Source organism: Vicugna pacos, chromosome 13 (assembly GCF_048564905.1).
Source record: "Vicugna pacos chromosome 13, VicPac4, whole genome shotgun sequence".
NCBI lineage: Eukaryota > Metazoa > Chordata > Mammalia > Artiodactyla > Camelidae > Vicugna > Vicugna pacos.
In genome coordinates, this window is record NC_132999.1 from 58608033 (window position 1) to 58679178 (window position 71146).

The 71146-nt window shown below is 49.9% G+C and overlaps 1 protein-coding gene and 1 long non-coding RNA gene across 2 annotated transcripts; both read left to right on the plus strand.

Annotated features, from left to right (window-relative positions):
• The first annotated feature begins 11611 nt into the window (after positions 1-11611).
• On the plus strand, positions 11612-42998 carry LRRC38 (leucine rich repeat containing 38). Its single transcript, XM_072975850.1, has 2 exons — positions 11612-12328; positions 42093-42998. The coding sequence occupies exons 1-2, from the start codon at positions 11674-11676 to the stop codon at positions 42344-42346; spliced, it is 909 nt and encodes a 302-aa protein (XP_072831951.1). The 5' UTR covers positions 11612-11673; the 3' UTR covers positions 42347-42998.
• A 13866-nt stretch (positions 42999-56864) lies between these two features.
• LOC140700982 (uncharacterized) lies at positions 56865-58573 on the plus strand. Its single transcript, XR_012079750.1, has 2 exons — positions 56865-57001; positions 58246-58573. It is a non-coding gene; the product is annotated as an uncharacterized lncRNA (long non-coding RNA).
• Positions 58574-71146: the final 12573 nt, after the last annotated feature.

Consider the following 71146-nt stretch of genomic DNA (forward strand, 5'->3'; position numbering starts at 1 on the left):
CAGCATTTATTATCTGTAGCCTTTTTAATGGTGGCCATTCTGACCTATGTGAGGTGGTACTTCATTGTAGTTCTGATTTGCATTTCTCTAAGAATTAGCAATAGTGAGCGTCTTTTCACATGCCTGTTGGCCATCTGGATGTCTTCTTTGAAGAAATGTCTGTTTAGATCTTCTGCCCATTTTTGGATTGGGTTGCCTGTTCTTTGATTTTAAGCTGTGTGAGCTGTTTGTATATTTTGGAAATGAGCCCCTTGTTGGTCACATCATTAGCAAATATTTTTTCCCATTCTGTAGGCTGTCTTTTCATTTTGTTGATGGAATCTTCAGATGTGCAAAAGCTTTTAAGTTTAATTAGGTCCCATCTGTTTATTTTGCTTTTATATCCGTTACTCTAGGACCTGGTGGAAAAAATATTGCTGCGATTTATGTCAAAGAGTGTTGTGCCTATGCTTTCCTCTAGGAGTTTCATAGTATGTGGTCTTACATTTAGGTCTTTAATCCATTTTGAGTTTACTTTTGTACATGGTGCTAGAGAATGCTCTAATGCTCTTTTACAGGTAGCTGTCCAGCTTTCCTAGCACTACTTATTGAAGAGACTGTCTTTTCTCCACTGTATATTCTTGCCTCCTTTGTCATAGATTAATTGACCATAAGTGTGTGGGTTTATTTCTGGACTTTCTATTCTGTTCCATTGATCTACGTGTCTGTTTTTGTGCCAGTACCATACTGTTTTGATTAGTGTAGCTTTGTAGTATAGTCTGAAGCCAGGGACCATGATTCCCCCAGCTCTGTTCTTCTTTCTCAAGATTGTTTTAGCTGTTCCAGGTCCTTTGTGCTTTCACACAAATGTTAACATTTTTTTTTCTGGTTCTGTAAAAAAATATCATTGGTAATTCAATAGAGATTGCATTGAATCTGTATATTGCCTTGGGTAGGTATGATCATTTTAACAATACTGAGTCTTCCAATTCAAGAACATGGCATATCTTTCCATCCGTCTGTGTTGTCTTCAGTTTCTTTCATTAGCGTCTTATAGTTTTCAGAGTACAGCTGCAAAAGAAGGTTCAAAACTAGTGTGCACTAGGGATCAGGAGTCTGGGTAACCTTCCAGCCCTGATTTTAGAGGTTTAGTAAGCCTTTCACAAATGTTCATGGCCAAATTATGAATCATTTCATAAGACCTCTGTGACTTTATGTACAGTTTCCTCTTGCTGGAACATATTTTCCTTACCTGGAACAGACCCCCCACCTGCTTGGAGAGCTCCTGTTCATCCTTCAAAACCGTAGCCAGATGTCCCCTCTTCTGTGATACTTTGTCTGATCCTTCCCAGCCAGGTAGAATTATCACCCCCTTCCTCCTCCATACCACTGTACTTTGCATTCACTTTAATCATTGGTTGTTGTACAAATCATTTGCTTATATGTCTGCAAATCACACTAAGTTACCTGTCAAGGTATCTGAAGGAATTACATCCCATTTGCCTTTTTATCCCAGTTCATTGGCACAAAGGAGCTCAATGTAGTTTATTTTCTAACTGAACTAAATATTCTCAAGCCTCAAGTTCCCCAGTGTCAAAGGGGGATGGATGACAGTAGCTGTCCTAATTACCTTAAAGGATTTTTTAAAAGAGAGTAAGATGTGTGATTAATAAACATACCTTGATAAAAGGTATGAGAAACTCAGTGAAGGTCAAGTCCAATAACCTCTTGCTGGGCCAGAGCCCCTGGTTACTAGGCTGGACATAAATTGACCTTATTTGGCCCAGGGAGTGCTTGGGACTCTCCTAAGCCTTCTGCAGTCATTGAGAGCATGGGTGTGGCTGGGGGTCAGTTAAGGACAGTGATTAAGAGCTTATAAGGTTTAAAAGCTTGACCCCATCACACTGGAGTGCCTTCCCCTGCTTTATTTTTCTTCGCTGTGCTCATTGCTCTCTGACATCATCCAATAGAGTCATTTGCTTGATGGAATGTGTTTCCGTGGCAAAGGCTGCTGGTTGCCCACCCAGACCAACTCTGTCTTCCTCCTTGGCCCCTGGCCAGACCCCGTTCCCTAACCTTCCTGAAGATGGATGCAGCCACATGACTACGCTTTCACTCCCAGAAAGGAAATGGAAATGACGGTTGCCTCTCACCCCAGGCCTGGGCTTTAGCTTGGCGACCCCTCCATGCTCCCTTCCACTCACCTGACAGCTACTCAGACCTAGCAGCAGCCTGGCTCCATCCAAGCAGATGAAGACAGCATCGTATGTGCTTAGCAGAGCAAGGACTTGGAAGGAACCGGGTTCCCCCCAGTGACCAGCTGGAGCAGGGCTGCCCACTTACACACACCTTGAATTACTGCCCGGGAGAGAAATTCACTTCTTTGTTCTTCAATTGAATAAATGTTAGGGTCTTTTTGTTTAGCAATCCAACCTTACCCTAACTAATGTACCTTGATGCTTTGTGACAGCTGCGTCTTTGTCTCTTTTGTTCATTGCAGTATTCCCAGTGCTTAGAATAATACCTGATTCATAGGAGGTGCTCAAATTAATATTTGCTGTGGAAATCAATGGAGCCAGGCTGACAGTTTTTGAGTCACTGACAAGACATGGGACCTTAACCCCTTGGACCTCAGTTTCCTCACCTGTAAAGTGGGGATTGTAATTGTACCTTTTTTGATTACCGAGAAGATTAAAATAATATATTTACAGCTCACAGAAGAATGCTTAACACATAATAAGTACTCAGTAAGTGTTAGCTATTATTAATATTATTGCATAAATGTTGTATTTTCTGTAGCCTTTGAGGTTTCAGTAATACTGAAGAAAATTTCATGTTAAATTAGAAGAAACTTCGGGGATAAAGAAGCCATGCGGCTTGGACAGTAGATGTGTCCACTTCAGCCACTGGCTGGCACAAGTGAAGTGGATTCACCCCTTAATTGTTTCATGAATCCGTGTGATGGCTTTGGGAAACACACGGAAATTTATGCAAATTACATACAAATTCACATTAAAAATAGCCTCCCGTGTGCCTCTGCTTTTACTAGAAAGAATTGCGGTGGCTTTATACTCTGTGTGGGGTTGCGTCACGTTCCTCAACTGCAGGCTCAGAAAGACTCGCACCTGGAAGGAGGAAGGCGCATGAGCGTTGGGGGGGTTGGTGCACGTGGGGGGGGGGGTGTGCGCACGTCAGCGGGATGACAGAGGTGGTTAGTGAGGACAGCTTGGATACTGCAATCAGATACATGTGGCCGGTCCAGAATAAACTGTAAAATTCCAGGCTCCGAGGCCCTCCATCCAATCAGTCAGTCCTTCTAATCGGCAGCCATCTAACCACCTCCCATTATTATTTAACGGCTCACTTTAGGCCACAAGAGCTGCAAAAGGAACACAGGAAACATGTTCCTGGGTTGGGAATGTCAAATATCCTTGGAGCTCCGGGCCATGAAAAGTTGAGTAATCCTTGAGCCAATTGGTTTTTCCATGGGATCATCTGCGATTATGGCTGTAAAGAGGTTTGCAGTCTTGTGAATGGTTAGTGAGAGTGCCTGAGGTCACCATCATTATAATGGGGGTGGAGAGTGAGTAAGGAGCGAAGCCACGGGACCAGGGAACAGCATACAATATTTGTGGGGTTGACTGAACAGTTCTGCAGCATAATTACAGAGACCCAAACCTCTTCCGCTTTCCAAAGCAATTCAGACTTCAGATACTCATTCCAGGTAGCAGGATCATTCATTCATACAGGAATGCACTCATTTGTTCATTTAGCAAAGACACCGAGCACCTGCCTCAGGCGGGGTCCTGTGCTGGATTCCAAGAGTTAAAGATGGAAAAGACACGATCTTTGCTCACAAGGACATTTCTTCTCGCACCGGAGCTCACTAACCATCCAGCAGGGGAGATAAACCCATCATCAATAAATGCCACACCGCGTGCTGGGACAGTAATAGAAGCCTGGAGAGCAAGAGAAACAAAGGAGGCTGTACCTGGGAAGGTCAAGGCCACCTGGAGAAATGCACAGTGTCTCGAAGGGCGAGCAGACGCCTGCCAGGTGGATGGGCAGAGGGAGGGCTGTGTGCCAGGGCACAGAGCATGAAGCCATGTGGCCACGTGCTCCAAAATCCGATTTGGAAAATAGGGTTAATGGTGTCAGGATGTACCTTTCCCCAGTCGCGTCAGCCCAGGCATCCCTGACTCCTCCAAATGCCTGTGACATTTATGGAACCATGAGGCTTGTCTGGCAGTTGTCATACTCGGCGAGTCCTTCACTTGTTTGCCCTCTGCAGCCGCTGAGTGTCCTGTCTCTTCAAGGAGATTGTGAGTCCCCTGAGAAGTGAGGCTGTCTACTCTATCTTTAGCTCCCCTGGACCCAGGTCAATGCCTTTCTTGTGAGTATAGAGCAGGCAACAGACGTTTGTGGCAGGAGGTGTCCAAACTGATGACAGTGTCAGGATGCTCCTACTTTGGTGCACCCCCTCGGATGCCGTGCCATGTGCTGATTTGTGCATTATCTCATGTAATCGTCACAGTAACCTTGGGAGGTGAATACTAAATCTTCATTGTACAGATGAAGCCACTGAAGCTTAGAGACATTGCTTTTCTGGCAGAAGAGATGCAGCCTAGAAGTGATGGAAGTAGGATTTGAATGCCGGCTGACTGGCCCAAGGGCCAATGCTTCTAGCTCTGACTCTACCTATGGTAAATCCTGAGCTCTAACCAAATTGTGGTAATCTCTTCCTACGGCTGTCGCCTAAGCCAGGGGCTCCTTGAGCATGGCGGGGGTGGTGCTTGCTTCATCCTTGTACCCCCACACCTAGCATAGCACCTATTCTTCCAGGATGGATAATAAAGGGACAAGGGAGTTGTCCAGAGCAAATCTGGAAGGCTCCTGGAGGAAGCCAAGTTTTCTTGAGCCAAACTTGGAACATGGTGAGAGGCAAGCTGAAAAGAGGATGTGTGTGAAGGCTCAAAGGTGGATGTCATAAAGCCATTTATGGGGTGCTGTGTGCTTTGATGGAATGGAGAGGAACTAGAAATGTGTTTGGGGGAGGCCCAATCTCCTGGGTTACTTCAAGGGTACAGCTGGGGCACTTGGTGCTCCACATATGAACCCCTCTCCCTCCACGGGACCAGAACCAAGGCCACCTTTGGAGGGATGAAGGCCCTTGTTCCCCCGTGGAGGTGGACAGGCATCTCCAAGTGAGACACCACTAGAAGCTGTTGAGGAACTGGTTGAGAAGCATCATTTGTGGGTGACAATTAATTAAGTAAACATTTTTCAAGTGCCTATTATATTTGGGGGCTGATTCTAGGAACTGGGATAACGTCATGGTCCTCACAGAAGTTCTATTTTAGTGACAAAAGGTAGAGCGAATAAGTAAACTAACAGGCAAGCTAGGTAATGTCAGGTGGTAATAAATGCTCTGAGGAAAATCAAACAAGGTGGCAGCACAAAAGTGACTAGCACGGGAGAGGGAGGTCAGTGAAGGCCAGTCTGAGGAGATGATATTTGGGCTGAGGAAACTCGAATAACCAAATGGCACCAGCCATGCCAAGAGCTGGGGGTTGGGGGAAGGGGGAGTGTTCCAATCAGAGAGTCAGAGGGCACAGCATAGGCAAAGGTCCTGGGGTAGGAAAACCATGAACTAGATATACAAAGAGACCAGAGTGGCTGGATGGTGCTAAGCCAAGGGAGAGGGGTCCAAAAATGGGGTGAGACAGGCATGTGGGGCTAGAGTATGCAAGGCCTGGTCAGATTGTATTCCAAGTGCCAAGGTGTATTAGCTAGCTATTTCTGTGTAACAAATTTCCCAGAAATTTAGCAGTTCAAAACAAAACACATTTTTAATCTCCCCATTTATGTGGGTCAGGAATCTGGACATGTCCTTCACTGGGTCATCTGCTCAGGGTCTCTCACAGGCTGCAACCAAACCATGTGGTTGTTGGCAGGACTCAGGTCCTCATGGGCTGTCAGTCCGAGTACATCCCCTCAGTTCCTCACCATGCAGGCCACTCCAGTACAGCAACTTGCTTCATCAAAGCACACAAGAGGCATCAGAGTGCGTCTGATAGCAAGATGGAAGTCACTGTCTCTTGTAACCTAATCCCAGAAATGGCATGTCACCTTGGCCATATTCTATTTGTTAGAAGGAGGTTGTGAGTCCTGCCCCTGCTCAAGGAATACCAAGAGGAGGGGATCATTGAGGGGTCATCTTAGAAGTCTGCCTACCACTCACAGGAAGCCACTGGGGGTGTCTGAACAGGCAGGTGTCTGGTGTATATTTTCTTTTTTTAAAATACTATTTTAAAAAATTATAGTCAATTTACAATGTTGTGTTAATTTTTGTTGTACAGCATAGTGTTTATACACATTTATATGCATATATATATTCTTTTTCATATTTTTTTCATTATAGGCCATTACAAGGTATTGAATATAGTTCCCTGTGCTGTAGAGTAGGACCTTGTTGTTTATCTATTTTATGTATAGTAGTTAGTATCTACAAATCCTGAATTCTCAGCTTATTCCTTCCAACCCCCTTTCCCTCCTGGTAACCATACTTTTTTTCTATGTCTGTGAGTCTGTCTCTGTTTTATAAATAAGTTCATTTGTGAACCCCTCCTTTTTTTGTTTCCATATATAAGTGATATCATACAGTATTTTTCTTTCTCTTTCTGGCTTACTTAGCTTAGTATGACAATCTCTAGGTCCATCCATGTTGCTGCAAATGGCATTATTTTATTCTTTTTTATGGCTGAGTAGTATTCCATCACATATATATTTATAAAAGATATACATGATATATATGATATATATATCTCCACCAGTCATCTGTCAGTGGACTTTTAAGTTGCTTCCATGCCTTGGCTATTGTGGTCTGATGTATATTTTCAGAGGCTCGCTTTGGCTTTCTTGGGTGTTGGGGAGTGAGTGGGGGCTGGGCAAGGCTGGAAGCAGGAAGGCCAGTGGGGACGTCTATAAAAGAGGATGCCAGCTTGGACTAAGGAAGCGCCAGTGGAGGCAGAGATGTAGCACCAATGGACAGGAGGTGGGTGTGAGGGGAGAGGAAGTGGGGATGACACCTGAGCTCACTGTGGCATGTGCCTCCTGTCTGTGGGATGATGGTGCCCTTGGCTCTTGGGACGAGTGCTCTGTATTCTTCTCTTGGGACAGACAGGGTGGCTCAGTCCCCATCCTCCTCACCCAAGGTCGCACATTTGCTGGATGGCTGGCCAGCACCAGGAGCGCCGGCCGTGAGCAGAGAACAGATGTCTCCTTGCGCCAGGATGAGGGAGTGACCCCATGTCCTTGGTCTCATTAGTCTGCCCACGCTTAGACCATCCAAGCCGGGATGCTGGAAGCTGCTCACCTGTAACTGTGCTCACACAAGCAGTCAGAGCTGGAGAGGACCAAAGCTGTCTGTGTGCATGTGTCTGTCCGAGATGTGCTACACTGGAGTGGGGAGAAGGTTCAGGGCAGGGAGAGTTACCACTGATCCTAGAATGTCAGGGCGTCCGTAGCAAATAAATTCCAGACAAACACTTGAATTCTTCACCTAATCAGTGCCACCTCCACTAAATACCTGCTCGAGGTGAAAAAATAAAAAGACAGATAACTATGTCAGACTCACTGCTCCGCACTTGATAGCTATCTCACTGAATCCTCATCACAACCCAGTGAAGTAGGCACTAGTATTATCCCCTTTCATTGATGGGAAAACTGAGGCTTAGAGACGTTAAGCCACTTGCCCAAGGTGACGAAGCCAAGGAAAAGAGGCAGGTTTGACTCAAGTCTGACTCCAAACCCACGTTCCCAACCACAACCACCACCCTGCCTCCCCTGGAGGCTGGTTAAGGATTTGTTTCCTAGTTCCAGGGGTGAAACTAGATGGAGCTTGTCGCCTGAGAGGGGAACAATTCAGGTCTCACTAGTACAGGATGCGGCAGATGGTGCCCCCTGGTGGTGATAGTGGGGAAGTGCAGGGGTGGGAACATGGAGGCGCTCAGGGTTGGCAGTTTGAGTTGGGGGACAGACTTAGAGCTGTGTCCTTTGAGCAGAGAGCTAGTTCTAGTGAATCAGGCTGTCCCCAGGCTTTTTGCAAGAGCACGTCTCCTTTCCTGGGAGCCACGGCATGCCAGGTTAGCCAGGCGCTCATCAGAGGTGATACACTCCAGTAACCCAATTGACATCACCAAACACCAGCCACACTCTATCATTCAAACCTAGCGTCTGCACCTAAATTCAGACTCCTGCACATACCATACTGGCATCATCTTGTTTACACCGTAGGGCCTAGGATTTGGGCTAATTTAGAGGTCAGCCTGGCAATAAAAGGGGAAAACCTCATGACTGGATTGTTTTGGCTTAGGGACCAGATGCTCCCTGGGGGATTCCTTGGAGACCCCGCCCACATAGTTCCCCAAGGTCCAACGTCATGGGGAGTTGGACAGGGACCACTTATAAGACAAGACAAGAAGTGCTCTGTAGCTCGGGGAACACAGAGGATGGGTGAGGGTTTCTGCTTGGTGGGCTGGGGAAGGCATAACATCAGGTTTTGGAAACATCAGGACATCCTGGGTTTTTGTCCCATCCCTGTTTTGAACCTCTTGATTAGGAACCACGAAGTGTGTTGACTCTGAGAATAAATACAGAAACAAATCTGACAAACTGCGTCTCTGAAGGTCTCTCCCCATCACCTGCCATGGTTGTCCTCGGGCTGTGAGAGGCCCCCTTCCCGGGGAGGGAGCGGGTGAGTGGGGCAGCTGGGATCTGGGATGCCTGTGTTCTATTTCCAGCAGCTATCCCTGACTCACGGCGTGACCTTGCTGAGGTCATGGCTATGTTTTCCTTGCTGGGGGAAAATCAGAGGTAGCAAAGCTTGCATTTTCCCAAGGCATGGGGGTCCTGGAATATGGGGGACCTCCCTACTCCCCGTGAACCCCAGCCAAGTCTGCTCCTGCCTCTATGAACACAAAATGCTTTAGATTTGGATTCAAGGCACTTTGGCGGACACTCAGAGCAAGAAGCAAGGAGTTCCTGCCACAGCAAGACTTATGGCCACTTTTATATGCAGCGTCTCTCCAAACACTTTCCAGATCATGTTCCACACCGATATTTCCCCACGTGGCCTTCACAACGGCTGTGGAAGGGGAGAGGGAAGGTATTTTCTTTCTAGTTTCAAGATGAGGCAACCAAGGCCAAGACCATCATTTCTCAACATTTTCATTACTGGGGACCCCTTTTTATTATTTTACTACCACGCCTCCCCATTTTGCAGGACCTTGTTAAACGTGCTGCACTTATTAGGTAGAATTTCATCTGTTTTCCTTAATCAAAGTCACCAGCTTCTGCTCAGCACAAAAGAACTACCCCGAGTTCATTGCCAAGAACTGCGGCATTTGCTCTGGGTGACTTCCTCCTAGACAAAGGCCCAGTTTTCACCGGATATTTTGAAATTCTGAAAAGACTTGATCCTCGGGGGCCCAGGGATCCCAGGCTGGGAAGTACTTCTCCAGAGAGATAGATTGGCCCAGGAAGGGTTCTGTGGCTAATGCTGGGGCCGGGACTGGGTCCAGGGGCCTGACGCCCAGGCCAGGGCTTCCACCCAACCAGGCCACTCTGCGGAGAGGGCTAGTGCCCACTTAGACACACAGGCACAAGGACTCACGCATGCAAGACAGCAGCCCAACCAAACGCAGGTGTCCTGAAGCAACAATGCTTGGGGCTCAAACCAGTAAGAAATAGGTTCCCCTCAGTACTGGAGTGAGGAGCTGGAACCCAGCCTGAGGCTGGAGGGGTGGAGGGTGTAACAGATCATTCCAGAGTGTTACTGGAGGGTGGCGATGGGGGGTGGGGGGTGGGAGCCCCAATTCGTCTGCAACCCACCTTCACTCTGACACTGCAATCATGCATCATTTATGCAGCCCGGGGCGTTCACCCACTCTGGGACCATTCAGACTATTCTCCCAGCACCTGCCTCTTTAAGGAGATGAGACCAGAGTCGGGGCTGAGCCCCTGCAGCTGGGGATGACAAAGACAAACTGAGGACACTGGGGGAGGGGGGACACAGGCAAGGGGACTCGGGAGGTCTGGCGTGGAGGCCTGGGGTGTAAGCAGGGAAAGAGCTGTAAGACCCCAAACGCCTCAGAGCTCCCCGCAGTGCCTCTGTACACCCCCTCCCCCAGCCCGGGCTCCTGCAAACACTCCTCCTCTGTTGAGATCTTGGCTCCGTCCCAGAGGCTTAGATTTTTGCTCCATCGGAAGGCACCAAGCTGCACGTACCTCTGGAAAAAGGCCGAGGGCTTAGTCTTGTGGCTTCAGGATTCAAGCCTCCTCCAATCCCCGTGGGGCCAGGGGCCAGTGCAGGGTCTCTGAGGGCCTGTTGCCCAACAGCTGTTCCTGGGTTATTTTGGTCCAGGGGGAGCTTATCAATCCCAGGACATTTGGATCAAAATAGCCAACTGCAGGACAATCTCTTGGTGGCTGTGGGGACCTCTCCCTAGAAAAAAAGTTTCTAAAGTGGGGCTGGGGAGGGAAAGGAGTTTGGCTTGGGGGTGGGGACGTGTCTGAGGCTACACTCATCCCCTCCTTGCTGCCCTTTCAGCCTTAGCATCTCTCTGACCACCTTCTTTGGGGGAGCGAAGCTGGGGGTTTGTTGGGGAAGGAGTAGAAATCAAGAGAGAAAAAAAATCATTTTTAAACTTAGTTTCTTGACTCTGTGGTCTTCTCCCAAGGCTGGTGTCATACCTGTTACCTTTTCCCATTTTACAGATGGGATTCAGGGGGTCCAGAGAGGTAGAGGCACTGGTACTGAGGCCACTCAGCTGGGAACCTTGGCCTCCGACCGCAGGCCACAGTGCCTCTCCGTTGGGTCTCGTTTAGACCAGCAGCAGATCCGGGCCCAGGTGGCTGCCAGCTTCATGACGAACTCAGAGCCAGCATGGAAACTGCTGACTGGCCCTGGCCTTCCTTAGGGCCACAGCAGGGGTCCTGGCATCACCTGCCCCGCTGAGATGGGTTAAGTGTGGGTAGAGGAAAGGAGGAAGACCGGCCACCCTGGAGCTCCCTGGAGTTTCGCTCAAACCCAGGTCATTAGACCCTGGCGCGGCCCCCGAGAGCCGCCGGGATTGCCCCGGGCTCAGAGCCAGAGTGACCCAGGTCGCGCTCCCTTTTGCAACCGGGGTGGCGCGTGGGGAGCGCGCTTTGGCGCTAGGCGGGCGCGGACGCGGGTGTGTGGGGCCCACGCCCCCCGACACGCCCTCTGGAAACCTCCGAGGTGGGGGGCGCTTGGTAACTGAACTTGGTTGTCGAGAGCTCCGCGCCAAGTGCGCGCGACAGGTCTTATTGCCCGGTGTCGGAAATAAGCTGCCCGGGCGGGGCCGCGCTGGGCGACGGCCACTCCGCCACCCCTACCGCTCCCGCCTCTCCTCCGGGATTTTCCAGCGGGTTAATTTCCTGTCCTGCTAAATCCTTCGCGAGTCCCTCGCGCCTCCCTCCCCGGCTCTCCCCCCTCCGTCCCGGCCGCCCCGGGCTCCCTAGTCGGTCCGCGCCGCGCTCCATCGCCCCCCCCCGCGCCCGGCCGCCCTCCGGCTCCCCGCGCCCGGCCTCTCGGACCCCGCGCGCCGCCCCGCGCCAGGGCTCGGCCCCAGAGCGCGTCCGCGTCGCCGCCGCTCGCGCGGGTCCCCGGCCATGCGCCCCCGCGCCGCCCCCCGCGCCCCCGCCGCCGCCGCCGCCGCCGCCGCCGCCGCGCTCGGGCTCTGCAGCCTCCTGCTGCTGCTCCGGCCCGGACACGCGTGCCCCGCGGGCTGCGCCTGCACCGACCCGCACACCGTGGACTGCCGCGACCGCGGGCTGCCCAGCGTGCCCGACCCCTTCCCCCTGGACGTGCGCAAGCTGCTGGTGGCGGGCAACCGCATCCAGCACATCCCCGAGGACTTCTTCATCTTCTACGGCGACCTGGTCTACCTGGACTTCAGGAACAACTCGCTGCGCTCGCTGGAGGAGGGCACGTTCAGCGGCTCGGCCAAGCTCGCCTTCCTCGACCTCAGCTACAACAACCTGACCCAGCTGGGCGCCGGCGCCTTCCGCTCGGCCGGGAGGCTGGTCAAGCTGAGCCTGGCCAACAACCGCCTGGCGGGCGTGCACGAGGCCGCCTTCGAGACCCTGGAGTCGCTGCAGGTGCTGGAGCTCAACGACAACGACCTGCGCGGCCTCAGCGTGGCCGCCCTGGCCGCGCTGCCCGCGCTGCGCACCCTGCGCCTGGACGGGAACCCCTGGCTCTGCGACTGCGACTTCGCCCGCCTCTTCTCCTGGATGCAGGAGAACGAGTCCAAGCTGCCCAAAGGTGAGCCTGCCGGGCCGGGGCCGGGGCCGGGAGACGGAGGAGGGGAGCGCGCGGGCAGAGGCCGCCGCAGCCCGCGAGCCTCGCGGCCGGGGCCGCGGCTTGAGCCTGGAAGGGGAGGCGCGGGTGCTCCTGGCCACCGTCCTGGAGGGGAGTTCCTCCGGTGCGTCCCTCGCAGGCCCCCAGCCTGCACTTTTCCTGGGACTCTGCTAGGAAAGGGGAGTGGGGAGGGGCGCGTCCGGAATTCTCTGGACTTTCGGGCCTCGTTGCCCGGCTTTTCGTCCCCTTTCGCCGACGACGTTGAGGACCTGGCTTTCCAAGATCGTCTCATGGGGCCTTGGGACCTAGTACTGGTGGGCGTGGGTTATTTCTGGGCCCCTCCTAAGTGGGCGTCTGCTCAGCACCGTTCTCACCACGCTGAACACGGAGAGAGAGGCAGCCAGTCCTGAGAGCTCTCCAGCAGCACCCGGAGCCTGAGCAGGTCTCTGTTTTCTCAGCTCCTGATTTGTTCTTTCATCTAACAGGGGTGAGGAATTTTCCTGGTAAGGATAACAGCGGCCAGTGATGCCCTAAAGATTTGCTGTTCCGTAGCTTTTCAGCCCGGATGTGAAATTGCTGAACAAAAATCTTGCGGGCTGGTGCACCTTTTGTTTGCCTGGTGCACTTTTCTGGTGATGACCTGGACATAATGCCCGCCTGGCAAATAGGAACATGAGGGGGCCTGTGAAGGCCAGCAGGAAGGAAGCAAAGGCAGAGCCAAGAAGAGGGGACCCCCCAACATCCAGAGGGATGAGCCCTGGGACAGGGAGCAGGTGGAATGGCTACACCTTCAGTGGATTCCAGTCTGCCGCTGGTGAGCACGTGAGCCTGGCTCCCAGCAGTGACCTCTTAGAGCCAGACTCTACCTCCCCCCTTGCCCTGGAGGGTTTGGTAGAGTAGGAACCAGAGCTGTAAGACCCATGTTATGAAAGATGACATAGATGTGGATTTATCTTTGGTATATATATATATATACCAAATATATATATATATATATTTTCTGTTTATTGAGAATTCGAGGATGCTACTCGTCTCTGCCCTGAATTCCCATGCTCACTTATTCATTCTGTGCTGTCACTAAGCCCACAGGCCAGGTAGCGGGGCAATCCCTCCTCTGCAGACGCGGGCCCCTGCTCTGGCGCTTTCAGCCCGGGCTGGCTCTTCCTCACGAGCAGGTCCTAAAAAGATCTGACCTGCGAGGTACAGAGTCCCCTGCCTTTAAAGTGAATGCTTGCATTCTCCTGCCTGGCTTCCCAGGCCCTCCCCATCAGAAGACTGCCGTGGAGACAGGAAGGTCTGGATCCGGGCCTCGCTGTGGAACGGGGGTATGGTTCTGTTGGCTCCTGCCGTGGATTTGGCTTCATGAACCCCCATTGTTAGTTGTGGTGGTATAATTGGTTCCCACCATCATTCACATGAGGGCTCAAAGTTATGGGGTTAGGAGCTGTGGGTTTCAGCCTCAGTTCTGCCACAGGTGACTGTGACCTTGAATAGGACACGTATCCTGTCTGGGCCTCGGCTTCCTCATCTCTAAAGGACTTTGGTTGACTTCTGAAGTCTCTAGGAAGGCCTTGGTTTAGTCTGAAGGCATAGGTTGGAGTCCTGGCTTAAAACCTGGGGTGACTCTGAGCAAGTCACTTAAGTTTTTTGAGCCTCCTCTTCTGTGTGAAATCAGGACATGGGAAGGCTGGCCAGTCCATCTGACCAGTGATTGTCAGGATCAAAACCAGATAATGTGGGTAAATGAAAGAGCAGTGAGGATAGAAAATGTTATTTTTCCTGCTGTCTGTATTATAGGAAAGAAAAGAGACACCAGATGGGGAGGTGTGGCTGGGGGGTCAGGGGGCACAGGTCCAAAGTGACAGACAGGGTCCAGGCCCTGGTGGAGGGTTGGCCTCATTCAGGAGGAAGCGGACAGAGACGTGCAAGGGCAGCCTGAGGGCTTCCGGCACCTCGGGGTGAAGTACCAAGAGCAGCTTGGCCTCACTGCCCACTGCCCAGGTTGTGCGGCCAGAGCAGTGTCCCTAGCTCTGTGAACCGGAGGTGGGATGGGTGTGGTGGGCCTGGCCCAGGCCTTCACATGAGAGGGCTGAGTTCCGATTTATGATCCCAGGGAAGTCCCTGACCTCTCTGCCTCCTCTTTAGACCACGGAGCAGAACCCCATAGCATCTTTGCGGTGAAGCTTGAACAAGGTCAGCTCTGTCAAGGGCGCGGTGATCTTGGTGCGGAGCAGGTGATCGCTGCACGTCAGCCACTCCCTCCCCTCCTTCCGCTGCGTCTGGGCCTCTCAGGGGCAGCGGGGGAATGACCAAGAGCCAGACTCTGGCGCAGAGCTGCTTGGTTCACATCCTGCCTCTGCTTCTTACTAGCTCTGTGCCCTTTTGCCTCTCAGTTTCCTCACCTGTAAAATGGGGACGATACTAGCGCCCACCTCGCAGGGCTGTTGGGAGGATTAGAAGGGTGTTAGTTATGAAGTAAGAACCGAGCCTGACACACAGTACGTACTAGTAAGCATTCGTGCTGTTATTATTATCCTGTTTTCTCCAGAAGGCTCGGAGAGGTGATGGGAGTGACTTGCCCAAGGTCACACTGAGAGTTAAAAACAGCTGGGGGTCCACTAGGGCCTTTTGGCTCCCAGCCATGCTGCCCACCCACTTTCTGCCAAGGGAAGCCCTGAGCTCCAGGGCTTTCTAGGCAGGCGCCCTGCCTCTCCCAGGGGAGGAGAGTCAGAGGACCGAGCAGAGGGGACCTCATCCTCATTGCTTTTCCTTCACCTCCCCTGGAGAAGCAAACTGAACAGAGCAAGTGACCCTGAGTAGCTCTGACAGCACAAAAATGTGATGGTCTGCCAGGGGAGCCACCGCCGCACTGATGGGAGCACTCAGTCACAGAGCAAGGAGCACCACGGGGCCACTGGTCCCCTCTGCTTTGGCTCCTTTGAGGCTGGGTTGTGGGAGGAGGTCTAGGTCTGAGGACTCGGGAGGAGCTGCCCTGCGGGTACTGGGTCTGAAGGGAGAGGGCGGCGGATGCCTGCCAGGATGCCCACCTGCCAGCTTAGCAAAAACAAGCAGGCGACCAAACCCCAAGCAAGAAAACAAACAAAACCCCGGGAGGCCTAACTCACTCTGAATTTCAGAAAAACAGTGAATAATATTTTGTATTATAAGTATGCCCCATGCAATGTTTGGGATATACACACCCAAAATTATCTGTTGTTTTTCTGCCATTCAACTGTCCTTGGCCGCCCTGTATTTTCCCCGGTGGCTCTACCTTATGGTGTACATTGTCACTTTGTGGTTTATGGGTGCCGTCTCTGTGTCTGGCAGGTTCCTTTCCCCGCAGTTCACCCAATAAGAAGCAAACGAGTGAAGTGCTTTGCACAGGGTCCGATCACTAGTGGCCGAGATGGACTCGCATGCAGGGGGTTTGGGCCCCACTCCTGGTTCTCTCTGATGGCACAGGATGGAGGGCGGGGGTGGGGAATAGCCCCATCACTGTCCTACTGTCTCCGACTCTCCTGGGTGGCGACTGGCTGACCTCCCCGCCCCAGGTGCTGCACTGGGTTTGTTGGTTCTTCCTAGACACCATGGGTCCCAGGCCATGTGGGATAGTGTGTTGCCAAGGGGACAGTGACTTTCCCTCTTGAAGTAGAAAGAGCTCCAGATCTGGAAGCAAGCGACCTGGGGAGTCGCTCAGATGACCAGTCGGGTAGAGAGGGAGAGATGGGGAGGGTCTGGGGAGACAGCGAAGCATCAGGACCCCACCCTTCTCAGCAGGCAGGGATCTTGAAAGCCTTCCAGTCCCTCCCATTGCCTCCAGTTTAGGTTGATGGCAGCCCAGCGAGGCGGGTAGGGAATGAAGACACACGGGTGGTGCTGACCCTCTGTGTGCTCATCACCTGGAGAGCTTGCTTGACATGCGGAGTCCTGGGCCCCCAGGCTTGCTGGGTGTGCGCCTGGGGGAAGAGGCCTGGGGACCTGCATTTTAATCCCACCCCTCCCCCAGCACTACTGCCACCAGGGGCTTGCAGTGCCCACTCACAAAAGCTGGAAAACCACTGCTGGGATTAAAGATTGGGAAGGCCTGGGGGGGAGCCAGGTCCCTCCAGAGACCCCACTGTTGGGACCCAGGGGGCGGTTGTCTGTGTGGCAGGCAACCTGGGGCTCTGGGCCGGCAGGATGTCTCGCGTGTCCCAGCCTTGCTCTCAGGCAGGTAAGGCCACTGGGTGTGAGAAACTGTAGCCGGCAGGCAAGGGGCTGTCTCTGAGCTCAGAGGGGCCCGGGGCCAGCAGGCTTCCCTGGGCACACAGGCCACACCATGCCCTGGGAGTGCATCTCAGGAGGGGCCGCGCAGGTGCTGGGGGCGGAGGCAGGACTTTTACCTTCCTTTGTAGCCACAGCCTCGTTTGGCCTGCGGGTCACAGCCCATGGTCCCAGAGGGGAGATCTGAGCTGATCATGTACCCAGGCCCTGAACGGTAGGGAGGGGAGCCGGGGGGAGCACGGGCACACGTGGTGCCTTGGCTCTGCTCACCCTGGCCCCCTGGGTGGGGACAGCCTCCCAGCCATGGTCCACTGTAGTGCCTGGAGCATCCAGGCTTAGGTGGCTAGGTCCCTGCAGGGCGGACCCTGCTGGCTGGCAGAGTCCTCCCTGGGGGTGGCGGGTGGCTCATGACGGGTCCCCTGCCAGTTCCATCACTAACCCTGCCCGCTTACCAGGCGGGACTCACGACCTTCTGGGGGGTCCTGCCCGCATCTCCCAGCACCTCTGCTTCCCTTTCCTGATGTCAGACACTCTGAGGGCCTGGTCTGGTCAGAGGAGTGGGGACTTCTTATCATACTGACAAAAGAAACAGTAACTCAGCCAAAGGGACACAAGCCGATGCTTGCCTGGAGTTCACACGGGTCCTTTCTCCCAGGTGACTCCATGGTGACTCAGTTTTTTTGCTTTAAAAATGAAAGCAGTTTTATTTTGCTGATTATAAAACTGGTTCCTTGGAGGCTTGGGAAATGTGGACAAGTATTGTGACGAGAATAAACCCCCCCCCCCCGAATCTCACCGCTGTGGAAGGTTTACTGTGCTTCGTTCTGGCTTTATCCTTACGTATACGTGTGTATTTTAAACAATCAGGTATTTTCCTGTACATCTTATTACTGACTTTTTTCTTCTTTCTGAGCGGTAAGTTTCCCGTCATTATAACTCTTTGAAAATTTAACTTTTTATGGCCTCATAAGAGGGCGTTTTATAGATCTGTTCATTGAACCTGTCTCCTTCTGTTAGAAATGTGAGTTGTTTTCTTTGCTGAACTGAACATCCACATTCATGCAAGTTTGCAGACGCCTCTGGTCACTTCCTTGCGGTGGATCCTTTGAGGTGGAACCTGAGGGTGAGGGTCTGTGGTTATTTAAAACTTCTGCATACGTTTTGGCCTCTTTGCACCCCAGACAGCTGGCACCCTTGGCAAATAGAAAGTCTGTTTCACCACACCTCTCTCAGATTGATGTATTATTTTTAAACGATTTTTCCAGTTTGACAGACAGAACAATGACGTCTTCTAATTGCTTTGATTTTCACGGCTTGATTGCCAGCGGACCGGACACTTGAAGTGTGTTTACACACCTCAGAGAACCCCGCGCCTGGCAGAGGTTGACTGAGGTCTCACTCGCTCCTGCCAGTGGCCGCCCTCCTGCTGTTGGCAGGTCAGCACATGCCCTGTGTGCCACAGGCTCCTGTGTTTTCAACTTGTCTCTCAATTAGAGTCGAGTCCCCGGTGTCGTCTTTCTCCCCATCCCCAGTGTCCCGGCCGGGTGTCAGCGTTTACGGGCACCTCAGTCTGGCGTTCCCGGGAGAGTCGACTGCACACATGACCTGAAACAACCCTGCCCTGTCTCTTCTCTCCCTGGAGGGCCCCACCCGCTCCTGCTCCTCTGTGCCAAACGCTGGATCTTTCTAGAAATGTCATCTTCATCGTGCTGCTCTGTCAATTAGCTCAAAGGGCGACCTCATGGCGGGGCCACATGGGGCAGCAGGCCTGCCTTCCTGCCCAGCTAGGACAGCCCCCGGGGAGCACAGTTGGGGATTTGCTCTGGAGATGCCAGTGTCACCGTCACCTGAAGCTGACCGGCTGCCAGCCGACTCAGATACCCAAAGGCGTATTAGGCCATTCGGCCGAGCGGCCGTCCAGCTCCTTCTGTCTCAGAATCCTGTGGTCTCCAGTGAAGCCTGGAATGAGGAGCCTGGCAGGCCTTGTGACCTTCAGGCTGGCAGTGTGACAAGGGCACAGAAGGACCTCCGCTATGTGAGTTGTCACGATGACCTGGATTGGGCGCGTTCATGGTTACAGGAGCCAAATTGTATCCTGAACACGGTCACCGTAGCATCACAGTGGAGTGTGTCACTCTGGTCCTGGGAGCGTCCTGGGCTCCTGCCCTCAGGACTTGGCCCCAGTGGCGCCAGGTCCCCGATCCTCCCCGCTACTGCTCCCATTCCCACCTCTGCTTCTCGGCCTTTCTGGTTCCTACTTAGCCTTTCGGCCTCCAGCCCTCCGGGCCCCCTAGGCCGGGCTGGGAGCCTGGCCTGTGTCACCTCATTGGCTGCTGTATCACCTCTGAGACCACTGCTCGACACGGCCAGTTCACAGGTCTGGCCCGTTTTAAGGAGTCGACACGTGTCTTTCTCTCCTGGAATCCCAGCAGTTGGTACAATAAATGGTGTGTTTGGAAACTTTCTGATGGCTTCCAGCACTAGAGTAAACCAGCTCCCTCCCATGGCCACACCCTCACCGCAGCCACACCAGCCTTCCTCTGTCCCGGGGACACGCCAAGTGCCAGAGTCCAACCAAGACCTCTGAACTTACTGCTCCCACTCGGACGTTTCCCCCTTCCAATGGCTACATTGTCCTCAGCATCAGGCCCCCAGTCAGATGCCCCCTCCTCCGAGAGGCCTTCCATGACCGCCCCACCCAAGCAGTCCTGCCCCCACCCTACTCATCTCTGTCACAGCCCCTTGGGGCATCTGTGTCATCGCACTCCCGAGTCCACATTATCTTGTTCACAAGTCCTGTGCCTCTAGAAACACGGGCTGCAGATCAGCATGCTCCCTGCTGTGTCCCCAGCACTGGGGCCGGGCCCAGCGTAGAAGGGGCTCCACGGGGCTGTGGGTATGTGTGACTGGACGAATGCACACTCCCGAGGCCTCTGTCACCAGGGCCATCGGGGGGCTGGCCAAGATCACTGGCCTTGGCTTTTGTCCCTACCAAATACCCCCGGCCCAACTACGATCAGCCAAGGATATCTGGATCACCTTTCAGCAGAGGCCGAGGCCTGGCCTGGGGGCTCTCTGGGTTCCTTTACCACATCTGTGTGATCCTGGTCAGATCCTTTGCCTCCCTGAGCCTCGACTCTCTGCCCTGAAGGAGGCGTGGGGGCCAGCTGTCCGGCCCCGTCTGTTAGAGCAGTGCTGGCAGGACGGGGGACGGGGCCATTCTGGGAGCCCGTTATCCTCTGCTCTGCCGGGTGCAGTGTGAGTGGCTGGTGGAGGGAGTTCAGGACACCGAGGCTGCAGATCTCCGCTTACCCCGCTGAATTGGAAACCAGCTTCATCTGGTGTTAGCAAACAGAAGGTTATCTTGTAAGGATGTGGGTGTCACCGGGAGCCCTGGGTCCCGAACAGTCAGGCTCCAGAGAGCTCTGGGGTGAGGCCTGGGAGGCTGCAGGGAACACAGCGCCTCTGTCTCTCACCCTCTGCCTCTCACACTGTCTTTTATTCTCATCTCCATATACCGATGGGCTTCCTCTGCTTTTTCATCCACGTGGCAAAAAAACATCTGCTCCATTCAAAAGACAGCCGAGGCTGGGCGGGACTGTGCTGTCTTAGTCCCGATTTCCAGGTCCCGGGAGGAAGCTGTGTGGCTGCTTCTGGGGGCCGCCCCTCTTTTGGTCCAGGCAGCTGAAGGGATGGTCGCGGTGACATTGTACACAAGGGCTGCCAGAGCTGTGGGACGGAGCTCAGGGCTGGGGGTGGGCAGGCCACCCACTAGGCATCCAGCTGGGCATCCAGATAAATCCCCTGATGCTCCTGGGCTCCAGGCTCCTCTCTGTCAAGTGCACGCGATGGCATCTTCCCTTTGACCTCCAGCGATATCATATGAAGGTGCTCAAAGCGCAGCTCCCTCCGGCACTGCATGTAGAAGCTGTTCTTTTTCTCCTTATCCAATTCAGAGAAATGTGGACAAACAGGCTTACAAATCCCACAGGATTTGAGCACTGCCTGTCAAATCCCAGATGTCTGCAACCCACGCAGACGGGCATTATCTGTGTTCACAGCACATCCTCCCAGCAGCTCTCAGCCTGGCCCCTCCGCTTCAGAGGCTGCCCTCCCGGGGGCCCCTGGTGCCTCATCTCCCCCCTCCTCTGGGCTGGTCATGAGGTGGATGCCAAGGGCAGGAGTCAGGACCTGGAGGGAGCTGTGGGCCACTCGGAATTAAGGGGCAGATTCTCAGACATGGACCCAAACCAGACAGCTGGGAATCGGGGTCCCTGTCCCTGCTCCGTTGTTAGCCAGCAGCCAACCTGAGTCACGTCCCCTCTCTCAGTTGCTCTAAATCAGGAGTGGCAACTCAGGTGTCCCCGGGAGCTGCAGGTGGGAGCCATCAGAGAAGGTGGGGCAGGAGGAGAACACATGCATGGGAGAAACAGCAGAGCATCGTGCTGGCTGAACTCCCCAGGCCTGGATGCCAAAGCTGTAGACCCCTGGGCCCCTTTGACCACTGATTTTGGCTGGCTTTGTGCCCCCTGGAACCAGCCTCCTCCAGGTCATGGGGTGAGAGGGTCTGGAAGCCACTCGCCTTCAGCTCCCAGCAAAGGCCTTCTGGGTGGCTTCCCTTGGCAAAGGCCCTACCACCCCGGTTTGCAGACAATCATTTATGATGGTTATGTTTGAAAAAAAGATATCATCTCTTGATGAAGAGGGAGGAGAGAGGAATCGAGGTAGTTAAATATTGCCCCCAGCGAGGCCTGCACACCTGGCCCAGGCCTTGACATGTGAGAGCTGAGTTCCAATGTAGACCCCGAATTATGATCCCAAGGAAGTCCCTGACCTCTGTGTGCCTCAGTTTCCCTGCCCCTAACTTCAGAACATGGAACAGAATCCCATAGCATCTTTGCGGTGAAGTTCAAACGAGGTCGGCTCATTTCTTTATATGAAGAAAATCCGCCCCCACAACCAACACACACACACACACACGCACACACAATTAGAAAGAATAGCATTGTTTTTTCACAAGACACCAAAAAGATGATGTCTTTTTAAAAATGTAACCATCATAAATGATACTCTGCATCAGAAATGAGAATGTCACATGGTCCCATTGAGGGGCTGAGAGCTTAGAGCTGAGGGCCAGGACACTGGCCCTGCTGCCACCTCCTGGACTTGGGCAGGTCACCTAACTTTTCTGGGCTGTGGTTCCCTCCTCTGTCACCCCGAGGTTTGTAGGGAAGATCAGGGAAATACTGATGCAAAAGAGCTTTAGAGGAAGATGGGGGCGTGCAGACACAGAAATGACTGTCCTGAAGGAAGAAGTCTTAAACCCACAGACCTATAGAACCAGGAGGCATGGATGCTGTGCAGGGCTAAATGGGGAGGTACCAGGGATGGTCAGGAGGCAGAAAGTGAAGGGAAAGGCAGGTGAGAGCCTTTACTGTGGTTTTCGCAGGAAGGAGTGGGCGAGGCAGGTTGAGGATTGGCTAGTTTGACTAATTTCAGGAGGCTTTGGCTAAAAGGGTGACCCCTAGTTGCCTAGTAAAGGGTGATTTAGGGCAGGGAGAGTCCTGGACCACAAGAACTTGGTAAAAGGAGGCAGGTCGGGTATGGGCTGGGATTGGTGGGTTTGCATAGCAGAGGTGTGCTCACCAGCAAAGGTTTGCTGTCTCTAGGAACTGGCCAACCTTGGAAGGGACAGTCCTTCCCCAGGTGGCAAGGCCTCAAGATGCCAAAGCTAAATAAAACACAGAAGGTAAAAATCATGATGCATCCCAGGGCCATTGCAGATGTCATTGAGTAGGTTGAGGTCATTAGGCTGGACCCTAATCCAGTCTGACTGGTGTCCTTATATAAAAGGGGGAATCTGAACACATGGATGCACAGAGGGAGAACCCCAGATGCAGGTGAAGGCTAAGCTCAGAATGATGAGTCTGCAAGCCAAGGAATGCTGAAGATGGCCAGCCAGTGACCAGACGCCAGGGGAGAGGCCACAGCCTCTCTCCCACAGCCCTGGGGAGGCACCAGCCCCGCCCACACCTGCATCTCAGACCTCTAGACTCCGGAACCATGAGACAACACAGTTCTGTTGTCAGGCCCCCAGATTATGGTCCTTTGTTATGACAGCCCTGGGGGATGACCACACGGGGTGGTCTTTGCCAGAAGCAGGGGGATGGATTCAGCAGCCTCCAAAAGAGCATCCAGCCCTCAGATTATCTGTGATGTCAGAACCAGTTGCCTCACTTGGTTTGCCTGTGGGAAATAAGCCCCCGCAGAACAAATCCGGCTCTTGTTTATTTGGTTCAGGGTTGTTCCTGCGTCCCGCCCTGAGATGGCTGCTCCCACTGCGCCACCGAGTGAGTGTCTGCTGTGTTCCCGGCACCGAGCTAAGCACTCTAGGGCCGCCCTGCCCAGTAGACCTGGCATGTGAGCCATGTGGGCGATTTAAATTTTTCTAGTAGCCACATTTAAAAAAGTCAGATGAGCAGGTGAAATGAACTTGAGTATTTTAATTAACCTAGCATATCCAAAATGTGCTTGTTTCAACTTATTATCAACAGAAAACCCATTCATGAGTTTCATATGAAGTCTTCAAAATCCCAGTGTGTTTTACCCTTACCGCACGTCTCAGTCCAGACTGGCCACGATCAAGTTCTCAATGTGTGGCCGGTGGCTCCTGTAGTGGACGGAGTAGCTCTACATCTGTTGGTGTCTTCTAAAGTGTCAGTGCCAGCCAGGGTCACTCCTTTTTACAGGTGACAATGCCAAAGCACAGAGAGGTTAATGCAACTTGGCCAAGGTCACCAGCCAAGAAGTGGCAGAAGGAGATAGGAGCCCGAGAGACTGGCTCCAGGTCTTTGTCACTAACCATGCACGGCTGCTCAGATGTCACATCAGAACCAGGTCCCTTAAGTACAAGCCCAGCCGCTTGGGTCCACAGCTCCTGTTTTAGACACAGAACCCAAATGAGTGAATGTTGGCGACTCAGAACCTTGCCTGGGGTGGGCAGGGTATAGCTCAGTGGTAGAATGTGTGCTTAGCGTGCACAGAGTCCTGGGTTCAATCCCCAATGCTTCCATTAAAAATAATAATAATAATAAATAAACCTAATTACCTCCTCCCCCAAAAATTAAAAATTAAAAAAAAAGAATCTTGACTTGGAGGGAATCAAAAGTGACTTGAACATAGTAGACATACAGAGTAGACTAAACACCTATTGGAAGCAAACTCATTTCCCGCTTTCCGCTCTTACGAGAGCTTTATCTGAAACAACGAGCCCTCCTTGCTTGCCAAACAGATGTCAAGTCATGTCATTCCTTGTTCAGAACTCTCCGGTGACTCCTGTATCATTGAGATTAGCAACCAACGTCCTTCCCAGGGCGTGCAGGGCCCTGCACGATCTGATCTCCTTTCTTCCTGATCTAATTGCCTCCTACTCCCACTTCATTCTCTCTGGTCCAGGCACCCAGACCCCTTGTTCCCCAAACACACCAGGCATAGTCCAACCTCAAGGCCTTTGCACTTGCTGCTTCCTGCACCTGGAGCACCCGTGTCCTGAAGTCCACATGACTTTCCCCCTCACTCCTGTTAGCTGCTTGCTCAGATGCCACCTTCTGGCTGAGATTTCCCTCCCAGCCCCACTGAACCCTGTGACCTGCTCCCTCCAGCTCTCCTTCCCTCCCCACTTCCTTTCTCCATAACACCTGTCACTGTCTGCCACATAATATGTTTTATTTGAGGTCTGTCTGTCTCCCCTCACTAAATTATAGTTACAAATGACTTTTTTCACTGTTTTTAGCCTGGTGCTAGAACTGCACTGGCATATACTGGGTGCATAATATGTGTTTGTTGAGTGAATGAGTGACTCATTTACTTTAGTGATGGATGCTAACCAAAGGCGAAGGGTGGGGTTGGGGGAAGAACAGGGAGGAGGTGGCCTCCAGAAAAATCCCCTTTGCTTAGAGAAACCAATTTGATAAATTAATTCTCATCAAAGTGTTAGTGACTTGAGGGTTACCCAGGAATAAATACAGTGAAGGCAGAAGGAAGGACCTCGGCTCACCACTGAGGCACTGTCTGTGTAGGATTTCAGGCTAGGGGTGCCCAGATGGGAGAGGTTTGGGGGGAAGGTTGGGGCCCCCAGGTCTTATCAAGTCACAGCTTATAAGCAATTATCTGGGCTTCCTGTCTGGGAGAAAATGCCAGATAATCTTTGTATTTGGAGAGTAAGACCACAGTGATACAGGAAAATGGATGTTTAACTTAGGAGAGCCGTGGAAGGACGTCGCCCCTGTCTTTAGATGTCTGAAGGGCTGTCACTGAACGTGGGAGATTTGCTTCGGCTTCAGAAGATGGACCCTTGGTTGCAAACCACAAGGAAGCTGGTTTTGATGCTTTATAAGGAGTAATGGCAGGCTGTGAGGGCTCTGAGAATGGGCTTTCTAGGGAGGTAGTGAGGTTGCCATCATTGGAGGCATTCAAGCAGAGACCAAACGACCACTTGTCTGTGGAGCATTAAGTACTGGGTGAGCTTCCTGCCACAGTGCTTCGGTCCTCTGACTCGGACTTTCTGGGGCTGCTTACATTTTGTCCTGGGTCCGCCTGCCAAGGAAAAAGCGTGTCTTGAAGGAGGCTCCAGTGTGCTTGAAATCCAGTGGCTGTGGCTGCCTTAACGCCTGGAGCGACCACTCCACTTCACCCCTTCCCCTCTCCCCCAGGCTCCTTTCTGAGCCCAGAGAGACGAAGCTGTGAAGCTGCGCAGCTGAGACAGACAGACAGACAGACAGACAGAGCTCCCAGCCTCTCGCCCATCACAGATCTCGCTCTGCTCACGCCAGTCACTGTAGGCAATCACGTGTCACTTGTCAGCATTCAGTTTCTGAAATGTATAATGTGTCTCCAGTTCATGTCCAGCTTCCCTTGAGCCAGGAGACTGACCCTCGGTGGCTCTTCCCTGAGCCCACGTAACCGGGGCTTCCAGACACCTCGGGGCCATCCCGCTGTGAATGCCACCAGACTTAGACTCACTCGCCAGTGAATCTTTGTCACACTTCTGCTTAGTGCGCCAGGGAGACTGGTCCTGGATCTCTGTCACCAACCATTGTGCAGCTTCTCAAATCATATCAGAAGCTAGGGGCCCCTTAGGCACAACAACAAAAAAAAAAAAAAAAGAAAGAAAAGAAAAGAAAAGAAAGAAACTTGGGGCCCTTGGTTACAACCCATCCTCTTGTGTCCAGAGCCCCTAACTAGGTCAGTGAGCTTCGCTGATTCAGAACCTGGCCTTGGAGGGTGTTGGAGGGTGTACACCAATGATGACTTGAACATCTTAGTGGAAATCAGAGTAGACTAAACAGCTGTGAAGACTAATTCAACTCTAAGTGTGGAGAACACAGTGGTGAACCTGACAAAAGCTCTGCCTTCTTGGAGTGAACACCCCAGAAGGCTCAGGAAAGCCTAGATGATAGGGTTACCTTGTCTACTCGTCTTCATTTTCAGATAGGAAATCATGGTTCAGAGAGAACAAGTAACTCGCCCAAAGCCACACAGCGAACCAATGAAAAGCCAAGACAAGAGCCAAGGCCCCCGATTCCCGGGCGGGTGCTGTTCCCTCACCTTGCAGGGCAGGCGCTAGACGGGGAGGCAGCACGGGCTTTGGAGTTATAGCCACTGCGGTTGAAACCCTGCTCCTTTATTTACCAGCTGTGTGAGGCTGAGCAGATTGCTTAACCTCTCTGTGCTTCAGTTTTCTCATATGTAAAACATGAATATTAATATTCAAAAGTCTATGGTAGGGGTCAAAGGGATAACCCCTGTGATGAGCTTAGCACAATACCTGGCACACAGTGAGCCCATAATGGCTGCACACTGCTGTTATTATCATCTGTAAACCAAGGCCTGTGTCACCACCCCAAGGACCCAGTTCCAGAGGCTCACACAGAGCCACAGGTGTGTCTCAATGTGCTGTCACTGCAGGTGCTCGGGACAGAGAGTAGAGACTCCTGGCTCCCGGGTCCAGCTCTGCCACCAACTCACCATAGGATCTTGGGGATGCATTCACCTCCTGTTGCTGCTAGAACAAATTACCACAAAATTAGTGGCTTCAAATGACTAAATCTGTTATCTTACAGTTCTCAAGGTCAGAAGTCCGAAATGGGACTCATGGGCTGAAATCAGAATGCCTGTGTTCCTTTGGCCTTTTCCAGCTTCTAGAAACTACCCACGTTCCTTGGCCCATGGCCGCGAATCACTCTGACCTCTGTTTCCATCCTCACGTCTGTCCTCTGGCTCTGACCCTCTTGCCTCCCTCTTATAAGGACCCTTGTGACTGCACTGGGCCCACCCGGACTATACTCTCTCCATCTCAGGGCCCTGCACTTAACCGCATCTGCAGTGTCCCTTTCGCCGTGGGAGGTAACGTATTCTCAGATTCCAGGGATTAGGACGTGGTCACTTTAGGGCATTACTCTGTCGGCACAGGGAAGTAACTTCACTTCCCTGGGCCTGTTTCCCCACCTAGAAAGGAGAGGGTCAGATAGCAGTTTCCTCCTTTCCACCTGCCCAAGTTCTTTCTAATGACTCCTCACCCCCAGCGCCTCGCCCTGAGGCCACTTCCCAGCAGCGCACAGCTCTGGCCCCAGTGACAGCAGCTGCCGCCGTGCTGGGACCTGCTGGAAACTGCAGGGTGAAAGGGTCTGCCACTGGGATTCCGGGGGTCCCCGTGGCTGCCGATGCGGGAGGAAATATAAATCTAACAAAAAACCAGTCTGATTCCTGCCTTCTCAGGAAAATCAAAATGGCTTTGTTGGAAAATTGGTTTGGAGCCGGTGGGGCCTAGAGAGAATGTTATGGGCTGGGAGGGGGGCAGCCTTCGTGGGGAGGTGTCCTGGAGCGGCTGTGACAAGCAGTGCAGACGGGGGAAAGCCACCAGGTCACTCCAGAGAGAGGCTGGCAAGTGAAGTCCCACCAGTGACCCGTACGTGTGTGAGCCGGGCAAAGCTGGGACGCCGTGGTGTCACGGAGAGAGGTGGGACTTTGGTGACAGCCAGGCCTGCCCCTAAATCCACCCCTTCACGGACGAGCTGTGTGACTCAGGGGAGTCTCACAGCTTCCAGGAGCGCCGGTCTCTGCACCTGAGACCCGCCCCACGTTAGTACCCGTGTTCATAGCAGCATCAGCCACAATAGCCAGAAAGTGGGCGCAACACGAGCGTCCGTCGATGGATGAGTGGATAAACAAAACGTGACCATCCATACAGCGGAATATTATTCAGCCTGAAAAGGAAGGACATTTTGACGCAGGCTACAGCATGGGTGAACCTTGAGGACGTTACGCTAAGTGAGGTGGGCCGGTCACGAAAGGGCAGATACTGAATGCCCCCACTTGTCTGAGGCACCTTCAGAGCAGTCAACTTCATACAGACAGAAAGTAGAACGGTGGTTGCCAGGGGCTGGGAGGAAGGTGTTTAATGGGGACAGGGTTTCAGTTTTGCAAGACAAAAAGAGTTCTGGAGATGGATGGTGGTGATGGTTGCACAACCATGTGAATGTACTTTATACCCCTGAACTCTGCACTTAAAAATGGTTAAGATGGGGAGGGTACAGCTCAGTGGTAGAGCCCATGCCTGGCATGCACAAGGTCCTGGTTTAATCCCCAGCAATTCCATTTAAAAAATGGTTAAGATGGTACATTTTGTTATCTGTATTTTGCCACAAAATTTTAAAATTTGTGAAAAATGGGACTAGAAAAAAAAAACCACCCCAAAGCAGAGCACCCCAGCCTCAGCACGAATGACTTTCTGGGCTGGCTAATTCTCTACCTCGGGGGCCGCCCTGCGCGCTGAGGGATGGCTGGCGGCACCCCTGCCCTCTGCCCACTAGATGCCAGCGGCGTCCCACCCAGTTGTGGGAACCAAAAGTATCTCCAGACATCATCAAATGCCTGCCAGGAGGCAAAGTCGCACCCAGAGGAGAACCACTGCCCCTTCAGGGCTGTTGAGCAAGAGGATTAAATGACACAGTAATGGTGAAGTATTTGTAGTGCCTGGTAAACAGTAGGCGTTTCAGTGAATATTACTTCCCCATAGAAAGTCGTCTCCACAGTGTAATCTGAGGGGTCCACTTAACACCCTCGTCCCTCAGCACCCCCAGGGCACTCAACACATGGCTTCTTCCAGCTGACCGCGAGCCCACCGGCAGAGCCTAACTTGGGACACTGGGTGCTCAGGACAGGTCCAGGGAGAGAGTGACAGCGGGTGTCCCTGAGCACTCCGAGGTAGTTCAGAGCGTCAATCAGCATGACTAGAGGGAGGTACCAGACTCACGGGGCCAGTCTTAGACTTCCTCATGCTGGCCTTGCCAGAAAGTTCTAACCAGTTCATCAGTAATAACTAGACACAGGTTGGCATCCTCAGAGCTCCGCCCAGGGCACAGCTCATAACACACATCTGTTACTAATGATGGAGGTGACAGCGGTGGTGGTGTCAGAAACAGTGGAGGTGGACATCACGGTGGAGATGGTGGACATGGGGAGGTGGACATCAGGGTGGAGATGGTGGACATGGGGGAGGTGGGCATCACGGTGGAGATGGGGGACATGGGGGAGGTGGACATCAGGGTGGAGATGGTGGACATGGGGGAGGTGGGCATCACGGTGGAGATGGTGGACATGGGGGAGGTGGACATCAGGGTGGAGGTGGTGGACATAGGGGAGGTGGACATCATGGTGGAGATGGTGGACATGGGGGAGGTGGGCATCAGGGTGGAGATGGTGGACATGGGGGAGGTGGGCATCACGGTGGAGATGGGGGACATGGGGGAGGTGGACATCAGGGTGGAGATGGTGGACATGGGGGAGGTGGGCATCACGGTGGAGATGGGGGACATGGGGGAGGTGGACATCAGGGTGGAGATGGTGGACATGGGGGAGGTGGGCATCACGGTGGAGATGGTGGACATGGGGGAGGTGGACATCAGGGTGGAGGTGGTGGACATAGGGGAGGTGGACATCATGGTGGAGATGGTGGACATGGGGGAGGTGGGCATCAGGGTGGAGATGGTGGACATGGGGGAGGTGGACATCAGGGTGGAGGTGGTGGGCATGGGGAAGGTGGACATCACAGTGGAGATGGTGGAAGTGGCAATGGTGATGACGGTCAACAAGATGGCAGTGGTGATAATAGTGGAAATACATGCTTCCCAGAGGATAAAAATGTAAGCCCTCAGTGATCACCTCTGCTCACTTCTCACCAGGGGAGGACAGACTGGGAGAACCGCATGTTGAGTCAGTCAGATTCCATGCTTGTGTGTGTGCCTGACGCTGGTGTCCTGGGGCTCGGGGTGGGAGTCAGGCTGGAGTGGAGGATGGCAGACACGAGTCACATCCCTGGCGCAGGATCCACTCTTCGGTGCTGCCCCTCCTGCAGGCTGTGCTCTGCGGAGCCAGGACCAAGCAGGAGCCCTTGCCCCGGTGCTGCGGATGCAGCTTCCCCTTGTAGAAACCAGCTGATTGCCTAATCAGAAATGTCTGCCGGCGGAGACGGGGTGGACAACCGGGAATTTTCCCCTACGCGGCAGTCGATGTTTAATGAAAGTGGTGGCGGGGAGCAGAGGTCAGCTCTATAAAAAATGAGAGCTGATGTTCCCTGGCGCCCCACCCCTCCTGGAGCAGGCGCAGGCCCTGCCCGCCATCAGGGATGCCCGTCATGCAGTCTTCCTTTGCCGCCCGAAATGGCTGCAGCAGGGGCCTCGGTACCTGCAACTCCAGGTGCTTGGAATGAACTAAGAGCCCGATGCCCCAAAGAACTGGGTTCCATCCAGACTCCATGTGACCTTAGACAGGTTGCCTGACTTCCCTAGGCCTCTCATCTATAAAATAAAGGGGAGAGTTTGGGGGGGTAGTAACGTGTCAGAGGTGCCTTCAGATCTAACCGCCTATGAGGCGGTGGAATCCGGAGGCGAAAAGTCTGGCTGTGCGTGTAAAGGAACCAAAGCTGCTTTTGTGTTTCCTGGGCCTTTGGGTTGGGAGTTCTGGGAGGCTGGCGGGGAGGGCCTGTCCGGGTGTTTCAGCGGCCCAGGCTGAGCCCTCTTCCTCCTGTGAGCAGAAGACGGCAGTGGTGAGCTCCGGCCAAGAGCAGGGGGACCAACGCCCTGGAGATGCAGCCTTCCTCCCGGAGGTGGGGCGGGGAGCCCCCTTCCCTGGGAGCTGTTGCTCCACCAGTGGTTAGGTGGAGGGGATCAGCCTGGCTCTCATTGTGACCAGGGCCTTGGTAAGACTTTGGAAGCTCTTAGCACGGGTCTTGGGCAGGCACTTTACAGAAAAACCACTCCAAGCGGCCGGTGAGCACACCATATGATGTTCAGCTCGGCTGGTGATCAGAGAAATGCTAATTCAATCACCGCCATGCTCTTCCGTGGCTTATCAAGTTGGCAGAGATGAAAAAGCAACAAAATCCATTGTGGGCGTGAGTTCAGTGATGCTCTCACACAACCTCCAACTGAGGGGAATGTGTCTTGGGGGAAATAGTTAAGAATGTGTCCGTGGTGCTCACCACAGGTTTGCTTCTAGTGAGAAAAAACCTGGAAACGTTCCGGGATTGGGCAGGCAAATCACGGCTCATCTGCACAATAAAATACCCTGTAGCTGTTGCAGGTGGTGTTTGGTAATTACACGGGTGGAATGGAAGCGTGTTCGCAGGGTGGTTATCCAACAGAGTGGCCGAGTGTGTTTCTGCTCTGGGGACTTACATACCTGCACACAGAGAAAAATCTAGAAGAGGGTGAGCCACTGTGCTACACGTGTATCTGTGGGTTGTTCTATCCTTTTCTGTTAGTTTATTTCTTTTGTCTCATTGTGCACACAGGCTTTGCATAAAAGTGGAATTAGGAAAACACAAATATCTATTTTTTAAACAAAGTTTTTTTGGGGGGTTGGTAATCAGGTTTATTTATTATTTCTTTTAATGGCGGTGCTGGGGATTGAACCCAGGACCTCGCGCATGCTAGGCATGCACTCTACCACTGAGCTATACCCTTCCCCCTACAAATATATCTTTAATGAGAAAAAGTGCTTAGGAGAGCCTGTCGTTAGGCAGGTCCCGAGAGGCCAGATCAGGGGAAAGAGATCCTCTGGCTGCAGGCCTGTTTGCTGGCAAAGGGGCGAGAGGCTCATCTCCATCTACCTTCCCCGTGTCATCATCTATTTTGGGAGAGTGGCAGCTCTTTGCCGTCTCCAGCTCAGGTGTCAGCAGCTGGGGAGAAGTCATCACTCAAGGGGAGGGAGCCTGGAGGGGTGGCTGCAGGCAGGGAACCCAGCCACCCGGCCTGTCTCTTCTTCTTTTTTCCATTTTTTTTGTTTTATTGAAGTGTAGTCAGTTTGCAGTGCTGCGTCAGTTTCTGGTGTACCGCATACTGTTTCATTCATACATACACACGCATATATTCCTTTTCATATTCTTTTTCATTGTAGGTTACTACAAGATATTGAATATAGTTCCCTGTGCTCTACAGAAGAAACATTGTTGTTAATCTGCTTTATGTATAGTGGTTAGTATCTGCGTATCTTGAGCCTCCAGTTTATCCCTTCCCATACCCTTTCCCCACTGGTAACCATCAGTTTGTTTTCTATGTCTGTGGGTCTGTTTCTATTTTGTAAATAAGTTCATTTGTGTCATTTTTTTTAGGTTCTACCTATGATTGATATCATATGGTATTTTCTTTCTCCTTCTGACTTACTTCACTTAGAATGATGATCTCCAGATCCATCCATGTTGCTGCAAATGGCATTATTTTATTCTTTTTTGTGGCTAAGTAGTATTCCATTGTGTGTGTATATATACACCACATCTTCTTTATCCAGTCATCTGTTGATGGACATTTAGGCTGCTTCCATGTCTTGGCTGTTGTAAATAGTGCTGCTATGAACATTGGGGTGCATGTATCTCTTGGCGTTAGAGTTTCCTCTTAATATATGCCCAGGAGTGAGATTGCTGGATCATTGGGTAAGTCTATTTTTAGTTTTTTAAAGAACTTCCATACTGTTTTGTATAATGGCTGCACCAAACTGCATTCCCACCAACAGGGCAGGAGGGTTGGCTTTTCTCCATGTTCTCCCCTGCATTTATCATTTGTGGGGCTTTTTAATGATGGCGAGTAGCCCGTCCCTTCTGAGGGTGCCTGGGGGAGAAGGGGGGTGGTTCTGAAGGGAAGGAGGGAGCAGTGGGCCCCTTTCTGCTTGGGCCTGAGTGAGCCGGAGCCCACTTCTTTTCGGTGGTGGGTAGAAATGGGTTGGAGGAAGACCCTTGCCAAGGCATTTCTTGTTTAGTCTCCATTTCTCAGCTGGATAACCTGATGCAGGTAACTAAGTGTTTGTTTTCTTTGCCAACTGGGGTCACCAGAGTCGTAGCCTTAGAGCTCGTTTCGTGGCTTAGAAGAGCGGAGACAGTGTAATGCTTAGAAGGCTGTCCAGTGTGTGGTCAGGCTGCGGGGGGTTGGGTGACATATAGTGAGGGCTCTTTGTTTTTGTTCCACCTGTTTCCAAAGAAAAGTAAGAGTTTCCGCCTCCCATGGGAGAAACACACACAGCTTCTCCCTCCTCCCAGGGAACCGCAAAGTACCTGCTGATGACTTTAGGGAAAAGGACTTCTGTCCTGCAAGGGAAGGGACCTGCTTGTCCAGCACCATCGGCCATCAAGTGGGACGGTCTCTCCATTTTGGGAGGCAGTTTAGGAAGCCCTCTGTGGCTGCACATCTAAGCCACATTCTCCAATCCTGTCTTTATTCAGACATTCATTCAAAAATATTTTTTGACAGTTCTAGGTACTGGAATACAGCAGGGAACAAAACCCAAAGCCGGATCTCACAGAGCTGACATTTGAATGGGGAGGGGCAGGGAAACAGAAAATAAACAGATATATACACGCGTAATAATATGCCAGGTGGTTCCAGAGAGAAAAATAAGCCACGTGCAATGGATGGAGAATGGTCGTGGTGGGGCTGGGGAGAGCATCTCCGATAAAGTGACATCTGAACAGAGACCTTAAGAAAGCGAAAGAGTGAGCCAGGCAGAGGGAGCAAGTGCAAAGGCCCTGAGGTAGGTCTGTGCACGGGGTGTCTGAGGGACGGCAAGCAAATCGGAGTGAAGGGTTTGGGGGACAGTGGTAAGGACCGCGGATTTCACTTTGAGAAAGATGAGGAGCCTTAGTTGGGGTGGGGGTGGGGGTGTTGAGCAGAGGAATGGTGAGATGTAAGTTTTTCTGTAAAGAGAGGTTTTGGACAGCCAGGAGGACAGAAGCAGGCAGACAGCATAGGCTCCTGCAGTTTTATCAGTAACAAGGCTGACGGTCTAACCTCCTTCCTCTGAATCCTGTGTCTCTCATTCATTCAGTTCTAGATTCAGGGCGGTAACTGTGTTATCCTTTTTTTAAACTAGTATTATTTCAGGAATCATGTGTAACAAGTAGGAAGAGTCCTCTACATCTTGGATTCACTTCACTGAAGACAGAAATCATAAAAATCGATGGCTCCCAACCTTTTTGCCGCTAAGAACTTGTTCTGTTAATATTTGCAGACCCCAAGTTTGAAAGATTTTTGTCTAGCAACTTGCACATTTGAATAGTAGTCCCAGGGGCCTTCTCACAAGCTACTCCTTGCTTACAGACACCCCCAGCCCACCTTCAGGACCCCAGCCAGGAACCACACTCCAAGATCCTTCTCACCCAGGCATTTCTGGCTTGTTTTGGGTATTTCCTGTTCTCCTGATGTTCGTGCACTGTGTGCCCGGCCCAGAGCTCAGCAGTGGCTGCAGGCACGAGAGACACAGGCTGCCCCTTTGTCAGGGGAGGTACGGGGTCCAGGGAGGAGAGGCCTGACTCAAGGGAAAGGCAAACACAGGAAGCATTCAGGGTAGGCTTCCCAGAGGAGGTGTTTCCTGGGTTGAGTTTTGAACAGAAGTTGGCAAACTTTCTATAAAGGGCAAGATAAGAAATAGTTCAGGCCTCGTGAGCCATATAATCTCTTGCAACGACTGAAACTTGCCACTGTTGCACAAAAGCAGCCTTAGAGGATGTGCAGACCAGGGTCCTGGCTGTGTTCCAATAAGACTTTGTTTACAAAAACATATGGGAGAGGGAAGGAAGGGGGATTTGGGCCTAGAGCTGTAGTTTGTGGACCTCTGGCCTTGAAGAATAAGGAAGCAGCCCCCAGGCCTTGATTCCAGATGGACTGAGTGCAGAATGTGTCCTGTGCTTCCCAAATGCGACCCTGTGTAGTGGTCATTTTTTCCAGGCAAAGTGAGAGCTCTGAGGGCCCTGGGGTGAGTGTTTGTTAAGGCCAGTGTATCAGTGTGTTAACCTATTTGACCTTATCCTGATCTTCTTAACTTCAATGATGGACAGATGTTCTCTCTTTGGTAAAATGATGATGGTGTGTGTGTGCGTTTAATGCCCTGAGCAGAATTATCAGTTGCAATCCTGTCTGTCTCCTCTGTTTCTTTTTTATTTTTTAATAATTCTTATTTTTTATTGAAGTATGGTTGATTGACAATGTTAGTTTCAGGTGTATAGCAAAGCAATGCAATTATACATGAATACATATATATATATGTATGTATTTTCAGATTCTTTTTCATTACAGCTCATTGCAAGAAAGTGAATATAGTTCCCTGTGCTGTACAGTAGGTCCTTGTTGTTAATCAGTTTCCATATAGTCATGTGTATCTGTTAATCCCAAACTCCTAGTCCATCCCTCCCCTCCTCCTCTATTTCTTATTTTTAATTTTTTTGCCACTGTGTAAAATTCAGAAGCCCGAGGACCACAGGTCTAGACTCCAGGCTCCTGAGAGATCTTAGCCATGGGCGGATGGTCTTATCCTCAACTTATGCCCATGACTTTCCTTCCCTGGCGGCCTCTAGGGTGCAGGACAGGCAGACACCCATTGCCCCAAAGGGTTACAAACTCACAGGCCTGCACAGGGGCCAGCAGGTGACATGAACGAGGGAGCAGGCTCCCGGCATGTGTCCTGTCTCATTAGGGCAGCCTGATAGTTGTCTCCACGTGACAACATTGCTTTATCTCCTGATTAAATGTTTTTTTAGATTCTTTAAATAAAAGGGCACTATTGGTGCACTGCCAAAAACTAAAATAAAAAAATCTGTTGCAGCCTGAGCTCCTGGCCGGCATCCTTTAATCTCTTAATCCAGATTCTCAGTTCCTGGCAATGACTCCACACGTAGCCTTTGGGCATCCGCCAGTGACAATCATTTGGGAAGATCTTGTATCTGGGGTGGGGTGAGGGGGGTGCCAGTCCAGCCCAGGAGGCCGCAGCTCATGGCGTTTCTCGCCCACACTTTCGGATTCCACCCATGCCTCTCGCCTGCAAGGCCTTTCTCGTTCCTCCCTAATAATCCCTAATGCGAGGTATTCGTTCATTCCATAAATATGGATGAGTCCTCACCAGACCTTCTCGACACTCCGGCTCGTCATTCTCTGAATTCGAAAAGCCTTAAGACGGTTCTTAATCATATATTATCTTCCCTCCCGATGGCTCGATGCATTTTAGCAAAGGCTCCTCTGTCAGATGATAAACTTCCTGAGGCTGAGGACGTCACTTTCTTCAGCACGACAGCCAATGCAGAGTGACAGGGAGAACGCAGGCTTTGGAGCAAAGCAAACTGAGAGGGTGGTTTGAATTCTTGCTTACTCATGTAATAGGACGTGAATTGCCAAAGGTTTCTGAAGCCCGCTCCCTCAGCTATGCATTGAGGGCGATGCTGTTCACCTCCCAGAGGGAGGTGAGTGGTAAATGATGGATGTTAGGGGATGTGCACTACATCAGTACACAGTAGGTGCTCAATAAATGCTATCCACCTGCCCCCACCCCACACACACATTCTTCCCAGTTTAGGACAAGGGTGAGGGCTCAGGAAGAAGCAGGTGAACAACGCTGAGTTGGAAAATACGCATAGTCTTTCTTTTCAAGAATCTGCCCAGTGCGCCTTCTGTGTCTCCCCTGGGCTTTCCCAGCCCTGCTCTCCACCCAGTGTTGATGAACTTGGGACCAGCCTTTTGCAACGTGGCTGCTCATTCTTGATGAGATGCTTAATGCAGGCTGTTTAGAAGACTCTGGCCCTCATTTAAAGAGAAGGAGCAGACCCAGAAGCACATGAAAAGGTGCTCAGTATCACTAGTCAATAGCGAAATGCAAATCAAAACCACCAAAAAAAAAAAAAAAAAAAAAGAGAAACTACTCGACTCGCATTAGGATGGCCATTTTTTAAAAAAAATTTAAAATAGCAAGTGTGGACAAGCAAGTGTGGATATGGAGAAAGTGGAACCCTTATGCACTGTTGATGGGAATGTAAAGTGATGTAACCATAGGAGAAATCAGTATGGTGGCTCATCAAAAAATTAAACATAGAGTTACTGTATGATCCCGCAGTTTCACTTCTCAGTATGTACCCAAAAGAACTGAAAGCAGAGATTTCAGCAGATACCTGTATGCCAAGGTTTATGGCAGCATTATTTACAGCAGCCATAAGGCGGAGACAGCCCAAGTGCCCATCAGTAGATGAGTGGATAAACAAAATGCGGTGTCACCATACAATGGAATATTATTCAGCCATAAGAAAGAAGGACATTCTGACATATGCTACCACATGGATGGACCTTGATGACATAAGCCAGTCACAAAACGGCAAATAGTGTATGATTCCACTTATATGAGTAGGCAAGTTCAAGGAGACAGAAAGTAGGGCAGCGGTTACCAGGGGCTGGAGATGGGAGAATGGGAGTTATTGTACAGAGTTTGCGGGATGGAAAAGTTTTGGAAATAGATCATGGTGATGGTTGGACATCATGGTAAATGTACTTAATGCCACTGAATTAGACACATAAAAGTGGTTAAAATGGTAAGTTTTATGTCAACAGAGAAATGCAAATCAAAATTTTTAAAATACTAAAATTTAAAAAATTTTAAACTAAAATTAAAAAAAATACAAAGAATAAGAAAGAGAAGGAAAAGGAAAGGGAGCAAGAGGACGAGGAGGTGGAGGAGGAGCAGAGAAGATGCCACCACCGGCTCGGTAGTCAGGACGTGCAGAAACCTTTGACATTTTTAATCCTTAACAAGTTCCACCTCCTACCTCAGAGGTCTTGAGCAAGCAGAGGAAAGAAGACAATTTCATCTTAATTTTTGCCTCAGCTTCCTGTAATTAGAGAAGCATCTCTCTAGCTGCTGCTGAAAAGTATGAACTCTGATGGTTGATTTCCTGTGTCGCCTGGATTGGGTGGGGAGGCCCAGATATCTGGTCAGACATTATTCTGGGTGTGTGTGAGGGTGTTTTTGGATGAAATTAACATTGGACTGAGTAAAGCAGATGGCCCTCCCTGCTGCCGGTGGGCCGCATCCAATCAGTTGAAGGCCTGATTAGTGCAAAAAGACCGACCGTCCAGCAAGTAAGGGGGAACCCCTCTTGCTTGACTACCTCAAGCTGGGACGTCAGTTTTTTCTTGCCTTTGGACTGAACAAAACATTGACTCTTCCGGGTCCTGGGCCTGTTGGCATTCAGATTGGAACCACACCATCAGCTTTCCTGGATCTCTAGCTTCCTGACTGTGTGTCTTGGGATTTATCAGCTCCATGATTGCATAAGCCAATTCCTTATAATAAGTCTCTTTATATATATCCACATCCTACTCATTCTGTTTCTCTGGAGATCCTGAATACAGGTACCTCCTGAGATACCTGGAGTCAGGCATGTGTGTAATTTGAAATCTTGAAAACCTAAATAACACTAACAGTGGTTTTTTCCAAGCATGAGTCGTGGCCAGGCACCATGGTAAGAGCTTTTCAGATATCCCCTCATTGTCTGCTCAGAACATCCTTGCAAGGTGATGACTGGGGAGGCAGGGCCTGGCCCAGGGTCACAGGACATCAGGAGGTGGAGCCAAGGGGCTCTGTTCTAACAGTCACAGGACAGGTTCCCTTCACCTGTGCATCTCAGCACGTCCACAGCGCCCTCTCCTGTCAAGGGAGAGGCTAAGCAAGCACCTTGACCTCAGGCTGTCCAGGTCAGCGCCTGGGGACCAGGAGCGTTGCTGGAGCGTTCTAGGGCATCACTTTAAAAGACACTCTGCCTAAAGGAAACTTGGCTTGAGGTACCGGGTGGGGCTGGGGCAGTCTTAGGTCTCCCAGCCTAGGAGAGTGGGTGGGACCGCATAATGGCTGGGGTCAGTCTTAGCTCGGTTGTTTCCTGGCTGTGTGGCCTAGCACAAGTCACTTGACTTCTCCGGTCTCAGTCTGAATATCTGTAAAATGGGGATGGTCACAAGCTCCTGTTTGGGTTGGTGTGAGGATGGAGTGAGCTGATGGGTATGAAGCCCTAAGAGCAGGGCCCGGCACACATGAGGTGCCCTGTAAGGTGCTGGCTCTTCTTCGCTGTTCTTAGCTCAGACAGCTGAGGAGGAGGGCTCGGGAGAGGAGGGAGAATGTTCCAAAGCAAGTAGGGATGTCATAGGGACGCCCCTCCTCCCCTCCCCGTGCCCACGCCCGCCAGTCCTCCGGGCTTCCCCCATGGCCCCCCACATCCTCCCACGCTGTCCACTCAGCTCCTCTAGGGCATTCCCTGAGCCTCTCCTGCACATTCTCACTGGCTTAAAATATCACTGTTCTATCTGCACATGTGTCCCGCTGCCCTCCTATTAGATCTAAGTTCTTTGAGGCCAGGACTGCGTCTTTCTCTTTTTTCCTTCTTTCTTCCTTCCCTTCTTTTTTTTTTTTTTTCAATCTAGCATAAAGCCTTATCTGTTTTGTTTAGTGCATGAATTAAAAAGCCATTTAACAAATGAATGTCTGTCGGGTGACTTGGAGTAGCCCTGCCTTGGAAGATTACCTACTTAGCCGAGCATTTCAGTCTAAAACAGCATTTGTCAATCAGGGAGTTCTGCCTCCTTCCCCGCCCTCCTCCCGGGGATATGTGGCGCTGTCTGGAGACATTATTGATCATCACTCTGGGTGGGGATGCTACTGGCATCTAGTGCTTAGAGGGCAGGGATGATGATAAACATTGTGCAGTGCACAGGACAGCCCCCTTCATCAAAGAATTATCCAGATCTGAATATCAGTAGTGCTGAGGTTGAAAAACCCTGGGCTAGGGTAACTCCTGCAGGGGAGAAGAGGGGACTCCAAAGTCAGATGACCCCCCACTCCTGAGTTCTGCAGTCCTTGCCTGTGTCCTTAGAGCACCCGGGCAGCGGTGCCTCCCCCGCCGTCCTCTGGGCACTGCTGACTCTTATTTCTCTGCCCTTTGTGAGCTACAAAAACCCATTAAGTCAGTGTATCTTATCGTGAGAGCTCCATCGAGCGTGGGTCTGGAGTCTCCCACCCCTGGTGGGCTTGTGTGTGCCATTTTCCAAGCAAGCCTGTTTCCTCTAGCCACTGAGACTGACATTTTCTAAAAGTGTCGCTTTGTAAAAATGCCAAGCCTGATCTCAAGGCACAAAGAGCATTGGCGAAATCAGAATTGACTTGAGGAGTCATGGTCAGCAAAGGCTGGACTAAACGGCAGGCTCTGTGGACTTGTGTTTTTTTGTTGGAGTTGTTGTTTTCCAGTTAATACAGTCTCTCTTGGTAATAATGACCTGTTATGGGTTTGAAGATGGCAAATACTGTCTTGGCTTTAGAAACTGCCTGTGCTTCATGCAGCCCATTGGTGTCCATCTTGTTTATTTTTGTAACATCTTTGGCTGGCGGGGAAGGGTGGGGTGGATGTTAAGAAGAGGCAGGTCGATTGATTTTCTTATTTTTCCATTGAAGGAAATAGCTTCTGTAAGGGAACCCCAATGTTACTCATCTTAAAGCTCTCTTGTTCTCTTCAAATGCATTTAAAATGCTCAGAAGTAGTAAACGAAAGGTTAGCTTCTTTAAGAAAAAGGAACAGTCAAAAATGGTAGTCAGGTGTAAACTGGAGAAACCTGCAGCACTCTGGTCCAGCTAATTCCTTGGGTATCTAAGGTAGGCGCTGATTCAGGGAGAGGAGGGAAGGTGAGTCTGGTTTCTAGGCAACGATTCCCATGGGGAGGAGAGCATTGGTGGGTTGACTGTAGACTTCGTAAAAGATGCACCAGGACAGAAGGAAGGAGGAAGCTCAGCCACTCTTCCAACATCTTCTGTTTCTGAGCTAGAAGGAAAGAGTCACAATAATAGTCCCAAAGGCTGGTGGCAGGGGTGCCGCGCACTTAGCAGGCTGCTCTTTGCAGGACAGAAACCAGCTAATTAGTGAGGTGTGAAAAAATCATTCTGACTTCCACATAATGCTGGAGATGGGCTGAAGGCAGCTTTTTGAAAGTAGGAAGCACTGAAAAAGAGCAACTAAAGGTTTTCCTGAGAACTGAAAGGAAACTAAAGGTAGATAGATTTTGCAGACAAGTGAGCTTAATGTCAAAACGGTGTCTCAGTGTCTCAGTGAAGTTATGTTGCTAAAGGCAAGCTATGTGAATTCTCTAGGTGTCAGTTTTCTCATCCATAAAATGGGTATAATAATAGTACCTACCTTATAAAGTTGTGAGAATCAAGAGTTAATATCCATATTGCCTTTAGAATGGTGTTTGCATGTAGGAAGCTCAATATGAATGTTAGTTACTACTACTTTATTTTTCTCTCCTCTTCCAGATCAGGAACAGGTCTGACCTCTTTATGCATTTTAATATCGTGAATTTCCTTATATCTGAAATTTGTGAAATAATGGCAGTAATTTGACTTTGTATATAGTTTGAACCGTGTAACTGTGTATCTGTTAGGATGTGTAGATTGTGCTTGGCAACAGACAGTCTTTATAGTTTAATACTAACCCAAGTCTGTATCTTTTGTTCATATCCACTGAGGATTTGTATTAGTCTGTTAGGGCTGCCATAACAAAATAGCCACCGACTGGGCAGCTTAAACAACAGAGATCTATTTTCTCACAGTCCTGGAGGCTAGAAGTCCAAGATCAAGGTGTGGGCAGGGTTGGTTTGTGCTGAAGTCTCTCTTCTTGGCTTGCAGATGGTCACCTTCTCTCTGTGTCCTCACACGGCCTTTCATCTGTGCACATGCAGGGAGAGAGAGAGAATTCTCTGTTGTTTCTTCGTCTTATAAGGACACCTGTCGTATTGATCAGGGCCCCACTCTTATGACCTCATTTGACCTTAATTACCTCGCTAAAGACCATATGTCCAAATGTGGTCCTATTGGAGGTTAGAGCTTCAACATACGAATTCGGGGGGTGGGAAGACGCTATCCAGCACATTCTGATTTCTCCCATAATGATTACTCTGGGGCTTTTACAAAAACTTTAAGTTCCATTCAAGCCAACTTCTCCCCGCTTTTGTGTGGGGGAGGGATGTGCCTGCTTTGCACTTGGTAAGCACTCAGTGTGTCGACTTTAAGGCAATGCTGGGCTGCAGCCTAAACCTCTGTCTCGTTCTGCCTGCCCTTCCCACAGGCCTGGATGAAATCCAGTGCTCCCTGCCCATGGAGAACAGGAGGGTGTTCCTGCACGAGTTGTCGGAGGCCAGCTTCAGCGAGTGCAAGTTCAGCCTGTCGCTCACGGACCTGTTTATCATCATCTTCTCCGGCGTGGCCGTGTCCATCGCCGCCATCATCTCCAGCTTCTTTCTGGCCACCGTGGTGCAGTGCTTCCAGAGGTGTGCTCCCAACAAAGACACCGAGGACGAAGACGAGGATGAGGACGACTGATACCTCGCTTTCCAGGACCCCAGCTGGTGGCTCCCCTCCGAGAAGAGAGGGCCATGCTGAAAACAGAATCGACCACCGTCAGCGACTGACCAGAGTGGTGCCTGCCCCATGCCTTGTCCCCTGGGTGTGCCCGGTAAGACCGCCGATCTCCGAGTTTAGAATCTGCAGAGCAGAGGAGCCCAGGAAGGATACGTGGATGAGAGCCTGCCTCTCGGCTGGAGGTGTGTGGTGGGGGAGAAGAGGGCCAAGTCGGGCTTCAGAGCGGACAGCTGGGAACAGCGGAGGGGGTGTGAAGACTGGCAGCAGTGGCCCGTGAAGGTGACCTTGCGCCGTCCACTTCTCTGACCTGGACTGGGAGACCAGGCAGCCTCTCTCTCCTCCCGAGAGACAGCAGCCGAGACACTGGGGATTGGAGATCGGGTCCGTCTCCATGGGAGCGGGGCTTCTGCTCCTTCTGGAACAGGCTTCGGCCACCTTGGCATGTTATGCAGAGAACAACCCCACGTCTGGCTAAAATGGCACCAGGGAAAAAGCCAAGACCTGGCCAAAGGGTGTTTGTTATATTTTCGAGTGAGTCGAAAGCTGTTGATAGAACTCAAACCTTGATCCTTATCCTAAGAGGTACCAGCTCATAAAGGAAGGGCAGTTGTACAATCGTAATGACCTTTGCTCAGAAGTACCAAGTTTTCCCTGTCCCATCCCCTCCCCCCCCCGCCTGCAGTGTGAGTCCAGCTCAGCCAGACAGTGCCTGCTCGTTCTCTGTGATGGCTCTGTTCCAGACTTGTCCTCTCCAGAACTTGGGATAAACTTTCCTGGAGGCCAGGATTCCAAAAAGCAGGTTACATCGGACCAACAAAATTAAAAAAGAAAAAAAAACCCAAAAAACAAAAACCCAAAAAAACTGGGTCTTGGCGTCTGAAAAACCTCCATCAGTGGCCTTAGGGTGTGTTTGTGTGTGTGACCTTTCTTTGGAGCGTGGGCTGTGACGGGCGGTGTTGTCCGGGATGTGGAATGCAGCACTTCGACTCAGAGACAATACGAAACAAGGGCATGCGCCCAGCAGGCTGAGGCAGGGTGACGGCTGTTAGCAGCACTGGGCCTTGCTGGGGACGGACCCTTAGACGAGGGGCTGGTGCGAAGCTCCTGGGGTGTTTCTGGGAATCATCTCTGCATTGTTTCCCGTAATATATCCCTTAGATTTCTTCCTCCGTTGCTCCCTTGCATCTTTGCCTCCATGAAGAGTTACTGACTGCATGCTCAGTGCACTGGGTATGCGTTCTGTAAGGAAGACAGGGCCCCAGCTTGCTTGGGCCTCCTGTTCTTCTGGGTGGACCATAAAACGAACAAGTCAGAAAAGTGTATTTGCAGGTAGTGATCAGCTCAATGAAGAAAATAAATGAGGTCTTGTAGGGAGAGTACCTGGTTGGTAGGAGCCAGTCTAGAGTGGGAAGTTGGGTAGATTAGCCAGGGCTGTCCTGAGAAACACAGCCAATAGGAGATCTGTCTGTCTCTCTGTCTGGATTATAAGGAATTGGCTCACGCAATCATGGAAGCTGAGAAGTCCCACGGTCTGCAGTCAGCCAGCTGGAGACCCAAGAAATGTTGGTGGTGTGGTTCTGAGTCCAAAGGCCTGAGCACCAGGAGAACCAACGATTAAGTTCTAGTTCGAGGGCAGGAGAAAACCCAGCTCAGGTAGTCAGGGAGAGGGAGAAGGGGAAGGAGGGAGGGAGAAATTCCTCCTCCCTCCGCCGTTCGTTCTGTTCAGGCCCACAGGGGATTGGGCGCTGCCCACCCACTTCGGGGAGGACGACCTGGTTTACTCAGTCTGCAGATTCAAATACTCGTCTCATGCAGAAGCCCCTCAGAGCACGCTTTCTTGGGGTGGTGTGCTGGACGCCAGGAAGGGCAGCCTGCACTTGCTGGGAGCACCCAGGAGGAGTTGACTTTGAACCTCAAATTCAACATCTTGGATCCATTTGGGAAAGTCAAAACTGCCAAAATATCTTGTCTCACCGTCTTGCTCTCCTTAAGGTCTGATGACCAGAGGATTCCGGCAACATCACAAATGAATTCATCTCATTGTGAAGCAGGTACCCCCAGTGCAGCCCCTGGACCTTGGCACTGGGCCCCTATTTTGGGTCCAGTGCTTTGGAGGACCCCTGTCCCAGCCCTCCGCCAGCCGTGCTCTTCCTCTGGGGTGAGGAATCTGTGGCCCAAGGGCACACCGCTGTAAGAACCAGAGTCTTCCTCTAGCACGCTCTTTGGGTTCTCAGGACCTGAGAATTCCCTGCACAGACAACCCCAAGCTCTAGGGTGGGCGCCTTCCCCCCACCCCTCCCCCAGGGTGGACTGAGTGGCCAGGCAGTGGATCTGAGTTGGCAGGGGACCTGAACAGAGGCTGGATGTGCAGGCTGGGTGTCCGCACACATGTGCACACAAGACCCTAGAGGCTCAGGACAGAGCCAGGGCGGGGAAGAGAAAGGGGGAGGTCCTAGATGGCTCAGGTCTCCCCACACCGCCATATTCTGGGGCAGATGTCCAGGAATTCAAGAGTCATCATTTAAACCTGGTCTTCAAGTCATTAAGAAAGTATTTTTGTCAAGGTAACCAGGTGGAACTATGTTTTTTTTTAGCAGTTTATCTTTACGACTTAGGAATGTTTAGACAGAGGTGTGTGGAGGGTATTTGTACTCTTGTCCTGGCTTCACAGATATCACAGGTCGGCCTGGGGGCCGCAGCAGGACCGAAGGGCAGCTGCGGGCCCTGGCTCTGGTCCTGGAACCGGATACCACTTCTGCCCTGCGGGGCTGGTCCACACGAGCCTTTATGCAGAAATTTCGGCTGAAAAATACACGACGCCGATTGCTGTCACCAGTGATGGAGAGGGTTTGCTCTGAATATCCGTGTTTCCTCCTCCGCCTCCCCTTCCCCCACCAGTGTTACAGGCATGAATTCTAAGTGCAGCCAGTGGCTGGGAGGGGCAGTTTCCCCACCCTTAGTACATTTAACTGGACCCTGGAACACAGCAAGGCTCTGAGTCTCCTTAACAGCCACAGGCCCCGGGCCTTGGTCATAAAATCCTTTTTAGTGGCCTCGAGTGGCCTTGAAAGTTAAGTAATTCATCATTATTATTAAGTGGTCTGTTCTCACCAAAACCTCCCCAGAGCAGACCCCTTGGGTTTCATTTGCCTGCAACCAACAAAATAGCCTTGTTCTTTAAGACTCCAGACTAATAAACCCACATCCAAACCTGACATTGTTTTTCTACGTAAAAGAATTTTTAAAAACAAAAAGAACACTGTTCTCTGCTGTCTGCAAATGTGATCCATTTTCTGAAAACACACCTTTCCAGGGTGCGAGTGAGTTATTATATTTTGGCCTTGGAGAAAAATACAATGTGCGTTTATGGTAAAACGTCTCACCCATGCTCAGGACTGTTAGGAGCTCAGTGACTCTGGAGAGCCTTTGGGACCTGAGCTGGGAGTGCTTTTCCAGGACAGACCCACCCTCCCAGTCTGAACCTCTGACTGTGAATAATCAGAGGGAAGCAATTGCCTGTCAGCCTCAAAAGGACCCTTCGGGGGCGGAGGGTAGGTCTTCAGTGGAGTGTCCACCTGTCCCCCTAACCAAGTGCCCTGCGCTGTGCCAGGGACCCTCTGGGAGCCTCAAGCCCTCTCCTGTTAAAAGAGAAACACAGAGATGGGGGTACAGCTCAGCTGGCAGAGCGTGTGCTGAGCACGCACAAGGTGCTTGGGTCAATTCCCAGCACTTTCGTTAAAAAAGGAAAAGAAAGAAGAAACACTGACTTCTTGGCCGAATTGATGAGATCGCCATGAAACAACGGGAGGGACGCCCCCCTTCCCTCTGCCGCCAGAATCCTCGCGGTGCCTCCCTGAGCACCCACCCGAGAGGGTGCCCCTCAAGAGAACAGTAAGACCAGAGCTCAAATCCCAGCATCAGAAAACAGGCACCCAGAGCCAGCCCTCTGAAGACCTGGGCAGGTATCCAAAGAGCTCAGTTCTCCTTTCTACATGTTATCAGCCCCGGCTGTTAAATGTTAGCCTTTGCACGCATGCCCTGGGGTCCACTCACCAGAAATACGAATGAGGCCACATGCACACTTAGGTTACGTCGTCCTGGTGGATCCCACGTGCCTGACTGCAAGTCAGCAAAGGCACCCCCCGCCTACCCCCACCCCACAGACACTATTTACAGGGGTGGGGAGTCTCTCAGGCTAAAAACCCAGTCTGACGGCATCCACCAAGTGTCCAGTGTGTCTGATGAGGGTTCACGCTTGCCCTGGGCAGGGTGGCCTCCACCAACGGTGTGGTGGCTCCTTGGGGGACCCCGTCTCTGCCCAGGTGTTTGCTCCCGGACTGCCATCCCTCACTCACCCTGCAGAACCACAGGCTGTTTTCCACGGACAGTCCCCCTCTGTGAGGTCAGACTAGACCCGAGGCCAGGCTTAGAACCAGACCCCCTAAGAGCCTCCCAGTTTCCCCATCTCTGGCTTCCTCCCTCACGTTGTGACTCAGGTTAATCAACAGGAGCAAATAAAATTCCCTGGGCAGGGCTGGACCGCCTGCAGCCATGACAACCACCCAGCTGCCAAACCAGACAAGACTCAAGTGGAACAGGGATGCAGACGTCGGAGCCATTCGTACCTGCGCTCCCTCCTGGCTGAGGGGGAGGCTCAGCCTGGGGCAAGGCCTGGGCTCTCTGCACCCCCAAGAGCTGCCCAGGAAGGCAAGAAATGCAGGGGCAGGACATCCCCCCTAGGGGGCTCTGAGCCGGCACCATGGACGTCTCCCCCTGCCCCGTGGAATCCTCTGTCCCCAGAGATGCTCCAGGAGGTCAGAGCCAGTGGATCGCCATCCCTAAGCACCAGCCCTTGACCAGGCCTGGCGGACAGGAGTGCTCAGTTGTCATATGAACAGAGGAACACACACTTCCCCAACTGAAGAGGGGACACCATATGGCCTCCCTTGAGGAAGGAAGTCCAAGGGAGGGAGGAGGCTGGGCAGAGTCCAGGCTGGGATCCAAGTCAGCTTATTGCACTTGACCCACAGCCATTGAAATGGTCCTAACAGAGCATCTGGGACTAGTATTACTGGAGCTTTAAAAGAACAGATTAATAAAGCATTCTGGTATGTGAGTCAGGGTACCCACATTCCACCTGAGTACTGCAGGGCATCCGAGCTGGCCCTTAGATCGGGTGATGCTGCTGTGGGTGGTCCTCACCCCTCTCCCCCTGCCCCATCCCCATCTCTCACACCCGTCAGTCCAGGGCCCCTGCAGCTGACTGTGACCTCAGCCTGGGATGCTCTTCCCCTAGATCCTTGCCCCTTCTTGACATTCAGGTCTCAGCTCAAAGGACACGTCCTCAAAAAGGCCCTTCTGCAGATCCCAGCTAAAGAAACCCTAACGCATTGTCACCCTGTTTCATCCTCTCACAGCACTCGTTGTGCGGGCTTCCTGGGTTTTGTTTGCTTCCTTGTGTACCATTTCCTCCTCTCTGGACTGTGGACAGCAAGAGCAAGGTCCTGCTTGTCTTGTGTATCTTGGATGCCCAGGGCCTAGATCTGTTGTGGGCTTGGCAGAAACCTGATAAATATTCATGAAGTAGGTGGATGAGGTGGGTGAGTGGATGGATGGATGGATGAGTGGGTGAGAGGGTGGATGGGTGGGTGGGTGGGTGGGTGGCTGGATGTATGGATGGATGGGTGAATGGGTGAATGGGTGGGTGGGTGAGTGGATGGATAGATGGATGAGTGGGCGGATGGATGGTTGGATAGGTGGATGGATGGGTGAGTAGGTGAGCAGATAGATAGATGAGTGGGTGGATGGTTGGATGGATAGATGGCTAGATGGAAATTTTTCTTCCCTTTCCAAAGACTTGGGAAGCTACATATAACATGTGAGGAATATGACAAAGGAAGGATTTACAAGACATAATGAGTAGGTTAGAGGAAAATGCTGCTTCATCTTGTCGAGGGCACAATTCTGAGCCTTGGGCTGCAGTAAAGTCAGGAACCACTTGTGGCATTTCCTTTGTGCTAACTTGCCTATCTTGGCTGTACCTCTGAAACCTTCTGCTCTGCCCGCTGTGGGCAGCTAATTACAGATGGAGACCCCCAGGCTTCACACCTTGCCGTTCATCCATGAGCTGGGAGGACAAGCTCCCCTCAGATCACCACGTGGGGCAGTGGCGGTGGCTGCCTCCTCTCCACTTGGGGTAACCCCACCCCCTGCGCTCTCCTCTGCTTGGCACGGCCAGCTGTGGCATCTGCAGCTGGGTGCTGAAAGATTTCTCTTCATGACCATCTGACCCCTAATTACTCGTGTTAATTACTTGGACAGCTTTCCCTGCACAAAGGGCTTCAACCCAGGGAGGGTGAGGAGGCGGCGCTCTTCGCCTGTCCTTGTCCACCACCTGCCTCCAGCAGGAGGAGGCTGTGTGCTGTTCAGGTTATTATTCAGTGCTCTCAGTGGAGGTCAGTCTGTCACTTTGATGATTTCCCTCTAAGAGCGTATTCTCTTGCTAATCCTGCATCCTCCAAAGTGCTTGATTGCTTGCTGGAGGAAACAAGTGTGATGGGTGGAGAGGCGGGGAGAGCTGATGCAATGTGGAATTAATGGCCTCAGTGATTTCTGGTCCACACTCTCGCTCCCAGGGAAAGACCAGCATGGACAGAAGCCCAGCCCAGGACAGAAGTCCAAGCGGGGCATTAAATGCCTGCGCCTCCCACGCCCCTCAAGCCACCATCTGACGCATCGTCAAACCCCCTCCTCTCTGCTTCTAGGGAAGTGTGTGACAGGCTCCCCGGTTATCTGGCTTTGCATCTTCCCCTCATTTGCCCCGATTTGTCCTGCCCAAATCCTCCTTGTTCTAGATGCTTTTACATGGGACTCCCTCCCTCCCTCATTCATACATTCATCCGTCATTCAGTCATTCAACATTTGTTAAGTGTTCCCCCGGGCCAGGCACTGGACATACAGCAGCACAGGACAGACAGTCTCTTAACTCATCACAGGCGATTTTCCATCAGAGAAAAGTCAAACACGCGATCACAATAATGTGATGAGTTAAGACAGGGAGTGCTGGTGCCTGGAGAGCCCAGGGCAGGGGCCAGCTCAGGCTGAGAGGCCAGGAGAAGGGTCCCTGGTTAGAACTAATGACTCCAACCAAACCCCTGCACTAAGAGAGGACCAACTGCTAACAGGGCTTCTGGGAGCATCAGGCTGTGTCCCTAGGAAGACCCCAGCCCCCCATCAAATGCCTGCCTGGAGGACCTCCATGCTGCCGGGAAAATTTACTGCTGTTCTAGCCAACACCTGACAGAGACCCCAACCTCCATCTCTCAGAGATTTGCTAAAAAGGGTTTATAACTGTGATTCCTTCCTCTGTCCCTTTGAGATGTATACATACCTCCTACAACTTGGAGTGCATTCTCTAGGCCCTGAGGACCACTCCTTTGAAATGAATCATCAGGAAGAGAGGGCCACTCTCCCAGTCCCTGCAGGAGGATGGAACTTCCCGTCTTCCGTAACCGCCAGCTCGCAGACACAACTGCTCTACCCTTTTGGCTTGTGCACCAGCCAACCCACCAGTCCCTTGCAGCCCTTTGCGTCTCTGATCGTACTGGAGACCTGCTGCCCCTCCTTCCTTCTACCTTTAAAAGCCCCACCACCTCTGCACAAGTGGAAACAGAGCTCTGCCCTTCCCTCACTGTCAGCAGTCACTGAATAAAGCCTGTTTTCACCACTTTAACTAACTTCCAGTCATGTTTTATCATCGACGCTGTGGGAGGGACATTTAATCTGAAGCTGGAAAAATGAGCAGTGGTTAGCCAGGCTAAGTTGGTGGGCCTGGGGCCAGGAAGTGGGGGGAGAATGTTCTAGGCAAAGAGTAAGGGAGAAACCAAGAGAGGCTTGGAGGGGCTGGAGGTGGAAAGCGGGATGAGGTCCTTGGTCCTTGCTGGCACGCTGCCTTCCATCCCCAGTGAGAGACTCTGGCACTAACTGAAGTTTCTCCTGCATCCATCCAGCCTCCTGCCCTCTGCCTGGTCAGTTCTGCCCAGCGGGTGCTCAGCCTGCCCTGCCAACTCCCTGCTGGGCTGGCTCAGGGCTACCCAGCCCTCTCTGGGGACCAAGAGGATACTGCTGTCCATGGCTTTTTTTCCCCCATTAAAAAGATCATGATAAAATTCACATACCAGAAAGTTCAGCCTTTTAACGTGCACAGCGGTTTTAGCATTTTCACGAAGTTGTGCAACCATTGTTACTATGTAATCCCAGAACATTTCATCATCACAAAAAGAAACCCCGGTGGGAGGTATAGCTCAAATGGTAAAGTGCATGCTTAGCACGCATGAGATCCTGGGTTAAATCCCTCGTACTTCCTTCAAAAATAGACCTAATTACCTGCTCCCCAAAATAAATAATTTTTTAAAAAGAAAAGAAAAAGAGAAACCCCATACCTATTGGTAGTTACTCCTCATTTCCCCTTCCTACAGCTTCTGCAACCACTAATCTGCTTTCCATATCTATGGACTTCCCACTCTGGACTCTTCATTTAAGTGGAATCATCCAACGTGTGGCCTTTGGGGTCTGGCTTCTTTCACTTGGCATGATGCTTTCAGGTTTCATCCACACAGTAGCGGGGATCAGTATCAGAACTTCCTTTTCATTGCTGAGTAATAGTCTACCATGTGAGTATACCAAATTTTGTTTACCTGTTCGTCTATTGATGGGCTTCTGGGCTGTTTCTGCGTTTTAGCTACTGTGAGTAATGCTGCTATGAACATTCATGTCTGTGTTTTCTTATGAATGTTTTTGACTCTTTGGGTTATATATACAGGAATGAAATTGCTGGGTCATTTAGTAACTGTTTAACTTTTTGAGGAACTGCCAATTATTTTCCAAAGCAACCACACCATTTTCCATCCCCCCAGCAATGTAGGAGGGTTCCTGTCTCTCCAGGTCCACAAGAACACCTGCTATTGTCTATCTTTTTGTCTTTTTGATCACAGCCATCCCCGTGGGTGTGAAGTGGCTCCCAGCTTCTCCTCCCGTCATTTCACTCACCCTTCTCCACTCTGGCTTTGCCTCCAGAGCGGTACTGGACTCCTTTGTGGTTCTTCCTGGGGGCTGGTGAGAAAGCCTCAGAGGTGGGTGAGAACCACTCAGACCCAGGGGCTCAGACTAGAACACCTGCTCTCTTCTGTGATGCCCTGGAGAAAACCCTTCATGGGAGCAGAGAGCCCAGAGTGACCTGTGTCCCATGTGTGAGACTGTGAGCCTGGGTTCTTTCCCATAAAAGATGCTCAGCGAGGCTCAGCCAAGGAGCTGCCCAGCTGCAGCCTTTCTGTCCTCACCGTCACAGCTGTCTTGGGAGATGGAGTTGCTAACTAAAAATTGGCACTTGTCATCTGCCTCTACAAGGATTGGATCTTGTTGACACTTGCCATCTAAGTCTGCTTGGATTCAATCACGAGCCACTGCAGCCACTGACGTCCCACACTCCCTGAAAGGAGTTCAGGGTTGAGATCAGGACTTAGGCGCTCTGTGCTCCGGGAAAACTGGCAAAACAGACCTTCAGATCGAGATTTTCAGATTTTATGAGCCCAATCCTTGCATCTTCTCATACCTAGAAAAGCAGTAAAATCAGTAACGGTGCCACCTTCTCCTCATGACTAGCAGCAGCCTCTGCCTAAACGTGGGCTTGGCTGCACGCGCCCCCTTCACTAAAGTCATACATAACACCGAGCTCTCTCCTGCCTCCTCGGAGCAGTTTCTCAGAGCCGTCTGCGGTGCTGTCTCCCGGGCTATAGTTCTCATTTGCCCCAGATAAAACTTAACCCACAACTCTCACGTCGTGTGATTTTATTTCAGTCGACAGAGTCCACACTCCGAGAGGGGGGTCAGTGCCCTGAAAGGGGAAAAGAAAGAAGAGCTCTCAGAACACGGGCTCTGACCCAGTTGGGGTGAAGGTGGATTGCATTTGGGAGGGCAGGCCTTGGGGCCAGGAGCAGGCAGGCTGTCCAGGACCCGCTCTGATTCACAATCCCTGCTAGAAAGGTGCACGTGCGCCTCTCTCAAGGGGAGCCTCATCACTGGGCAAAAGGAGATTCTCCACCATTGCAGCGGTGGCGGGGATGATACAGAAAAAACAGATGCGGGGCGGTGGAGGGAGGGCCATGTCCCAGGTCTAGGCTGAGCCCCTGGGATGTGCCTCACCAAGTGTGGGTCCTTGGCTTCGCGCGGGGAAGAATTCAAGAGCGAGCCGCAGTTGAGTAAAGGTAGATTTATTTAGAGAGATCCATACTGCATAGAGTGCAGGCTGTTTCAGAAGGCGAGAGAAAGGCCACGAGGTGTGGGGGGTCGGTGCAAAGGTTAAAGTAAAAGTAGGTGCACACTCCATAGACAGAGTGCGGGCCGTCTCTGAAGACAGACAAGGGAGCGAGAGGCTTCGAGGTTCAGTGTTGGCCAGTTTTTATGGACTCGGTAGCTTCACATGCCAACAAGTGGGAGGACATTCCAACTACCCTGGGGAAGGAGCTGAGATTCCCAGGAATTGGGCTACTCTTTGACCTTTTACGGTCAGCCTTGAAGCTGTCATGGCGCCTGTGGCAGTGTCATTCACTGTGTTAATATCACAATGATAATAAATCACAGTGAAGCTCAAGGTCTACTGGAAGTCAAATCCCTCACCATCTTGAGCCTCAAGGCCTACTGGGAGCTGAGTCTTCCACCAGTTTGGTGCTAAGTGCTGTGTCGTTCCTTGAATGGCTGTGCCCTACCCCTCTTCCCTCCTTCTCAGAGGGGCACCTGCTGTGACATTACCAGGGGCAGTTTCGGGTTAGTTGGGCTTTGCCCATCCCTACGCTCCTGCTAGGGCTTCCCTTTACTGCTGCAGCCTTCTCTGGCACTTACCTTTGTGCGGTTGAAGCCCCCAGCTGGGAGCTACACAGCCCTCTCCCCAGGGGTGTGCTGGGACAATGGCTCATGGGGAAAAAAAAAGAAGTCCTTGTTTGTAGCATTTACCAATTTCCATGGTGTAAATATTTCCTCTTGGCCAGTTTCAAGCTCCCAATGTGATGCCCCTGAATGCGGGAGTTGGATGTTTGCAGCTGGTCTCAGCAGCTGATAGGCACTGGCAACAGCACATCACTGCCCTCCTCTGGGTCCCCCAGGCCATCAGCTGGTGACTGATGGGGAGGAGGTCGTCAGGGGCACAAAAGCCCCGTCCTGTGCCTGGGGTGGGGGAGAGGGGTGGGGTGGGGCAAGTCACGCTCCAGGGCCCCCTGAAGATGTGCTACGGCTAGACTGGCTGCTGAAGCTGGTCTTGGGTTCCTTCCTCTGCCTTCTTCTGCTTCCCTCCCTCCTTCACGGTTTCTTCCAAGGCCTCTCACTCAATGAACCACATGCCCTTGTTTCTTCTCTTTGCCTCCTGAGACTTAGGCACCTGTAATTGGTTTCTGTTCCAGGGAGGGGCAGGAATATGATCCTGGGGGTAACAGCCTGGGTGACCAGGACCCTGCCCCAAGGCTGTCCTACTGTTTCTGTATTGTCCCTTCCTAGTCTCTGCACACCCTCCCTGCCCTGATTAGCAACTGTTTGAATCTGCCCTTAGGAACTCAGGGAGGTCAAGGAGGCCGAGCAAAGCCTATTTCTCACAAACTAGAAACAGGGAAAGATTTGTGCCAGGGAGGACCCCACAGGGTTCTGCTCGGTATCACAAATTCTAGGTTCTTTATTTGCAAACTCCAGCCACTCCCTGGCTCCTCAAAATTTGACATTTATATTCATTATTTCCTAGAAATGGGATCTCATTCTCCAGTGCTATTTCAGCTGTGATCTGCTCCCCTCATCTCATTTCCTCTCTAGGTGGGATTACCGGGGTCCACTACAAGCCAGCTGAGGGGCCTGGAGCCCCCAAAAGATAGGACGTCCTTTAATATGATACCTTATTAGAACTCTTGGCTGAGAGGGAAGTAAAAAGCAAGCAGGGAGTGAGGCTGCCGCCCGAATGTGACTCCAAGCTGCATCGCCCTGCTCTCTGAAGCATGTCTGTACCTCTTATTTACTTGTTTACTCGTGTGCACAGACATAACTAGACTAGCAGAAGGCAGAGCTCTAAGCTGGCCCCCAAGATTCTCACCCTCTCCCCAACCGTGTGCAAATCCTGTACCACCCCCCGCCCTTGAGTGTGGGCTGGACAGAGAAAACGAAGACGTTTCACGTGTGATGAGGTTACACGATAAGGCCAAAGGGGAAGGGACCTTGCAGCTGGACTTTGGGTTAATCAAAAGGGAGATTTTCCTGGGCAGGTCTTGAAGGAGGAGGATCTTGAAGAGAGAGACTCTGCCTCCTGCTGGCCTTGAAGCAGCAAGTTGCCCTGAATTCTACAGCTGCAGGAAAATGGATTCTGGATTCTGCCACAGGAGCTTGGAATAGGACCCCAAGCCTCCTATGAGACCCCAAGCCCAGCTGACACCTCGACTGCAGTCTCACGGGCCCTTGAGCAGAGGACCAAGCTAACCCACGCCCAGACTCTAGAACCACAGAAACCGGGACATAGTACATGGGTGATTTTTTTAAAAAACAATTTCAAATTTTATATGGAACCATAAAAGACCCTGAACTGCCAAACCAATTTTCTGTAGATCTTTTTTTTTCTTCTTCTTCTCTTTCTTCTTTTTGTTATTTTTTTCTTGTGGTTTGATGACTGGAGAAGTTCCTTTAACATTTGTTGTAAAGCTGGTTTGGTGGTGCTGAATTCTTTTAGCTTTTGTATATCTGTGAAGCTTTTGATTTCTCCATCAAGTCTGAATTAGAGCCTTGCTGGGTAGAGTATTCTTGGTTGTAAATTTTTCCCTTTCATCATTTTAAATATATTGTGCCACTCTCTTCTGTAGAGTTTATGCTGAAAAATCAGCTGATAACCTTATGGGAGTTCCCTTGTATGTTATTTGTTGCTTTTCTCTTGCTGATTTTAATATTTTCTCCTTATCCTTAATTTTTGTCTATTTGATGACCACGTGTCTTGGTATTTTCCTCTTTGGGTTGATTCTGTGTGGAACGATCTGTGCTTCCTGGACTTGGATGGCTGTTTCCTTTCCCAAGTTGGGTGATGTTTTAAACTGCTAAATTTTCTGATAATTTGTTATTCTTCATAGCACATTAACATATAGCGACTTGGGAAGAGAAAGTCATCCTGGTCAGAAACCAAAAAATATCATTAAAAGATTGTTTCTCTTATTCAAATGTTAATTGTAGGGGGTGGGGCGGGGCGGAGGGAGTAAACCACCGAAGAGTTTTTAACAGTTCTGTTGAGATGTAATTGACATATAGTACATTGCATGTGTTTAAAGAGTATAATTTGATACGTTTTTACCTACATCTCCGTCGTGCCCATGAAATTGTGATTATGAACATGGCCTTCATCCCGAAGGGCTTCCTCATCCCTTTCCTTTGTCATCTCTCTCACCCGCCTTCCCCATCCGCAGGAAACCAGTGGTCTGCTTGTCACTACAGATCGATTTGCATTTTCTAAAGCTTTTACCAGTGGAAGCCTAGAGTAGGCATTCTCTTTGGTCTGGCTTCTTTCAGCCCACAAGACTGTGCTGTGATTCATCCCTGCCATTGCACGAATCGGCAGATCATTCTTCGTTAGTTACTGCTGAGACGTCCTGGATGCCCTTTGATCTCAAGCAGGTGCCTCGGTGTCTCTGGAGCTCAGTGTCTTCAGTGGGTAAACAGACAGCAGATCCCCTGGGAACTACTACCTGGCTAACTCTGTCTCTCTCCTCCTGGGAGCCAGGACACAGCACACCTTTTCCAGTACCTGCTTTTCTGTGTGCTAGCTGTTGGGTCAGCTGACGTCCTGCAAAGTCCACCGACCCCCGTTCCTGGGCTCTAAGATGTCTGTCTGTGATCCCTCAACAGGTAAAGTGCATTCTTTACTGCGTGTATGTCCCTTAACAAGCTGATAGCCCCAGGTAACGCCTAATCTCACAATGGCTCAGGCGGGCTTGTTTCAGCCCCCCTTATCAGAGTCATAAACCCCACTGCCCTTCACGGCCCCTAAACCTCTTACCTCACCTACAACCAATCAGAGAAACTTGTGTGCGAGCCGATCAGGCACGTGTGACCTGACCTTATAAAAGACCCCCAGCAGCCGGCCCTCAGTGCCCACACAGGCATCTCTCATCTGCGAGGCCCACTGTTGTCCACGACAGGGTACCCCTAATAAACTCTTTTCTATTCCCATACTTTATATCTGGTAAGTTCTTTTACCAACCTGCACATCATCCTGTCTCTAACAGGCTGCCCCACTGTGTCCCACCAGACAAGCCAGTTGCCTGGGGTTTCTCAGTGTGTGGTCAGTGCCTCTGAGTATGAGAAATTCATCTCTCTTAGTTCTTAGCTTGTGGATAGAACATTTGAGACCCCAAGATTCTGGGGACCCTCTGTGACACTGAGTGACCTCAAAGACAACAGGCCTGTTTGAGGACTGGCCGGCATTCTCAGCACCCTGAGAACACGGGCTCTGAAAGGAGAATTCAACATCAGGGCTGCAGACACAGAGGATCAATTGAAATCCGGGGTCGATTGCCACCAGCCCTGCCCTCCTTTCTGCTGGGATCCTGGGTGAGGAATATAGAGTGCAGTGGGTGACTAGGGCTGGGGGGCGGGGAGGCAGCAGAGTACAGCCCCTGCCCTGGAAAAGAAATGAAATATAGTTGGGGAACAAAAAAGAAAAGAAAAGAAATCAAGAGAAACAAACAAAAGCAATGGACCCTTTTGCATCTCCTTGGCAGACCCAACCTCAAATCCTGTTTCTGGATATCTGATGGATTCACAGACCTATATATTGAAATGGTAGACAGCAGGTAGCTTACCTCTCTGAAAAGAGTTCACCAAGTCTTGGTTGAACATTGTTTATAAAAAGATGTAGCTGGAACTTCCAAAGCAGAGAGGATATCCATCGATGATCTCGGCTCCTGGGACTAGGCCCACCTGGGCAAAGAAGCCCTTACCTTGACCTGAAATTCCATCTTTTGGGGACCACATACCTCCCCTGCCCAGAAGCCTCATATGTTGCTGGGAGTAGAGGCACTGGCTGGGTCATACTTTCAGGGTCCATTTTTCTAGGTGCCCCAGACTTCCCTCTTGTGGACATCTCTACCTGTGGTCTAGTTGGAGCCACCTCTGCTTTTCTTGCTTAAGAAGCCTCTGCTTCCACCACTTAACCTTCTTCCATCCCTGGGTCCTGAGGCTGGGCAAGAACCCTGGCTTCCTTTGGCCCGAACAAGCCTGCCATCACTCTGAATGCTTGGACTTTCTGACCACATGCTGGTGCTTCCTCCTGGCACGGGTTCCTTCAGTCATCTGTTCAGGACAGATGCACTGAGCATCTTCTCTGTGGCTGATTGGCACTGGGCAGCATCGAAGGGGCATCTCCAAGACAACCACATCTCACCTTTCATCTACCTTGGGGAAGTGACCCTATGAATGTGTTCTGTGGAAGGCTTGTATTTCAGATCGATTAGAATCAGAGAGTTTTAGAATGAGGAAGTAACTTAATTTCTACAAATGTATTCTCCCACCAATTTGCTGATGTGAATATTGAGGAACAAAGAGGTGAAATGACCACAGTACAGTTACAGAGCTGGTTAACAGCCAAGCAGAGTTAGAACCCTCCTGTGTCACTTAGAATTGGGCTTGGCTATGTATGACAGCAAACAAGCAGACAACCACCACCACCAGGTAACAGTGGCTTGAACAGGAGAGTAGCTAATTTCTCTCTCTGATCTGGTAATCTGTTGACTTTCTGGCCACGGCACAATGCCAGGAACCCAGGCTCCTTCTTACTACGGCTTTGCCATCCACAGCACCTGGGTTCCACCTCATGGTCCAAGATGTCCACTTGAGCTCCAGCCATCACTTCAGCATCCCAGCCAGCAAGAAGAAGGAATGGTGGAGACAGACAGCCCACTCCTTCTTAAGGAGACTTTCCAGGAGTTCCACACAACACTTCTGCTTATTTCTTAGTGGTTTGAAATTGGTCACCAGGCTGTAACTACTTTAAGGGAAATGAAGTCATTTAGCAGGACGAGGGTGGGGTGGGGTGTGGGAGTGGAACATGTGACCAGCTTGTTGTTTTATTTTTTCAATTAGTAGGGAAAAGGGGAAAATGAGTATTTTTTAAAATCTGGTGTATATATTTATATTTTTTATTGGCATATAGGGGAACGAGTATTGAAAGGCAACTGGATGTCGCGTATATCTGGAAAATCCCCCACCGCTCCCATCAGCCTCAGTCTCAGGTGCTCACATGAACGCACGTATTCAGAAAGCTTCTGGATTTCCTAATTCGCCTTCTCGCTAATGTGTTTGAAACTCCAACATCAATACTCTTGGCACTTCTGCTGTCATTCGCAGACGTGCCTGCGCTCAGAGTAGAGAAAACCTTGAGTCGCCGGACATACGTGTCCCCATCTGAGGTCAAACAAGGGCACACCCCGCGTCCTCCTCCAGCTCTCATGCTGTACACAACCTGTGCACGGTCTATTTACAGACACATTTTTTTTTGTTTTTTGCATTTTTGCGCATTTTGTTGGTGAGTTGATCCCGAGTGTGGTGCTGAAAGGCTGTCCTTAGTGTGAGAAGGCTGGGAGGTGCCTGATGGGGGAAATACGTGTGTCAGATGAGCTTCGTTCAGGCATGAGCGAGAGTGCTGTCAGCCATGAATTCAAGGTCAACTCATAAATAGTCATAAACAGAAACATACATCAAAAAAGGTTATGTATTGATTGACTGACAAAAATGTTGTGACCAGAGGCTCGAGTATCCTAGCCCTGGGTTTCCCCCGGGGACAATGGTTCGGTGTTGGTCAATTCAGCATTTTGGCAACTAGATGGGACAGTAATTACAGTAAATAACAAGAATGGACTGTACACACACACACACACCTCGTTTGATCCTCACAACATTCCTGTGAACGAGGGATTGTTAAGCTCATTTGATAGACTTTGGAAACCAGCTCAGAGAGGTTAAGTGGCTCTCCCAAAGCTACACAGCCAACAAGTGGGCTTGAATTCAGTTCTGTCCAACCCTAGTTCTCCCTCTTGCCCCATCCAGGCTGAATAGAGAGAGTCAGAATAAAGTCAAAAACCAGGATTGGTGGGGTGCAGGGAGGGTGTAGCTCAAGGGTAGAGCCCATGCTTAGCATGCACGAGGTCCTGGGTTTAATCCCGAGCACCTCCATTAAAATAAATAAATAGATAACCCTAATCTCCCCTCCTCAATAAATAAATAAAAACAAACTGCCACTAGAAAAAAAAACGGGGGGTGGGTATGGCTCAGTGGTAGAGTGCATGCTTGGCTCCCAGTAAGAAAAATACCATATGAGATTGCTCATATGTGGAATCTAAAAAACAAAAACAAACAAACAAACAAACAAAAACAAAGCGTAAATACAGGACAGAAATAGACTCATAGACAGAGAATACAGACTTGTGGTTGCCAGGGGGATGGAGGGTGGGAAGGGATAGACTGGGATTTCAAAATTGTAGAATAGATAAACAAGATTACACTGTATAGCACAGGGAAATATACACAAAATGTTATGATAATTCACAGAGAAAAAAATGTGACAATGAGTGTGTATATGTCCATGAATGACTGAAAAATTGTGCTGAACACTGGAATTTGACACAACATTACAAAATGATTATAAATCAATAAAAAATGTTAAAAAAAATAAAATAAAATAAACCTACCTTCCCCCATTAAAAAACAAAAAAAACAAAAAACAGTGGAGGATAGAAAATTATGCTCCGAGGTCAAGCACCCGGCTCTGCCGAGCAGAGGAGCCCAGAGCCCCGCTTGCTCCCTCTCTGGACCCATGGTCTGCCCAGGCGCCTCAGAACGACTGAGCAGGCCTGCTGCCTGGGCTTCCAAGGCTGCGCTGCGGGCGGGCAGTTTTACGTAACTGAGGACTGACTGCTGCTGTCCCCCCACCCTCCGTCTGCCTCCCAGAGCACTGCCATCCCTCATCTTTCCACAAGTCCGGCAGCTGGCACCCTCCCTCCCACCGCTGCCCTCCGCCCCAGGTGCTGGCCAGAAAGTCCCTTCACAAGCGGGCCATGGTGGAATGAAGAGAAAGACATTTGCCTTTGGAACAATATAAAAATAGCAGACGGTGAAGGCAAAAAGAGCTTAGGTTGTTTGGTGGGGAAAGAAGCCTCAGAGGAAACATTGAGAGAAAAGCGAAATTAGCAGAGTGGTGAGCCACTCCGAGCCAGCAGCTAGAAAATGATGGTTTTAAATGATGCTAAGTGTTTCTAATCATTGGGGTTTTGCCCCCGACGTGGAATGGGCTGCCTTGCCCATGGGATTCCCCGAGGGGTTTGACCATCGACGACCGGCAGTGTGGCGGGGTCCCTGCTGGAGCACCACTAGTAACATTTTGCAAGGAAACCTCCATTCCATTTGGGCCCCGTTCTAATTGTTAGAAACCACTCTTGGGGGCGGGGAGAGGGAGGGGAGTCATGGACCAGGAACTCACATCGCTCATATCCCATCCAACCTGGGGATGCTTCAGGTAAAATGGCTACAAAGGTATGTCCTGGGAGAATGCCGGTCCTGGGTGGAGAGGATGAAAATATAGTGACAATAATTACCTTTGGAGCCCCTGCCATGTGCCAGGTATTTTCCAAACCTCTGTGACAGGTCGCATTATCCCTGTTTTTCCCTTGGGGACACTGATGCTCTGATGGGAAGCCATGTGCCCAGTGAGACACACCAGTCAGTGGTTGTGTCTTTCCCATTATACCACGCTGCCCTGCCATCAACGCCCAGAACCATCTAGAAGCCGATAGCCCATAGCCACAATTCCCCGGTAACGTCCAGTTCTTCATTTGAAACAACTCCTCAGTCTTGTTGGGATGAAAGGGGGACCATGTTGTCTCTGCCAGTGGTATTCAACTGTATCTAGTTTTGGCAAAAAAAATAAAATTTACAAAATCTTCAAACAGACCCTGACGTGGAATCCTTGGTGCAAGTGGGCTGCGAAAAAGCCCAACAGTGAGGACATCCTGTGATGGGTCACCTGACACGTCCCTCGTCTCCTGGCAGGTGTACCCATCCTCCTCTGCTCCCTGATGTTGAAGGAATCAGTCATATCAGCCACGGATGGTCCTGGTGGGGCTCCTTTGTGCATTGCTGCCTCCCCAGCATAAGCTCCCACTTCTGGACACCTGGCTGACTTGGATCACCTCTTTCCTGGTCTCCTGCCTCCTTTCTCCCCCTGAGTCTCATGTCCCCGTCTCTTGTCCCCACATCAGCTTTGGTCATGCACAGCCAGGCACAAAAGAACCTCCCGAGACTCCTTCTGTAGAGGGTAAGGCAGTCAATATCTTAGGCTTTGCCAGCCACTTGATGCCTCTGTTGTACACCTTTCTGGTCTTCGTTGGTTTCTTTTGTTTCATAACTCTTTAGAAATGTACAAACCATTCTCAGGCCACAGGCCAGATCTGTGAACAGACATGGGCTGGTTTGCTGACCCCGGGCTTAGAGAATAAGGTGCCGTTGGAGCTTGGCATTCAAGGCTTCCTGCGATCTTCCCTCAAGCCCTTTTTTGAGCCTTATCCCATATGATTGCCCTTCCCCTTCCTACACTCCGGTTTGGGAGCATGCACCCCAAACCACCCACGCTCCCCACCTCCATAGTACTGCCTTACATCGTTCCTTCTACCTGGAATGCCATCTACCAACCTCTTACCCCAGCTGAAATCCTGAATTCCAAATGCTGTCTCCTCCATGAAGCTTCCTGGAGCCTCCTCCACAGGGCATGTTGCATATGATTGTGAATGTCATCCCCAGAGTTGTGCAGTGCACAACCTGTACAACTAATGTGGTAGCCTGCCCTGCCCCTAGATGCAAATAAACTTCTCCCTTCTCCAAATTGAAAAAAAATGCATATTTATTTTATGAAGCATTGTTTTTACCTAGCTTCATAGTTTTCCACGCATGAATGTTCACATCTCTAGCTCTTCTCTGTTTTACTATGATCTTACTGAGTTTATCTCCTTTAAAAAAAAAAAAGTACCCAGGGCGTGTCCACATCTATGTTCTCTACTTTCTATGTGGCAGATCGGAGTTTCTGAAAATGGCTGTAACAACATCTTCTACCCTATGTGGCCTTCTGCAATGTGACTCTGTCATGCCTCCAGCAAGCGGGTCCGTCATGAACATGGGGGGCTTGAGAAAGCTCTGAGGACCAGAAAATGGGGAAGTTGTGCTGCACTGGCTCCTGGAGAGGAGCGTCGCCGGTCTGGCAGGCTCTGCTTCCTGCCTCTTTAAATCAAGTGTCACACAGGACGTTATCTCCCCTGAGACCGCCAAGCGGTGGGAAGCCTGGCCATGAGGGGAGGCACTGGTGGGTGACAGGCCACATGGAGACAGGGAGGAAGAAGCCAAAAGCACCAAGGAGCCAGACAGGAAAAACAAGGAGCCACCTGGACTTTCTGGCGCCATGGTCACCTTATGGAGGTACCAGGCCACAGACACATGGCCCTGGTTGAGCTGGTCAAAGCTCCCCTGGGGAGACTTGGGGGGCAGAGGTAGCAGTTCCCCTTCTACCCACCTGAATTCCTGAATCATGAGCACCAAAAAGTGGATGCAGGTTTTATGTCACTGAGTTTTCATTTGTTACACAACCACGGAGCATCCTCCATCCTCACCTGTGCCAGCATCATCTCTTCGCCTTCCAGAACCGATGAACTGGGCTCTCCTCCAATCCATCGTCCACCCAGGCGCCAGAGCATCTTAACCTGAGAGGACACCGCCCAGTCTTCAGGAGGGTCACAGGTGAGGGGACAGAGAACTCCAAGAAGTGGTACTGCCTCTATCCATTGAAACCTGGGGGAAATGAAATGAATGAATGAATGAATGAATGGTGTGATCGGCCTAGGTCACTCCTGAAACCCATACTGTGGCAAGAGTAAGGCAGTCAAAGTCTTCTGGCTCTGGGTCCCATGCCAAAGGGATCTGTAAAGAATTGTTGAAATGAACGTCCTTGAATCATCATGTGTTTGTTCAATGTTGACAGGAGAGAGCCTGGAGGTTGGGGAGACCACCCTCTGCTGGATCCTCAGGTTTCCCGGAGGAGGATGCTGGCTCTCCACTCCCTTGGCCCCTACGTTTTCCTCTTTCTCCTCCCTCCTCTACCTCTCGTGTCTTCCTTCCCTTCCCCCTTCATCACCTCCACCCTCATCCTCAAAGGCCACAGCTCAGCCCGGTGGATCAGTTCAAATGGAGAGGGGACTCGGGAGTGCCCATCTGGCCACAGAGCCAAGCCACGGTCTCTGCTTTGTTTCATTAGAACAAAGTCAACACTTGGACCTGCACCCGCCTGACTCCTGCGTCTTCTCACTGGGTTCTGAATACAGAGGCAGGGGGAAGAGAGTGACTCCCCAGGTTATTACTCGAGTCTCAGCAACAACAGTATCAACAATATGCATTGAGTGTCTACACCGGCCAGGCTCGGGGTCACTGCTGGGTCCACACTGATGAACAAGACAAGTGAGGTCCTCTGCCCGCCTGGGTCCAGTCATCCAGAGGAAACAAGAATGCACATCGTTTCAAATCGTGATATGTTTGTTCTATGGTGGAAAGCAACAGGGTGAGTGATGGGGAACAGCAGAGGTGGTCAAGGAGGGCTTCTCTGAGGAGGTGACATGGAAGCTGAGACCTTAAGGATGAGAAGGAGCAGGTCTAGCAATAGGGGAAGGAGGTGGGGGTAGCATAGGAGAGGATTCCAGGCAGAGAGGAGAGGTCCCTTGACTGTGTCCTTCCACTGCCCCCTACTCGCTGGAGCCAACGTTATGCAGCCAATTGAAATTCCCTGTACCAACTCCCACCCCAGCCTCCAGTAATGGGAGGTTTTACCCCAGGGAAACAAGGGCCACCTGTCTTGTTTGGATGTGAGTTAATGTTCCCCGCAATGTGCTGCTGAGGAAGGTGACAGCTCTTTGATTTATCTCCCGCTGACATTCCTCCCCGTCGGTGACGAGGCAGCACCTAAATAGACCTGAAGTGCGCTCGGAGAAGCCGGTCTGCGTCCGCATCTGCTCAGGAAGCAGAAACTGCTCCAGACAAGGGAGAAACTGTGTGAGAGCAAAATGAATTGTTGAGAAACTGAAAGAATTTGGCCAAATCCGTGTACAGAGGATGGATTCAGGACGAGCTGCCAGCTTGATTACCTTATTTATCACATGGACCAGATTCCTTCCAGACAGCCTCAGTGAATAACAACATATAAAATCAATTTTGAGCTTCTCTGCGACCTCACCTCCGTTAATTAGTCTTTTATAATGTTCCTTGACTCCAGTGGTATCTGAATTAGGCAAAATGCAGGGTTTTTTAAAGCCTGGTTATTTGGAGCAGTAGAGTAAAAATTTAAAGTGTCTTCAATTTTTTATCTTTCCCTCTGACTTTGGAAATGGCATGGACTTCCTCAAAGCCAGCTTTTCCCTTTGACTTTCCTGCATGACCCTGGTAGATAAAAATCCCTTCCCACCGTCTCGTTCCCTTCTTGGCGTGGTCAGTACCTTGGATTTGCTTCTTTGTCCTAAACAGAGACAATCACAAGAAAAACTCTAAAAATAATGCATGTCTGTCTCACTGACGGAAAGAACAAAGGGAGAAAAGGTGAGACATCCTTAAAATGACCTCTCTTTTTGTTATTTCTTTTCCCTGGGGAATAGGGGGGTCTTAAGAGGTTGAAGACTTTTCAGAGAAGTGCAGACCCATCATTAAAGAGAACACAGTCTGCACTAACTTTCTCCCTCCGGGGAGCGAGGAGGGCTTTGAATTTCCAAGGAGGCTGAGCCCTCCGTCTGTAACCACATCAAAGTGGGTCAGAGATCTGCTCTAACAGATTTCACTGTCAAATAGGAAGCTGGCGCCAAGCCCGGTCCACGATGGAAAGTTAATAGAATATTTCTCATCCCGGAGACTTTGGATGGCGTGGAGCTGCTGGGGATGTGAAAACAGGCCACCACGTTAAGTGGAAGGAAAAAAATGCCATGTTTTGACAGTGAGTTAACTTTCAGGCGACCTCTCCCGCTGCCCGCTCATGAATATGTAGACGTTTAAAGAGCAGTTGAGTGAGAAGCAATTACCTCCAGCACATTCTTAAAATGTCTTCTTGAAACACCTTGTATCCCGTTTGCACGCCACGGTTTTCTCCAGCGGGCTGAGTGCCCAGGTCCTAAATTCCTGGAGCAACATTGACTCTTGGCATTGCTGTCATAGTCCTTTGTCCTGCGAATCTGATGTCTACCTCTTGGTCACTCAGCTAGATTGCTCCTCCAGGCCCCTCTCTTGCAGGTGTATGTGTATCCATCTGTATATATTCCCTGTTATTCCTCTGATCCACTTCCTCCCTCCTCTGCACCGTAGAGAACTGCTCTACTCTGTGACCTAGCCTTAAATTTGCATATGTCCTCGTAAAATACATAGTGTCATTTTGTGTGTATTTGTTTTAATTCACACACGTGGTGTAGTATATCGTGCTACAGTGTGACCCTGAAATTAACTGCTCAACCCAGCGTGAACAGAAGAGCTGTTATTATTAATACCGCCGGAGCAACAGGGACACACTGTGGGACTCAGAATCATCTTAAGTATAGACCTTGTTCTTTTACTTAGTTTTTTTCACCTGGTAATATGTTTTTAAGATATAATAATGACAATAATAATAATAATATAATAATAATAATAATAATAATATTACTTGTTATATGGCAAACACCATTGCAATTCTGTATAGTGCATGCTGTTATTAGCCCTATTTAATGGGTGAGTGAACTGAAACACAGAGGGGTTAAGCAGTTTGTACAAGGTCACACAGCCAAGGAAGACAGAGCCAATTTTGAAACTAAATTAGTCGGTCTGGCTCTGGAATCTCTGCTGCTAACCAGAATACCATAATGGTCTCTGAATCCAAATATTCTGAGGATCTTTGGCGGCGCTGGTGGTACAGTGGTGAGCATAGCTGTCTTCCAAAGGCTCTGAGGGTCTTATCTTATTTCATACATCAGTGGGAATGTAGCTAAAGTTTCTACATTGCATCTGATGTTTAATATGAGTTTTTACTCTATGACATTTTATTTTCCAAGAATTCATTTAATCATAAATTTGATTTCTATACAATTCTTTTCTGAATTTTTGAGAGAACCATACTTTTCCTTCTTTAGTCTCTCATTGTAGTGAAGTACACTGATTTTTTTTAAGACGTTGTCTTTTTTTCCCTTTTTAATAATACTTGCCATTCGTCATCTTTTTTTTTTTAAATTTCTTTTTAAAGGTTGTCTTGTATTCCTATAATGAACTTCACTTAATCATGATATATTAACTTTTTAATACACTGTTGGGTTCAGTTAGCTGAATTAAGAATTTTTGCCAAATGGGCCTATAATTTACTTTCCTTCTAGTGTCCTTACTAAGTTTTGAAATAGTGGTTACAGCCAGCTTCGGAAAATGAATTACACCATTCTTCCTGTTGTCTGGTTTCTGGAACAGCTTGTGTAAGACAGGAATTACCCGAAAGTGTGGAAAAACCAAAACAAGCATCTGAGCCTGGAGGTCTGGGGAAGGGGAATCTCATGATTCCATTTCCTGTCTTTAACTTGTCTATTCCAGTTTCTGTTTCTTCTTGTACCAATTTCATAATTTCTTATTTTTGCAGAAATATATCCTTTTGATCTTGGTTTTCAAATTTACTGACATACTGTTAATATTTTTCTTATAATACATTTTATTATGAACTACACATACAAACAAAAGACTATATGCTTTATACACATAATGTGTACAGTTGAAAAAATAATAGTAAAATGAAAGACCATACATCCATCACCTATCTTAGGGCCACTGTGTGTCCCCATCCCTTCCCTTCTGCCAATTCAATGCCCCTACATCTCTTCAGATGATTTCATGATCAAGAGAGGTTTATCCCAGGAACGCAAGATTGGTTTAACTTTTGAAAAGAAATCAATCAATATAATTAGCCATTTAATAGAATAAAAGCAAAAAAACCCCATATTATCATCTCAATAGATGCAGGAAAAGCATTTGACAGAATTCAATATCCATTCGTGATTTTTCTAAACTTGTCAGCAAAATAGGAATAAAAGAGAATTCACCAATATGATAAAGGCCACTCTCAAGAGGACTCCATAGCCAAATTCATACTCAATCCTGCAGGACGCAATGCCTTCTCCTCAGGCAGGCGCAAGGCACTGATGTGTACCCTTATGTCCCTTGTTCACCATAGTTCTCTGGTGGTTCCAGCCATTGCAACAAGGCAGCAAAAAGAAAGAAAAGCCACTCAAATTGGAAAGAAAGTGGCACCTGTCTTTATTTGCAAACAACGTGAGTATCTATATAGACAAGCTTACAGAATCCACACCAAAACTGCTAGAGCTGAGTGAATTTAGCAAAGTCACACGATACAAGGGCAATCGATAAAAATCAATTGTATTTCTGTGCTAGCTACTAGCAAAAAACAATTGGAAACTGAAATAAAAGCTCCATTTATAATAACATCCAAAAGTATGAAATGCTTAGGGGTAAATTTAATAAAATATATTCAAGACCCATACACTGAAAACTATAAAACATTGCAGAAGACAATTAAAGAGTAAATAAATGGAGAGACACATTCTATTCAGGCATTAAAAGATTCAAAATTGTTAATATGTCAATCCTTTCCAAAATCTATAGATTTGATGCAATCTTAATCAAAATTCCACTAGGTTTTCTCAGTAGAAAAGGACGGGCTTATTCTAAAATTTGTATGGAGATACGAATGACCGTGTATAGCTAAAAGAAATTTTATAAAAGAAGAATATTCTGGATGACGTACAATCTGATTCCAAAACTTAATGTAAAGCTGCAGTAATTGAGGCAGCATGATGTTGGCATGAGGATTAATGGAATAGAACATAGAATCCATATGTAGACCCACATGTAGATGGTCAATTTTTATACGGTGCCAAGGCAATTCGATGGGAAAAAAAAGTCTTTTCAACAAATGGTGTTGGAATGATTGACTATCAACGTGAGAACAAAATAAATACTAAAACTTACCTCATGCCATACATAAAAATCATATTGGAATAGACCACAGATCTCTATGGAAAAGGCGAAAACTATAAAAGTTCTAAGAAAAAACTTAAATCTTTGCAACCTTGGAGTGGACAAAGGTTTTTCTCCAACAAGGACACAAAATCACAAACAATAATAGAGAAAGTTGATAAATTGGACTTTATTAAAATTTAAAATTGTTGCTCTTCTGAAGACACTGCTAATAAAATAAAAAGACAAGGCACAGACTGGGAGAAAAGATTCATAATACATATGTCAAACAAGGATTTGTATCTGGAATATGTTTTTTAATTCTTGCAACTCAATAATAAAAGAATTGGCCAAAACATTTGAACACAAAAGAAGATACATAAATGTCAATTAAACACACGAAGAGGCGCTCAGCATCCTTACACACCAGGGAAATGCAGCTTCTTGTGAAAACAAACGTAAGAAGGGTGTTGTTTGACCCAGGAATCCCACACTTAGAGAAAAGAAATGAAATGATACGTCCACAAAGGATTGTGCATAACGCTTACAGCAGCTTGTTTTATTACATGCACAACGAGAAACAACCCAGTTGTCCACGAAGAGATGACTAGATAAGGAAAGCGTGGGGTGTCCATACAGTGGAACGCTACCCAGTAACTGAAGAAAAGGAACCCCCTGTACACACACGGTGTAGGTGGTTCTCAAACGTATGATACACAAAAGACAGCGTGCTGCATGATTCCATTTTCATGACACTCTAGAAAGTGCATCTATGGTGACCAAAAAACCCACATTAATTGTTCCTCGGGGAGGTGGTGGGGGTGACTGACAGCAAAGAGCTCAAAGGAATTTTGGGGGGTGATGGAAATGTGCTGTATCTTGATTGTGGCGCTGGTCTCACAGGTGTATATATTTGTCAAAACCTATCGAACCATAGGCTTTAAATGTGTGCAGTTTCCTATCAATAAATTATAACACAATATAATTGATTGTTAATTTTACACAAATCAATATAAATCAACCTCAAAAACAAAATTCTGGCCCAAATAATGCACATGGAGAAGGACATATAAAGGATCACATTACTGTAAATTTTACCGATCTCTGAAATAATACACTATAGGTGAACACATTTGTTTGCAAATGTAATTAAAGCATGCACAGTAAGACGATATAATGAGTTAAGATAGTGGTGGAAGGGAGGGGAGGAAGAGACAGGGGTTCAAGGACAGGGGAGAGTTCCTATTAATATTGTAATAGGCTTTAAAAAAATCTGATTACCTCTGCAGTTCCCCAGTCTATCACCTGAGCTACCGAAGGGTGTGAAAAACATCTAAAAAGACTATGGAAAAATGTTGATATTATGAGGGTAAGCTGGCTGTGAGTACTTACGCACTTTTTCTATTACTTGGTATACTTATTCACGAATTTGGGATATTTTGTAATAAAAGCTACAGTGTGAATATGTGAAATATTAAGACATGGAGATGGAGAGTGTTGAGACCTCTTTAGAGAAGTTTTGCTCTGAAGGAGAAGAAATGAAACAAGAGCTGGAGGATGAGATGAAGTCCAGTGAGATTTTTCTTCTCTTCCTTTTTGCTTCTTTTTTGAGATGGAAGACAAAAGACAGCCTGTCATAAGTTGATAAAAATGACTAAGCAAGAGGATGGAAAGGATGATTCTGGAGAGACGGGGCTAAAGGCAGGGAGAGAACAGTGAGAAACCAAAGAGGAGCTTTGGTGAGTAGCAGGATTTTTATTCCTCTGTGGTTGGTAAGACCACCACCACCAACAAAATTGGAACAACTAAAATTTACCTAAACAGGAAAAAGGTTAAATTGTGGGCCATTCTTTTGATGGAATACTACAAGATTGCTAATATGAATAAGGACAGACCTTTAAAGACCTACCCTTACACTTAAAAAAAGCAAGGTGATCAAAACCACACTAAGGCACTTTTTCTTTAAGAGAAGAGAAGATGAGATGTTTCCATATGCACATGCAAATGTATAGGAAATCAGAGAAAAGTCTTAGAAGATACACTAAATTGAACCCTTTGGAGGGGGGCCTGGGATGAGACGGGAGTTCATGAAGAGGCTTGCTGGCTCGCTCTATCTATCTATTTATCTATCTATCTATCTATCTATCATCTATTTATCTATCTATCAATTATTGAGATGTTTTACATTGAGAATGTTGGCCTCTCTTACTTGGGCAAAACCAACAAAATCATGGAAAACGAATTAAGTTTTCCTTCATGTATGATTTAAATGTACAAACGCATCGACCACAGAATCATGAGTGCCATTTCTTCCATATCCAACTTGCTTATGATGTTACTGGTAGCCAGCTAATGATGACTTCCTGGAATTTGCGTTTTAGTGAAAAACAGCATTTGGCTCTAAACTGATGAGAAAGATTTCCATGGTCCATGCAGTCATGAGCATTTACCAGCCATACCAGGCTTTGAGTTCAGCTGTGGAACCACAGGGCGATAGAGACAGTCTTTGCCCTCTGTGGGAAAATCTCTAACAGGTGAGATTGTCGGGAAAAAATTATTGTAATACATACCCTTATTATACAATCCAGCAATCTCGCTCCTTGGTATCTACACAAATGAGTTGAAGTCCTATGTCCACACCAGAAT

Coding starts and splice junctions, on each gene's coding strand:
- LRRC38 (XM_072975850.1), top strand. CDS start 11,674: ATGCGCCCCCGCGCCGCCCCCCGCGCCCCCGCCGCCGCCGCCGCCGCC. Junction 12,329..42,092: donor CGAGTCCAAGCTGCCCAAAG/GTGAGCCTGCCG, acceptor CCCTTCCCACAG/GCCTGGATGAAATCCAGTGC.